Below are 64,360 nucleotides of genomic sequence, written 5' to 3' on the forward strand. Positions count from 1 at the left end.
AGTATATAGCAGCAGTCTTGTGACTTCCAACAGTGTCAAGATGGGCACTGGTTAAAGCTGGTAGGAGGTTTTCATTCTCCTCTGACTGTCCTATGAGGCTGCATGACTCCTGACCCTCTGTCTGGACAGTGCTGATTGGCCCTTTGCTGATCATATGCACTGTCCCAAAGAAAAAAAAAACTCTCACACTAAACTGAGTATGTGCAGAGTGACTCCTAGAGCTCTGTACTATCATCAGATGGATTGGGGATAGTAGAAGAAGAGGAGGATCAGAGAAGACAGGATCAAACAGCCTTTTACACAATGTGAAGGATTAACTCCTTAGGTTCCTCAGTAAGTATAACAAGCATGCTTTCCTGCACATACAGACTGATTTTATTGTTGTGGGTTTAGTAAAACTTGAATTACCTCATGCATTTAATTATTTCCTTCTGTGAAATCACTTTAACCCCTTTTTATTTGAGTGTTTTGCGGTAAATACTACAAAATGACATAGTGAATTGACAATTTCAGCAATGCATGCAATATTTAGGGAAAATGTGTCCGGATACCTAAATACCACATGCGATCTGCTTTAGTGAATGAAGCCTATTGACCTTACTTTTGGAGATATAGTTAATCACCTGCATTATTCTCAATAACAGTAATTTACAGAACTGAACTGTTTTCTATAACTAATTTACTATAACTTACCCTGTTTTATCCTACTGGCCAGTAAATGATGAGAAAAAAAACATTGGCTGGCAATGTTGGGGCCCTTAAAGAAAGCACAACAGTTCTTGGCCAACAACAGATTACCTTGTAGGTTGTTATTCTCTTACCCATCCCAAGGGACCCTCTTCTGGGTCTCTGGACACTCCTATGAGTCAGTAAAATTCAAGTTCAAGTCAGACAGGGATAGAAGTTGCTGTTATCTCTTCATTTCAACCCTGCTGCGACAGTCCCTCTTTTCCTTCCTTACAAGTAGTGGGAGTGCTCTCTAGTACAGTCTTTGTAATCCAACAGAGCACTGGATTGTGTCTGAATAAAGAGGTTAATGCAACCACACATGCAATCAGTAGCCAAGGGGTCTGATTTGACTGTTGTGGGTTTAATAACTGTTTAATATGTTATAAAAATCCTTTTGAACTAGCATGTTGTACTTTGAGCACCTTTTTTATATATATTGTTTTTGCTCCTTTGTTTCAAAAGCCTATTGTTAACAAAGCTCAGTAGCTCAGAGCAAAATCTCATGCCCTATCTCTTAATGCCTATCTCTAAGCCCTGGTTCACATGAATGTGACCCCAAAGTTGTGTGATTTTGAGTGCGACTATGCTGTGCGACTTGCTTGACATGTCAAGGCGACATATCAATGCAAGTTGCAATGAAGCCGCAAAAAAGTAGTTCACCTATTAGAACAGGGCAATTGAAATACATTGGATGTAACTTGTCAAGTAACTTCAAAGGAACATTACAAGCCTCATTGGTGTGAACTGGGGCTAAAGGTTTCAGGGAGAGACAGACTGCCTGAAAGGAGATAACTACCACTGTGCTAGACCTTTACATAACCTGTAGTGGTCTGGGAATTTTTTGGCAGGTAATACATGTTATCTGTACAACAAATGTATATACAGAGAAAAAAATTTGTTTAAAAACATATTGTTTTTAATCAAGTTACCCCAAACCATTATAGTTTTTCATTAACAATGCTCTGTTTTAAAGCCAAAAGAAACAGAGAAGAAACATTGTTATAATTATTTAATGCTTTAATCTTAGACATTGAAAAATGCTGACAACACAAATAAGCCATCATCTCACTAAACTGCAAGAATTCAATTTGTTGTAACCTAAAAAAAAAAAGGTATATGCTTGTCACACAAATATCCTGACATCTCTCCTAAATTAAGCTATCAAATGATAATCAATTCTCTGCCACCCTGGACCACCCAACAAGGCTTTGAATATAAAACACATGTTTTTCTAACACAAGCACTCTGTTCTGAAAAGGATCAGCATTACACTCGTTAATACAGAGCTTGGCAGCATCATCCACTTTGTACTACACCATATCTCTGCTATGATATGTGAGAGAAGTGAACCAAGTGATCAACAGACAAATATGTGTTTTTACTCTGGCAGAAGAAAATACTTAAGGTAGTATTAAACCATCAGCGTTTTTTAGCTTAACACATTTAATACAATGAGAATTCCCCTGTAAATGGTTCAAATTCATATCCCAGCAACTTTCAATGCTGCTGGCACCTGCTTTCCCAGTCCTTCTTTCCTGAACGTTATGGTCTTCACAGTTAAACCATTAGTAGTGGACAATGCAGTCTCCAGCTAGTCTGCTTTGAGAAGGGATGAGGGAGAAGCAGAGGAGTGCATTTCCACTCTAGGCTACTGGGTTGTGTGATTCTATTGATGCACACAGTGTCGGGAGACAGAACTTTAGTCTCTGCATGCAAGTGTGACCCCATAGGATGCTGCAGAGGAAAGGAATCTCCCTGAAACAGAAAACCTGGGTCAGTGGTCATGGCACCAGCTTAAACTGGAACATAGGCAAGGATTAAAAGATAAAGAAGCTGCATATCCAGTAAGTGATTAAACCAGCTGCTGAAGATGCTTAAAAAACAGAGTTTAACCGCTTTCCTGACGCCCTATAGCAGATATACTGCTACAAGGTGGCAGGGGTGCGCAAAACCACATATTATATATATATATATATATATATATATATATATATATATACACACACACACACACATGTGATTTTGCATTACCGGGTAGGGGGCGCGTGCGAGCCTACCCGCGCCATCATTCGCAGCCACTGAACTTGAAATTGTAGTTGTCAGTTTGCGTCCCTACGAGATAGCGTCAGATTGCCTGCCACTACATCAGTCATCACATTTAACCCTTCAACACACTCACATATACAATAAACCTCCATTGCTAGTATACTGTCTGAACAGATCAATATCTTTGATCGGATCAGAACTATACCAGCGTTCACAATAGTATAGTGTCCCCAAAAATGCAGCGTTAGCAGGATCAGTCTCGGCACCTACCAGCACCTGCATTTAGCTCCTACTGTTCATTCCCCCCCTTCTTCCCCAGCAAGTGCAGTTTCAGTAGATCATTGTCACTTGATACATTGCACACAAAACTGCAGGGTTAGCAAGATCAGGCCTGATCTCTGCTAGCACTAGCAGGTAAATTTTTTTTGTAGCGGTTCAAGCAGTGTCTAACAACCAGGTGCCTTTTTTCCTGTGAGTTGCACTAGGTACCTATAAACTTAGTGGCCAAAATGTTCACCGAAAGGTACTCTAGTGAAAAGGACTACAGGATTCTGAGTATGTCAGATGAGAGCAAAAGGCGAAGCCTCACTAACAGAATAAGGCGAAGCCTCACTAACAGAATAAGGCTCAGAATACGAACCTGTAGAGAGCAGAGGCACCCTGACAGATAGCTCAGATGATTGAGTAGAGGTAGAGGTCCCTGCTAAGGTCAGATGTACCTGACCCATTTCCCAGGTTGCTGAGGTGTTACAATTGCATAATGATTCTCATATGCAGCAGAGTGCCAGTACTAGTGCCTTCTACCTTGTGGTGAACTGGCGAGCACCAGCGGCCTAGTATATCCTGGTCTTTTACATATCAGCACTGCAGTATCACTTGGTGATGTGGTGAGTTCCATAAGTGCAGTACAAACTGGTGCAGTAGCTAGCACAAGTAGTGTCCTGCAGCCACCAAGAATTCAAACACAGGCCCATAGAGCCTATAGTGTCCTTCCATGTGCTTGCAAATTCTGATTGGCAGCCCACAAATTCTGCAGCACCTGTACTTCCCCCATTCACTGCCCAACCCAGAATTCAGGTGGAAACAGTGAATTTACCTACTCCCCTTGATCTATTGGAGCTGTTTTTCATGGAAGATCTGTATGATTTTGATTGATTTTGGATCAAAGCAATTTATATGCACAACTATTTATCACCGTCAACCCAAATTCACACCTTGCCAGACCATTTGCCTGGAAACCTATTACAGTTTCTGAATTTAAAGGTTTTTTTGGGGCCTAACCTTCAACAAGGGCATTACTAAAAAGAAATGTGGTTGTATTGGTCCACAGACCCGATTCATCGTATGTCTGTGTCCTCTGCTGCCATGGCCAGGCATAGATATGAGAATATAATGCGATTTATGCATTTCAATGACAATACGCTCTGTCATCCTTGGGGTGACCCTGAATATGATAGACTCCACAAAATTCGGCCCCTCGTAAATCACCATAACCAGAAATTTGCAGATGTGTATACTCCCCAGCAATGTAATGATGAGTCCCTCATTAATTTTTCTGGCCGCCTTACATTCAAGCAATTTCTCCCCAGCAAGCATGCCAGATATGGGGTCAAAATGTATAAGACCTGTGTGAGGGCAACAGGCTATATATGTAATTTTCTGATTTACGAGGGAAAAAGCGTACAAGGCTTTTGTGCTTTACAAAGCAACTGGACGTAGTGGATCCTTGCTAAAATTCTAGGTAGAGATCATCATGGTCCTTTTGTATATAGAAGGTGCTGTGGCCCAAACCCCCAACACAGATGCAATTGGCTGGCTGCATGAGAGGCATTTTAAAATATAAATGGTGCAGCGCTACTAGTATACAGCCAGCACTAAAAATACATGCAAATAAATAAGTCCAAACTGCATGGGTGAATGACCCCCTAAGTAGATATATAACATAAAATGACAAATATCAATATCAATCACTGATGTCAAGGTGCCAAAGTGCCACGCACTTAATAGGTGACTAAAGGGTGATGAATCAGTCCACTTTAAGCACACAGGTGAGAAAACTCTTCTTACACGTGGATGTGTCATGCGTGCCAAACAAATCCCAAAATGGTCTGAGTGCCCCCTCACCTCCTTGCAATGACCTCAAGGGCCAACCAGCGTTTTCTACTAGTATTCAGACAATCTCCTGCAGATCCCCTCAATATAACCGGAATGACAGTAGCTTTATCCAGACCTCTTCCTGCACTCCACAGCTCCGGCAACACCTCTAGGGTCCACTCAGAGACACAAGGGAAACAAGCTCCATAGTGCAATATTGTCAATTTATTTAAATGAAAATTAAAATACCCACTCACATGTTAGCAGGTAACAGCAAACATCCTCAGTTGTCCTCATAACATGTGGCTTCATGGAGTCCCAATATGGCGCGGGCGCCGGAAATGACGTCACCGCGTCCCGGAAATGACGATGGACGTACCAACGCGTTACGTCACGAATATCACGTGACTTCATCAGGGTGACCGCCCATACTCACACATCCCATTTATATTGGCTGCTTGGGTGTCAATCAACTTAAAAGACAACCCCCGGCGGCCATCTTATTGAAGTCCCGACTAGTGCAGACGATACTACTCAGTCTCAATAGGACTGAATATGACTCTAAATAACTTTAACAAAAGACTCAATGGTAATTTAATTTTATAATTAAAACACCAGTCATCCCCAAACCATTAAATAAAATCAAATGATGGGGTATAGAAGAACCAGTAATACCCAAAAATATATACATATATATATATAGAAAATCGATGTATAATATGTATAAAATATATGTATAAAATCTATGTATAGACCCTATGCTCCGACTCCATGTAGACACTCCATGTAATAAGTTTACAATCATGAATAGAATAAATGAACACAGCAGAAAAAACTACTCTGATAAACAATATATATATATATATATAGCCAGATAGATCCTATAGAATTCGAAAAATATATAATAATAAATATATAAAAAATATAAAAATATAAAAATATTTTTAAAAATCACTTATAAAACAATTCAGGTCGAATTCAATATTCAAACCTTTGGGTACTTGCGTTTGCATTGTATATATCCACCGTGACTCTGCCTTACTAAGAGACCGCACTTTGTGACTCCCCCCTCCAATGGCTCTTGTATTTTTCGATGCCCCAAAATATTAATGTCGTCTGCACTAGTCGGGACTTCAATAAGATGGCCGCCGGGGGTTGTCTTTTAAGTTGATTGACACCCAAGCAGCCAATATAAATGGGATGTGTGAGTATGGGCGGTCACCCTGATGAAGTCACGTGATATTCGTGACGTAACGCGTTGGTATGTCCATCGTCATTTCCGGGACGCGGTGACGTCATTTCCGGCGCCCGCGCCATATTGGGACTCCATGAAGCCACATGTTATGAGGACAACTGAGGATGTTTGCTGTTACCTGCTAACATGTGAGTGGGTATTTTAATTTTCATTTAAATAAATTGACAATATTGCACTATGGAGCTTGTTTCCCTTGTGTCTCTGAGTGGACCCTAGAGGTGTTGCCGGAGCTGTGGAGTGCAGGAAGAGGTCTGGATAAAGCTACTGTCATTCCGGTTATATTGAGGGGATCTGCAGGAGATTGTCTGAATACTAGTAGAAAACGCTGGTTGGCCCTTGAGGTCATTGCAAGGAGGTGAGGGGGCACTCAGACCATTTTGGGATTTGTTTGGCACGCATGATACATCCACGTGTAAGAAGAGTTTTCTCACCTGTGTGCTTAAAGTGGACTGATTCATCACCCTTTAGTCACCTATTAAGTGCGTGGCACTTTGGCACCTTGACATCAGTGATTGATATTGATATTTGTCATTTTATGTTATATATCTACTTAGGGGGTCATTCACCCATGCAGTTTGGACTTATTTATTTGCATGTATTTTTAGTGCTGGCTGTATACTAGTAGCGCTGCACCATTTATATTTTATTTTGGATTAAGGTATTTATTGGTACTTAGTAGGTGCTAGCAGCTTTGTTAGGACCATCTAAGCGCAGGGGCTTTTCTCACTATTTATGAGAGGCATTTTACTGATGCTGTTACCAGTACCCCATAGCAAAAGTCACCTCAAAAAAGATGTGTCAGTAGCAGACACGGAATTAGGCATGACACCCGCTTTTTTTTGTCCCTAATGTCCTGGCCAACCTGGTCTCTGCCTCAAGGACTGCTTCCGTCACTATCTCACATTAGTGGAGTATTAGCAGAAGGTACAGCACAGTCTAGGACACATAAATACACAGGATCTCGAAAGATATTAGGTAGTCAGGAAACTGGCTATTGCATTTTGAGATATCCTCATCATCTGGAGATTACATTTTTTTAAAAAAAGTTTTAAAAAGTAAAAAAAAAAAAAAAGTAAAAGAAAATAATATGAAAAAAGTAAAAAAAAAACAAAAAAAAACCAAATAGTTGTTTTATTGAGTTACTGTTTTATTGTTAACCATTGTTACTTTCTTTGCAGAAATGCCATTCAGCTGCAGCACCGTTCTGTTTATTCTGACAGCAAAGGTTGTGCTCTCAGAATATACGTCAATGTGTGCAGCACTGTTGGGTGAGATTTTTCATCTGCAGTTAAAAAAATAAAAGAACATGTATGTCCATGCATTAGGGGCCTGGGGTGACCAGTGAGTGGATTGCTCCAATGCTTCGGCATGTATATTTTATATTTTTGGCACAGATTTCAATAAAAAAAGTTGCTGTTTTATTGAGTTACTGTTCTAGTGTTACTGTTTTATTGTTAACAGTTGTTGTTTTTTTTTTTTTTGCAGGAACACCATTCAGCTGCAGCACCGATCCGTTTATGCTGACAGCAACAGGGTGTGCTCTCAGAATATACGTCAGTGTGTGCAGCGCTGCTGGATGAAATTTTTCATCCGCAGTTAAAAAAAGAACATATATGCCCAAACATGGGGTCCTAGGGTGGTCAGTGGGTTTATTGCTTCTGCTTATATGTTTTTCATATTTTCTGGCACAGATTTCAATACAAAAGTTGTTTTATTGCGTTACTGTTCTATTGTTACTGTTTTATTGTTAACCTTAACTGGGTGGATCGCTCCTACTCTTTGGCATATATTTAAAAAAAAAATTTGGCAGAGATTTCTTCATCCACATCGATCGATGTGAATAGAGGAATTCTTTTAGGTTATCTTTTTTGTTCAGCCCATAAAAAGAACATTTCATATATGCCCAACATTAGAAGTGGGTGGATGCAGCGTGGTATATTCTAATGGTGGGCATACCACACACTTTTTTTGGCAGAGACTTCTTTTCTTTTTTCATTCAGCCCACAGGCTGAATAAAAAAAAGAACATAACTATATGCCCAACAAGGACCAGCGATATACTGGTACATCACTGGACTTTGAGTGGTTATACCAGGATGAGCAGGCATCATCCTGGTATAATTTTTTTCAGCCGGCAATCGGCTTTCATGTAAAAGCAATCCTAATGACTAATAAGCTGCAGGATTGCTCTTACAAGCATTGGTAGGAGATGCCTCTCCCCCCCCCCCCCCGGTGCCTTCAACGACTTTCTCGGGCAGTCCTATGCCATCGGGGGACCTGAGAAAGAAGCCGGCATTTCCACCAGCGGACCATAGAGCTGATTGGAGACCATAATGGATCCAATTATCTCTATAGTCTAAGAAACCGGAAGCTACAAGCAATTCATCACTTCAGTTTGCCGGATATAAACAGCACCATTTTTAAATTGGGAAAGCATCTGATCACACCGACCTTGGTGAGATCAGATGATTTAAGGACAGCGGATATATCTACAGTCTAATAAACCTCATATTTCTCATAAAAGAATGCCTGTCACTGCCTATTGCTATCACAGGGGATATTTACATTCCCTGTGATAGCAGTAAAAGTGATAAAAAAAATTAAAGGGACAGTGTAAAAATAAAAAAAAAATAAAAATAAATGATTAAAAAATTTTTTAAAGCACCCTTATCTCCCCGCATGTTGCCGCAAGGCCTATGCAAGCATCGGCCCCGTGTTGGTATGAGGTATTGCTGCGAACATCAGATTGAGAGCAGTAATTCTAGCACTAGACCTCCTGTGTTAAGCTAAAGTGGTAGCCTGTAAAGGCTTTTATGTAGTATGTGGCCGTTGCACAGGGCATGAGCAGTTTAAAAGCATATAATGTTTGGTTTCTGTTTACTTGGCATAACATCATCTTTTATACTACACCAAACAATTGGCCAATATATTGTGATTTTGTGCATTAAAATTCAAATAAGTGTATTTTTTTTTAAATTTGAGTTTGAAAAAGCATTGCGCAAGTACTGTGTGACATAAAAATTGCAACACCAACCATTTTATTCTCTTGGGCATCTGCTTTAAAAAATATAATGTTTGGGGGTTCAAAGTAATTTTCTAGAAAAAATACACTGATTTTTTTCATGTGAACAAAAACTGTCAGAAAAGGCCTGGTTTTCAAGTGAATAGAAGAGTGAATGATGTGTGGCATAATTTCTAATGTTGGCCATAAAATGCCAAGAAAAACCCCTTCCCCAAGTGACCCCTTTTTGGAAAGTAGACACCCCAAACTATTTGCTGAGACGCATGTTGAGCAAAAATCTATTTTTTACCACAACTTTTTGAAAAATGACAAAAAAAAATTAATAGGTAGTGAGGAAGTGAAATGAGGAATTTACGCACCTTCGGGCTGGCTAGGCTCCCAAAAAGTCTCACACGTGTGTTATCCCCAAACTCAGGAGAAGTAGTAGACTATATTTTGGGGTGTAATTCAAAATATACCCATGGCATGTGTGAGCAATATACCATTTAAATGACAACTTTGTGTAAAAATAAAAATAAAAAATTTTGTCAAAACATTTTTGGAAAAAAATAAAGCTTCCATGGACTCAACATGGCTCTCAACAAATAGCTTAGGATGTCTACTTTCCAAAAAAGGATCATTTGGGGGTGAAATGTGATAGACAGCCACAAAGTAAAAGAAAGTCAGAAAGTAAAAGTGTAAGTGCCCGTTCACATATATGCGGATTGGATGCAGTTTGATGCAGTCCACGTGATGTGTAAAAACATTGCTTCCTATGCTGCCTGTTCAAATATGTCTGGTGCACTGGAGTGCAGGTTCAATGCAGATTCAGTGTTGTTTTAAAAAGAGTCTTGTTCGATTTCTGAGCAGTGCTTTCAGGTTCAGGCACGGATTACAGGCTATTGACTTCTATGGGAACCATTTCTAAACCTCATATGTGTGAAAAAGATAAGATCCTGCGCTAATCCTGTCCTGAACCTGATGTAAACCTGAGGTGAACCTGTGAACAACTACTGTATCAATTAGTTGTGAAACCTGAGCTTCAGTCTGCACCACACGTGTGAATCAGCACTTAATTTCAGTATCTATACTATTGTTTGTAGACGCTATAACTTTCACACAAAACAATTAATATACACTTACTGGGATTTTTTTTACCAAAGACATGTAGCAAAATATATTTTGGCCTAAATTTATGACGAAATTTGAGTTTATTGGAAATTTTTGTATAACAGAAATGAGAAAATGTTTTTTTTTTTAATTTTTGTTTTTGTTTTTTGCTTGTAGTGCAAAAAATTAAAAAATACAGAGGTGATAAAATACCACCAAAAGAATGCTCTGTGAAAAAAAGGACAAACATTTAGTTTGGGTACAGCATGAATAGCAAGAAATGGCCCGGTCAGGAAGGGGGGTAAATCTTCCGGAGGGATAATATCAATGGATTGAGACTTTGACGGGCATCTGCCGTTGCTCTGCTCTTTAATGGCCAGAATACGGGCGTGGTAGCTAGATTTATATCTATCTCTTATTTGAGGCATGTGTCAGGGAAAAAGAGTTTTGCATCTGCGCACATCTGTGTGCCAGTACCGGGTGTCCAGTGGCACTGCCGGTGCACATGCGCACACAGTTGTGCACACCCAAATGCGTACATGTGCACGCACTGACGTGCACAGGCAAGATATTTAAACCCCTGCTGCACTTAGAATGGTGCATTCTGGTCTACTATGTTCTGTGCCTGTATCCTGACTCCTGTTATCTACCTGCTTGATCTGACTACGATTGAACTCCGCCTGCACCGACCTGGCTCACCCCTTAACTATCTGCTTGCCTGCTCCTCTGTACCTGATTCGCCCAATTCATCCTGACCCGGCTTGCCTGACGCTTCTACCTCTCCTGCCTTTGACTATTCCTGGCTGCCAGCTGCCACGGTTGTCTGCATCTCCGCTATACACCTTTCTGCTGCTGCACCTGCTCACCTGCATCTGCCACTGACCTGCATCTTGGTCTTCCGAGTCATCTTGTTGGTAGCTAATCTTTGCTTTTTTTCTTTACTGTTATAGTAATTATACAGACAAATTCACCACAGAACTATGACATAGCATCTGGTTTGCATATATTATTATTATTATTATTATACAGGATTTATATAGTACCAACAGTTTGCTCAGCGCTTTACAATATAACGGGAGACAATACAGCAACAATACAGTTCAATACAAGAGAGTTAGGAGGGCCCTGCTCTTTGGAGCTTACAATCTAAGAGTATATATATGTCAATAAACCAGAGAGAACGTATACAGTTTTATATAGCTAATATACTTGTTTTAGGGTAATACACTTTTTAATGCATCATTACCTTTAAAGGTTGGATTACCTCTCATGGTAAATTGCTCTTTTTATAGGGAGAAAAAATAAGAATCTAACAATGATGTTGTGTCATGTCAGAAAATGTGAAAGGTCCATCAAAACGTCTAACACCAAGCACTTTAGACCTTTAATTCAGACTTGATATAAACTTTAAACTATTCAAATACTTACATTTCTTGAAAAGTCATGCAAAAGCTATTTTTTTTACTTTGCCACTTGAGCATTGTATTTCTTCTTTGATGAAGAACAGACATCAGTTACTTAGGCCTAAGTGCTACACCACATGGAGAAAAACAACAACGATCTTTCTCAAAACATATTAAACCAAATCCTTGAACTGATACTTCAGTAACTGTATCACACATACAGTAATAGCAGATGAGGCAGGGATGAAAATGTCTTTGCAATTCCAAACAAGCAGGTAAATATACAGTTCTTATGCATATACAGTATGTGTTACATGCTAAAGGATTTGCATTTCTGTTCAGCTTTGTAATTCAGGCACTACTGCAAGAGGCAAAAACAGGTTGGTGACCTCAAATTTCTCCACTGCCTACACTGGATAGCTGAACATTTATTAGATCATCACTTTGGTCTCTCCTCCTTTCAGTAAGCCTGAAAAACTGCATTTTTTTTTATTGTAATGCAGCCAAGCATGACTGGCGTAAACTGCTGTTCCTCGGTCACCAAGTCGAAGGCTTGCAAAGCGAGGGATTACATGAAGGTGATGTATGGATTCAGTCACTTGCAAAAAAATAAAATAAAACCAAAAACATTTAAAGAGCCCTCAAAATACTTGTGACTATAAAAACGTAAATGAAAGAACTTGTGAAATGTAAACAAAAATTAAGTCCATCAGAAAAAACATTACATGTGCATAAGGTATTAAACCACAAATCCTTAGTCCAGGCATTGGGATCATCAAAAGTAATAAAATATCTCTTGCTGCCTTTGGTGCTGCTCCTCAAAAGATTGGGGTAATATACAAATGACAAACACTGCAGAGCACTGGGCATGGCTACGTGTTTCAAAGGACCTCCATTTTTGTCAAGCCTACTGGTAGGCTTGACAAAGAAGGAGGTCCTTCGAAACATGTAGCCATGCCCAGTGCTCTGCCCACATGTGACATCATCCAGGAGATCCCCTACAACACTTTGTGCTTGTGTACAGAGGACTTGTTTGTCCTTCAGCTGCAACTATTCTTCCATCTAAAAGCACTACTATCCAGCACTACAGGTGTAAACACAGAGAGGCGTCCTTGCTGGGAATGTTGAGTACATGGTTTTTCTATTTAAACTTTATGCGTTGCCAATTTGCATTTTATTTTACCATTAAAGCTTTTAACTCTACTACACTTAGTGTGTGCTCTTCTTGTTTGTTTGTAGGTACTTGCACTAGCTGCATTTAAAAATGCCTGTTGTGATCTTAATGGTACTTTTGTATATTTGCCTGGAGTTCATTATTAAATACTTTATGGGCAATGGTTAGTTCTCTGTGTCTGTTAAAAATTTTTCATAAATAAAGAATTATTAAAAAAAGGGTCCCCCTACCCCTACCAGACCTAAAGGGTGTGGTATAAATTCGGGGGGGAACCCAAAAAAAAAAAAAAAAAAAAACATACTTTATGGGCGTGTTGCAGGTATGAAAACATGTCTCTTTTATCATTGCTTTCCTTTATTTCACTCTAGGCAACGTTTGCAAGCACTCATAAGATCCTATATTTCAAGATTCCGTCTTACACCAATACTCTGTACTGTGAGGGAGGCACCCTTGGACCAGAGGGAATTAGCAATGCAACACACTGGGGGAGATTTACTAAAACTGGAATACTTAGGATCTGGTGCAGCTGTGCATGGTAGCCAATCAGCTTCTAACTTCATATATAAAAAATCACCAGTGCCAAAACCGTGAAATTATATACTAATAAATAAATGCTGCTGCTCATTAGTGTAAACACCAAAAAATAATACAAGACATCAAAACAGCGCAAATATATAACTCCAGTGAAAAATTAAATAAATACTAATTGATAAAAAATATAAAAAATGAAAATTAATGAGCTCCACTCCAGATCAATAAAGTGAAAAATAAAGATAAAAAAAATATTCATAAAAGACTTTTACAAAAAAACTTTTAACCTGTGTTTCCACCGAAATAGTGCTCAAATACCACACCGCACTCTCCAGATATTGGTGAAAAAAAACACCTTTTAGGGTTTTTTTGGGATCCTAGACCCAGTCAATAAACCTCCAAACACCAGATATTATTGGATCTCCCCTACTCCAGACAGGAATATAGCCAGCCTCCAGGATCACCAGGCACCACTCTCCAAGAAAAAGTTTTGAATAATGCAGAGAAAAAAAAACAAATATATTATTATTATTATACATTATTTAGAAAGCGCCAACAGTTCACTCAGCGCTGTACATTACAAAGGGAGACAGAACATGCAACAGTACAGTAACAATACAATGTTATACACGAGGGGTTCGAGGGCCCTGCTTCTTCGAGCTTACAATCTAGGAGATAGTGTAATACAGCAATACTCGGGCAGAATCAATTTCCAAATACCAAACCACTCACATTCTTAAAAAGTATAATCAACAATTATTGTATTTCAAATGGAGCCAAAACACCACATCACCAGGGTATTTCTGAGATCTCACGGTCAGCAACAGATGACAGCACAAGAATCACCCACAAGCAAGATGGCCCCCTGGAAAACCGCACGCCGGCCATATCACTCCCCCCTCCAAGGGGTTTTGACTCTATCTACGCCACAAAACATCAACGATGATGGATCTCGATTATGAAATATTCTATAATGGTGCGATAGACTATGATATTAATAACCCTTTTTTTTTTTGTTCCTAATGTGTTCCCCTAATCTAGTGGATAATTTTCTTGTGGTCCTACCTATATACTGGAGATGACAAGGACATTCCAGTAAATATGTGACATAAGTACTATCACATGAAATTAATTCTCTAATCTTATGAGACATCCTATTAGTTTGTCACTGAAAATGCGTGTAACTCTTATTTTTATTCCCCTTCATACTTTTTATTTACTTTTTATTGGTGTGTGGCTTGTAGATCCTGGAAGTAAAGAGTCCAATTAAACAGAGAAAGTCAGAAAAACAAGTAAAAAATGTAGACTGCGATAAGGTAAATATATTTTTGAAGTTTGTGTCTGCAGTTTTTGTTGGAGATGATAATTCCTAAAAAGTTTGGTGGTGCCTTTAAATGTTCCATGTAACTGAATGTTGTGAATGTAGTGGCGAGAAGGAAAAAAGGAACAAAGACAACTTTGTGGGTATGTTCATAGCAATCACAGTGCTTCGGTCTAGGTTGAGGTTTCCATGAACTGTGTGTTTGTTGGGGGAGGGAGTCAGGGCCTTTTGGCCATGCCGGGTAGGTGCATTCCTTGCAGTGGCCATGCACACAGGCCTAGTAAGGTATTTATCCTCCCTGGCAGTATTCCTGAGTGTAGCTCGGGGTAAAGTTTCAGCACCACAAACGGTAACCCCGAGCTACACTCAGGAATACCTTGCAGCGTTGCCCCGGGATCTCTTCTGCACTTACCTTGTCCTGCACTCCCGTGATGTCCCTCCTGCAGTGTCCCCAGCAATGTCCTCCGACCGATGCTGGCATCTGTCTTCTGGGTTCCATTCCCTGCAATGTCAGGACGTACGGGGGACAGAACGGCAGGAAATTTAAAAATGGGAAAAGGCGACATTCACTAAATACACTAAAATCACATAGTAAAACATTACTGTATCAAAGCATTTCAAATACATTTTGTCCCTAGTGCTTTGTCCTGTGCCCTGCCTACATATTTACTGTTCTTTCTGCCTGGAAACTGAGAAATGTCCATGGCGTCTAAAAAGCGTCCCTTTAGGTCAAAAGCGGTTTTAGACCAGCTAGAGAACAGCGATAGTAAATCAGAACCACTTGCAGAATTGAGTGATAATGATTCGTGGGGAAATTCATCATCAGACACTGAAAACGATTCTGCGACTTTGCTCAGTGATATGCGAACTTGGCGCTATATTTCAAATTTCAGTGTTTTTGGTTTGATTATATTATTGAATAAAATGTATTATTATTATATTATTATTTTGTATGATTATTTATTAAATTATAATTTATGATTTCGTGTTTCAAATTTTAACATACCCAGGATGTTTACTAGACTCTTGTTTGGACAGATTTCAGTGAGTTATTCCTAAAAATTACAGGCCTACAATAAAACAAAAAGACATATTTCCATGCAAAAAAATGTACCGCTTTGAGCACAGAAATACTGACATAATCAGACTGCTAGAGAGGTTAACGCACGTGATTTTGTGTGAGTGATTCTAACGCAATTCTGCCTATCGCACATTCACCTGAATGGGCTGCTCCATGCACAAAGAAGCTCACCCACCAAATTTTGACCTTGAGCCAGGCTCCATTTCACATGAGTATTTTGTTGTATGAGCATCGCTGCAAAATCGCACTGGGCTTGAGGAGCCATTCAGGATGAATGGCACCCAAACGCATGTCACATTTGCCGTGATTTGGAATCACCAAGTGCAAACAAGGCCTTAAGATATGGTCCCTGCTGCACTTGGAAAGTCAAATACAGTCCTAATGGGGGATTTCCATAACTATGGACAGCTCACAGGATATCAAAACAAATGCATGCGGTGAGATTCTTACTTGCCTTGATCCATACAAAATCTACATGCCTTGTGCAGCTAATTTTTAATATTAATACTTTTCCACCTTTTATTCCTTAATAAGATGGCCACGGGACAAAAAAATCTTGTTATTCCTCTCCAGCCTCCACCAATATAAACAGTTCATGTAGACCTCACCTCTGCAAGTTCATGACAGAAATTAACTAAGAGGAGTTGTTTTAAGCATATCTAAACACAAAAACAATATTGTAATTTTTTTTGCAGCATATCACGCTTTAGATTTGATGCTGCATTACAATTTTTAAAGGGCTGGTTCACACCACAATGCATGCATTCCTGTGTGGTCCAGTTTTGCAGCCTATTCATTTGATACTGCATATGGAATTCGGAAAAACGTAGCATAACAAATATTTTTTCAGAACACACTGCACCTAATTGCATAATTGCATGGTACCGCAATACCAATTGGTGCCATAAATGCGTTGCATTGCAAGATGTGTTTGGGGTGCCATTAACAATTTATTGGCTCCTGCACACTCTTGCAATGTGCTTTTCCTGCATCACATATTAATGTGAACCAGCCCTTAGGCTTTTTCCTTTATTCTCACCTGGCAATTCCCTCATTACACACTTCTTGTCTTAAGGCGGCCATACTGTAGATGATTCGGTCCATGCTGAACCGGCCAATAGAACCATCTATGGTCCATGTATAATCCATGTATGGGCACTGTGGTTGCCAACAGAAGTCGAGCTACCGATACTGATCTACTCTACTGGAAAATTTCCTCTCGATCAGTGCTGCAGGCAATCTGTGTATTCCGACGGTGGGGAAGTCTTCCCACTGTCAGAATATGACAGTGAATGTGTGGATGAGAGAATATTGTCAGTTTTTTTCATTCAGCTAGCTGGTTGAATGAGAAAAACTGATCCATCTATGGCCAGCTGAAAAGGTTATGATTAAGCACGAGATCGTGTGAAACACGTTAACAGGTCCTGTATTCATGTCCTGGTGTTTTGTGTGTCCTATGGATCAATAAATATACACTATATTCATCAATCCTTCGGTGTGCGGCTGACCCTTCTTCCTATTGCAGCTGAAAAGGGAGCAGAGATATGTTTGTTAGGGTTTACATACCCTGTAATATAGGAGAGACATTGTAAAACTATGACATATCACCCTCACTTCTTCCCTCTCAATATCATTGCTATTATTTCCTGCTCTCTCTTGGTCCATATAATGTTACAGCTGCAAAATCACTGGGGCATTTGCCCTCATATAAATCTCGCTCCCACCTCACCTCCCTCACCCTCCTACTACTACTAACTTCCAGAGACATTGCCCCTGGCCCTCCACCCTCAAACTCCAACCCACTGAAGCAGCAGCCTCCCCTCTCTGGCTGCAGCCGCAACCCTCAGTCTCTCATCTCAATTCCCCTGCTTCCACGCACCGACCCCTCCCTCCTATGTGCCCTCTGGAATGCCCGCTCAGCCTCTAACAAACTTTCTACTATAAATGACCACTTCCTCTCCCACTCTCTCAACCTACTTGCGATTACTGAAACCTGGCTCCAGGATTCCGACTCTGTCTCCTCAGCTGCACTCTCCCATGGCGCTGTCCTCTGGACTCACTCGTCCAGACCCAGTGGATGAAAAGGGGGTGGAGTCAGACTTCTTCTTTCCCCACAAAGCACGTTCCAGGTTCTTCCTGCCCCTCCGTCTCTCCCTCCGCTCTTTTGAAGTGCACTGTATTTGTTTCTTTTCTCCTGTTTGTCTGAGGATCGCAGTCATCTACTGGCCCCCAGGCCCAGTTTCAAGCTTTCTTGATGACTTTTCAGCATGGCTACATTACTTTCTCTCCTCTGAGGTGCCTGCCATCATCCTCGGTGACTTTAACATCCCAGTCAATGTTAACACCTCAGCCACCTCTCAACTACTCAACTTAACTTCCTCTTTTAACCTAACACAATGGTCACAATCCACTGCCCACTCCAATGGCAACACCCTTGACCTTGTATTCACCCACCTATGCACTCCCTGTAACCTCTCTAACACCCTTTTTTCTCTCTCTGATCACAACTTTATCAGCTTCACACTCTCCCTGCCTCCTACCTCCCATTCCTCCAACCAGCAAACCATTACCTATAGAAACCTCCACCACCTCAGCCCTGACCTTCTTCACTCTGCTATGATGAAATTGCACTCCTGTCCTGCCCAGAACTGGCCACATCTGCCTACAACTATCTATCATCCTCCCTGGACACTTTTGCTCCTCTTTCTACACGCATAACCAGGCTTTGCCTGTCACAACCCTGGCAAACAGATGACACCAGAAGTCTCAAGAGACGCAGCCGCACTCTTGAGCGAGCATGGCGTAAAACTAAATCCCTGAAAGACTTTACCCTCTACAAATCCGCTCTTCTCAAATACAGCTCCAACCTCCACGCTGCTAAGCAAACCTACTACAACACTCTCATCAAGACCCCCTCATCCAATCCTCATCAACTCTTCTCTACCCTTAATTCCTTACTCCACCCCCCACTGCCTCCACCCACCAACTTACTTACCGCACAGGAGATTGAAATTGCCATTTCAAGAAGATCAACTCATTTTGTGATGAGATCTCATGTGTCAAGCTCCCTCCTCTAACCAACATATCAGGCCCAACACCAAACTCAACACTCTCCTCCTTCGACCCTGTTACCACCAAGGAAGTTACCGAACTCCTTTCCAAGGCCCACTTTACCACCTGTCCCCTGGATCCTGTCCCCTCACGATTGCTGCAGCCTCCTTCCCGCTTAATCTTAAACTCTCTAACAAACATCTTCAACCTCTCACTCTCCATGGGCACCTATCCCTCCCCACTCAAACATGCACTGGTTACCCCCGTTCTCAAAAAACCCTCGCTGGACCCCACCTGTTTGAATAACTTAAGACCCATCTCCCTGCTCCCTTTTGCCTCCAAGCTTCTCAAGCGCCTTGTTCACAACCGTATGAACTGCTACCTCACCGACAACAACCTTCTTGATCCCCGATAGTCTGGCTTCCACCCACAACATTCCACAGAAACTGACCTACTAAAACTCACTAATGACCTACTAACTGCTAAAACCAATGGCCATTACTCCATACCCATACTCCTTGACCTATCGGCTGCCTTTTACACAGTTTACTACCCATTCCTCCTCAGTAAACTCCACTCCATCGGCCCCTGTGACTCTGCTCTCTCCTGGTTCTCCTCTTATCTTTCTCAGCGCACTTTCAGTGTCACATACAACTCCTCCTCCTCCGCTCTTCTTCCTCTTTCTGTTGGGGTACCCCAAGGTTCTGTCCTTGGGCCCCTCCTTTTCTTTCTCTATACCTCCTCCCTGGGCCAACTGATAACCTCCCATGGCTTCCAATACCACCTCTATGCTGATGACACCCAGATCTATCTCTCCGCTCCCCAGCTCACCCCCTCAATCTTCTCACGTATCACAAATCTACTAAGCGACATATCAGCATGGATGTCACATCACTACCTTAAACTCAATCTTTCCAAAACCGAGCTTGTAATATTTCCTCCTCCCCGATCCCCCACTCACGACTTTACCATTAAGATCAACAGCACAACCATTGGTCCTTCCACTCATGGCAGGGTGCTAGGTGTAATTCTAGACTCTGACCTCTCCTTTGGGCCCCACAATCAATCACTGGCCAAATCCTGTCGCCTCAACCTCCGGAACATTTCCAAAATCCGCCCCTTTCTGACCAATGACACCACAAAACAATTTATCCACGCCTTGGTTATATCCCGCCTTGATTACTGCAACTCCCTCCTCACTGGTCTACCATTACACAGGTTATCCCCCCTTCAGTCTATTATGAATGCTGCTGCTAGACTCATACACCTTACCAACCAATCAGCGACTGCCTGCCCCTCTCTGCCAATCCCTTCACTGGCTTCCACTAACCCAACATATAAAATTCGAACTACTAGCCACAGCTTACAAAGCCATCCACAACACTGCCCCTAGCTACATCACCAACCTCATCCGCAGATACCGCACAAATCGCCCACTCCGCTCCTCCCAAGATATCTTCCTCTCTAGCTCCCTCATCACCTCCTCCCACGCTCGCCTCCAGGACTTCTCCAGAGCCTCCCCCATCCTCTGGAACTCCCTACCACAGCATGTCTGGTCAGCCCCCACCCTGTCTGCCTTTAGGCGATCTTTGAAAACTCACTTCTTCAGGGAAGCCTACCCCACCCTCCACCTAAGAACTGTACTTGAATCACCTCCGCCAGATCATCCCCCGCAGCGATCACCTTTTGTATCACCTCCCCCTTCCTTTAGATTGTAAGCTCCATGAGCAGGGCCCTCACATTCCTTCTGTACTGAAATGTGTTGTAATTGTACTGTCTCCCTTATATTGTAAAGCGCTGCGCAAACTGTTGGCGCTATATAAATCCTGTATAATAATAATAATATGAATACTAGTCAAGAATAGCTTAGCTTGGAATTTCATGTTAAGCAAGGGGAAAAACAATCACAGCTGCATAACTGATAAATGGGAGCGGTGCTTATGTTATGGTTGTAAAATGATAAGCTCCAGTAAGAATAGACAGGGTCATGTTTTTTTTTTTCTTGCAAGCAGTCATAAAATGAGGATTAGGGGAATGGGTTGTTCTCTATAGAAATCCCAATCACTCGGTTTATTAGCAAAGATGTTAAATGAAGAACAGACATCAGCTGCTCTTAAGCATTTAAACACATGGGTGAACATGTCAATGTTTCACCATTGGACCATAATAGAGTAACTATTGATTTTTTAAGCTTAGAACTAATGTCAACAATTTGCCAGCTAAAATATAGGCTAGTGATGGAAAAAAGACTATTTTTTAATGTTAAAATAAAATTTGTCAAGCTTAACCCTAATCTTGTTTTTTTTTTTTATTCAAAACAGAGGAACAAAAACACAGGTGCCTTCTACTAAATGCAATACATGTGTTGAGGAAAGTGTAACTTAATTAAAAAAATATAAACAAATAACACCTTGTGTCAGTAGTTACCGGACTGTGGGACCGAGCAATTGTTAAGAGTGATAACATTCTATTAAAATAACTCCTCAGATTTATTCAAATACTCCACACCTGTTATACTCACATTCTTTTCCAAACGCTCAAACGTTCCTTAGGTTGGGAAAGTTCTGTCCAATAAAAAAATATTTTTATTAGGTTTTTGATTTGGCCTTTAAAAAGATGTCAGTTCCTTCCTGTGCATTATCTCATTATTGTTCATATCCAAAGCATTAAAAGAGCCTTCTGAGATTTTCTAAAGTAAGGCAGGACTTATGTGTTTTCTTATATGTTTTCTGTACTATCTTACTATTATATAGTAGAAATATTCAATCATCAAATTTTGCAAAATGCATAATTATTACCAGGTCTCACAAAAACACTCCACCAAAATACCTGCCTTTCTGATGTGTGTGTATATGTATATATACTTTATACTGCCATATACTGCCAAAATTTCTTTTCTTCTAATTCTAAGATTTTTATAGTCCCATCATACAGCACAGCCAGGTGAAGGATACCACTTATCCTGGTCATTGGTCTTCTTACTCTGCTCTCTCCTCCTATTTTCATGTTCCTTGTCAGCACATTTGCATTCCACATGATTGGCTCCCAGCTCTACCCCTCCCATTCTTTCCCAGTCTGAAATCTGTCATATAGAAATTAATATATTGATTCCAAGTCATATTTCTAAACCACTTGCAGGCTGCCTGCCTGCAATGTACTGCAGACGGGCGGCCCGTGCATTGAGAGCAACATACTACTACATCGTTACCTGCCCTTTAGAGCATACGCGCCCCCATTCCCCCCCGCTGACACCTGTTGTGATTGTATACAGCGGGAATCTATCAGCAAGTCCCGGCCAATGGTTCATGGAGATGTCAGTGGTAGTTAGTTCCCCTCAGTGTCAGTTAGTGTCAGATTGCCCGCCACACTATTACAGTCCAATTATAAGTCACTGATCACTGCCATTAGAAGTATAAAGAAATAATTAAATAAAAATTCCAGTATATATACCGTAGTTTGTAGATGCTATAACTTTCATGCAAACCAATTAATATACAATTATTGGTATTTTCTTTATCAAAGACATGTAGCAGAATACATTTTGGCAGAAATTTATGAAGAAATTAAATTTTTAAAGAATTTTTTATTGGATTTTTTTAGCAGAATGTAAAAAATATATTCCTTTTAAAATTATTTTATTCATATATTGCTAAAAAATAAAAAAAAACAAGTGGTGATCAAATACCACCAAAATAAATCTCTATTCCTAGATTGTAAACTCTAACGAGCAGGGCCCTCTGTTTCCTCTTGTACCAAATTGTATTGTAACTGTAATGTCTACCTTCATTTTGTAAAGCGCTTCACAAACTGTTGGCGCTATATAACTACTGTATAATAATTTGTGTGAAAAATGATATAAATTTTGTTTTGGAATAGTGTTGCATGACCGCGTAATTACCGGTTAAAATAGTACAGTGACTTATTAAAAAAATATCCTGCTCATGGAGGGGGTAAAATCTTCCAGAGTTTAAGCTCCACCTATCTGCCTCTCCCCTCCTCCCCCCTCCGCTGCCACATTTGGCACCTTTTGGAGGGAGCAGGTACCTGGTTTTTACAGGTACCTGCTCCCACTTCCAGCTCAGTTCGCCACGGAAAACTGAGCCAGAAGTTCGGGTTCCCCTCCAAAGCCCTCTGGGAAACTAAATAGGTCCCAGAAGACTGCAGTCCATTCACAAAGAACAGCATGCTCTGCACATGTGCAGTAGGACACCGGCTGTGAAGCCGCAAGGCTTTACTGCTGGTTTCCCTTTGTCAAGATGGCGGTGCCAGCATGTGACAGCCAATTGAAAAATAGGCTCAGGGTGAGGACACCACTGGATGCCTGGACAGGCGGGTGCCCTAATATTAAAAGTCAGCAGCTGCAGTATTTGTAGCTGCCTATTTTTAATTTTTTTCTTTTGAGGGGGGGCTAGGACTATGCTTTAAGTGATTAAATAATAAGTTTCTTTTTTTTTTTTAAGAATGCAGAACTGCATCCATTTGTGTATTTTATGGGAAGGGAGAAATCATAAAAAAATACATATACACTTTTGTAATATCAATCTTAAAGGCTCAAGAAATTGAACCTTCACAGAGCCATCATAACCCTCAAGGCTCAATTTGCTAGGCCAGGACTATCATTGATTGCTGTAACAACTGAACTCTAGCAATAACAGCAATATGAACTGAAGATAACAGTCACCTGGCTGAAATTACAGATTGTTATGGCAAATAGCAGATGTTATAACTTGGAGAATTGAACTTATTGTGTTCAGATGTAGAGTGCAGCTGCTGTTGCAAAAATGCATTTCGCTATGTATTAACTAAAAAACTGGTAGACTGTCACACAAGTGATAAAGCATGCTTAAATATGAATGTCGTCAATGAGAACATTTTACATTTGCAAGGCTAGCGCAGCCTGCAGACATTTGATGCATAAAAATGACCAAGGTATCTATTATGATAGTAACAAAGAGAAAAGGTAGGGTTTTCCCAAGTGTGAATATATTAAATAATTTTTTTTTTACCGCCACTTTCTTCTGTATAAATTAGCATAATATTCATGTGTGAAATAATTCTAGTTTAAAATATTTACTATTCAGTTACTTGTCATGAAATCAGCTATCTCTCAAATATTAAGTAGCACCTGTGTAGCTGCTGATTTAAAAAAATAGAGAAACTTGGCAGCTTATTAGAATTGCAAAGAACTACAGCAGGCACACTGTGGGGTTTATTTACCAAAGCTGGAGAGTACAAAATCAGGCTCACTTCTGCATAGAAACCAATCAATTTCTAACCTCAGCTTGTTCAATTAAACATCAGCAATAAAACCTGGAAGCTGATTGGTTTCTATGCAGAAGTGAGCCTGATTTTGTACTCTCCAGCTTTAGTAAATAAAACCCTGTGTGCTCATTGTAAGATTTATAAAACATTTCATGAGAGCAATGCAAGATCTGCCATTGCTGATTTTATATATATATATACAATACACACACACACTATATTGTCAAAAGCATTGGGACACCCCTCCAAATCATTGAATTCATGTGTTCCAATTACCTCCATGGCCACAGGTGTATACAATCAAGCACCTAGGCATGCAGACTGTTTCTACAAACATTTGTGAAAGAATGGGTCGCTCTTAGGAGCTCAGTGATTTCAAGCGTGGTACCAAGATAGGTTCCTACCTGTGCAATAAATCCATCCGTGAAATTTCTTGCTACTAAATATTCCATGGTCAACCTTTAGTGGTATTAAAACAAAGTGGAAGCAACTGGAAACAACAGCAACTTAACAGCTACGTAAATTGACAGAGCGGGGTCAGCGCATGCTGAAGCGCACAGTGCACAGAAGTCGCCAACTGTCTGCAGAATCAATAGGTAAAGACCTCTGGACTTCATATGGCCTTCAGATTAGCAAAACAACAGTGCATAGAAAGCTTAATGGAATGAGTTTCCATGGCCGAGCAGCTGCATCCAAGCTTTACATCACCAAGTGCAATGCAAAGTGTCAGATGCAGTGGAGAGATGTTCTCTGTACCAATCACGCTTCTCTGTCTGGCAATCCGATGGATGCGTCTGGGTTTGGCGGTTGTCAGGAGAACGGCACTTACCTGACTGCATTGTGCCAAGTCTAAAGTTTAGTGGAGGGGGGACTATGGTGTGGGATTGTTTTTCAGGGGTTGGACTTGGCCCATTAGTTGCAGTGAAGGGAAATCTTAAGGCGTCAGCATACCAAGACATTTTGGACAATATAATGCTCCCAACTTTGTGGGAACAGTTTGGGGATGGCCCCTTCCTGTTCCAACATGACTGCGCACCAGTGCACTAAGCAAGGTCCATAAAGACATGGATGAGCGAGTTTGGGGTCGAGGAACTTGACTGGCCTGTACAGAGTCCTGACCTCAACCCAATAGAACACCTTTGGGATGAATTTAGAGAGGAGACTGTGAGCCAGGCCTTCTCGTCCGACATCAGTGCCTGACCTCACAAATGCACTTCTGGAAGAATGGTCAAACATTCCCATAGACACACTCCTATACCTTGTGGACAGCCTTCCCAGAAAGTTGAAGCTGTTATAGCTGCAAAGGGTGGGCCAACTCAATATTGAACCCTACGAACTAAGACTGAGATGCCATTAAAGTTCATGTGCGTGTAAAGGCAGGCGTCTCAATACTTTTGGCAATATAGTGTGTGTGTATATATATATAAATATATATATACATACACACGCACACACACACACACACAGTGGATATAAAAAACCCACACAACCCTGTTAAAATGTCAGGTTTCTGTGATGTAAAAAAGTGAGACAAAGATAAGTCATTTCACTTTTTCCATCTGCAAACTGAAATCTTTTAGGAGGGAAGTAAAAATAAAAAACTAAAATTATATGGTTGCATAAGTGTGCACACCCTTAAACTAATACTTTGTTGAAGCACCTTTTGATTTTATTCCAGCACTCAGTCTTTTTGGGTATGAGTCTATCAGCATGGCACATCTTGACTTGGCAATATTTGCCCACTCTTCCTTGCAAAAACATTCTAAATCTGTCAGATTGCGAGGGCATCTCTTGTGCACAGCCCTCTACAGATCACCCCACAGATTTTCCATCACACTCAGGTCTGGGCTATTCCAAAACTTTAATCTTCTTCTGGTGAAGCCATTCCTTTGTTGATTTGGATGTATGCTTTGGGTCGTTCTCATGCTGAAAGATAAAGTTCCTGTTCATGTTCAGCTTTCTAGCAGAAGCCTGAAGGTTTTGTGCCAATATTGACTGGTATTTGGAACGGTTCATAATTCCCTCTACCTTGACTAAGGCCTCAGTTCCAGCTGAAGAAAAACAGCCCCAAAGCATGATGCTGCCACCACCATGCTTCACTGTGGGTATAGTGTTGTTTTTTGTGTCAAACATATCTTTTAGAATTATGGACAAAAAGTTCAACCTTGGTTTCATCAGACCATAACACATTTTCCCACATGCTTTTGGCAGACTTCAGATGTGTTTTTGCTAAATTTAGCCAAGCCTGGATGTTTTTCTTCAAAAGAAAAGGCTTGATGATGACTCCCTTCACTGTGTTCCATGGTATATCTAATGCCTTGGAAATTCTTTTGTACCCTTCTCCTGACTGATACCTTTTAACAATGAGATCCCTCTGATGCTTTGGAAGCTCTCATGGCTTTTGCTGTAGGATGTGACTAAGAAAATGTCAGGAAAACCCTACTAGAACAGCTCAACATTATTTGGGGTGAATCAAAGGCACTTTAAATGATGGCAGGTGTGTACGGACTCCCATTAAACATTATTTTGAATGTAATTGCTTAATTCTGAACACAGCTACATTGCCAGTTATTTGATAAAATTGAGTTTTATAGAGCATTTGTTTAGCTCATTACATGAAAGGAATGTTAATATTATAACTTAGATTATAAAATCTCCAGTTTTAGTCAAATTAGTTGATGCAAAATGAATACACCCCACAACAAAAACTACTACATCTAGTATTTCGTATGACCTCCATGATTTGTAAGGACAGCACCAAGTCTTCTAGGCATGGAATGAACAAGTTGGCAACATATTGCAACATCTATCTCTTTCCATTCTTCAAGAATGACCTCTTTTAGAGCCTGGATGTTGGATGGAGAGTGATGCTCAACTTGCCTCTTCAGAATTCCCCATAGGTGTTGGAATGGGTTCAGATCAGTAGACATACTTGTCCACCGAATCACTTTCACCCTGTTCTTCTTCAGAAATGCAACAGTGGCCTTAGATGTGTGTTTTGGATCATTGTCATGTCGGAAAGTGCAGGATGACCAAGGGCACGGTGTGATGGTAGCATCTTCTCTTTCAATATAGAGCAGTACATCTGTGAATTCATGATACCATCAGGGAAATGCAGCTCCCCGATACAAGCAGCACTCATGCAGCCCCACAGAAGGACACTGCCACCACTATGTTTCACTGTAGGCACCATGCATTTTTTTGATACTCCTCACCTTTGCGATGCCATACAGTTTTGAAGCAATCAGTTACAAAAACATTTATCTTGGTCTTATCACTCCAGAGTACAGAGTCCCAGTAGTTGTCTTCTTTTTCAGGATGGGCCCTGGCAAATTCTAGGTGGGCTTTTTTGTGCATGGGTTTTAGGAGAGGTTTTAGGAGAGTGCCGTGAACTTGCATGCTGATTTTCTTCAGCCCTTCTCATCAGAAGACGCTCCTGTCGAGGTGTTAACTTCCATGGATGGCCTAGACATCTCTGTGAGATAGTTGCAGTTTATCTTTGTATCATGTTTGTATTACTTTTGCTACAGTATTCTGACTGATAAGTAACACTTTGCTGATCTTCTTGTAGCTTTCATCTTTCTTGTGTAAGACACCGGTCACACCAATGCAATTTAAAATCGCATGATTTGTGTACAATTTCAGTGTGATTTCTGAAGACTTTATTGCTGCTTGTACTTTTTACTACAGTATTCTGACTGGTAAGTAAAGCTTTGCTGATCTTCTTGTATTTTCTTTCTCAGGCCTTGTGACATTTGTCTTCCATGTGGTGCCATTTCTCACAGCATGAAATAAGAAGGGGTTTTCTTTGTTAAGTAACACCCTTTTATAATCAGCTGTCTGCTGGACACCTGTTTAATGAATAATTAGACTCAACTGTAGTTGAATTCTTGTTAGGATTTTGTTGTCTAAAATTCAGCTTTGTTCCTAAGACTTTCATTGGGGTGTATTAATTTTTGCAATATGGTCTTGAATTAATTTGTTAGGAAAAATACTTTTTTGTGTGCAGATTAACAAATCTTGTTTGCAATCAATGACCCACATTGGTGGGAGTATTTTGTAGTATAGTGTTTGATAGAAAATGTTGATTCTGAAAGGAAAGTCAAGGTTTTCTGACAAACCTGTTGGGGTTTACTCATTAATGCTGAGGGGTGTGTGTGTGTTTGTGTATACACACACTGCACAAAAAAATTAAAGGAACACTTTGAAAACACATCAGATCTCAATGGGAAAAAATCTCATGCTGGCTATCTATACTGATATGGACTAGGTATTGTGTTAGGAATGTAAGAATGCCCCATCATTTGCTGGAAATTAAAATTATCAACCTACAGAGGAATGAATTCAAAGACACCCCAAAAATCAAAGTAAAAGAATGATGCAGCACGCTAGTCCATTTTGCTGAAATTTCATTGCATTTTCATTTCCAGTTATATTCTCTGTATCTAAGAAAGAATCCAGGCCTTTTTTGAAGCAATCCACTGAGCTTGCTCGAACCAACTCTTGAGGGAGTCTATTCCACATTTTCACAGCTCTCACTGTGAAGAAACCTTTCTGTGTTTGGAGATTACATTTCTTTTCCTCCAGACGTAAAGTGTCCCCTTGTCCTCTGTGATGACCTCAGGGTGAATAGCTCTACACCGAGTTCACTATATGAACCACTGATGTATTTATACATGTTGATCATATCCTCCCTTAATCTCCTCTTCTCAAGAGAGAATAAATTCAGTTCTTCTAATCTTTCCTCATAGCTGATCTCCTCCATGCCTCGTATCAGTTTAGTTGCCCTTCTCTGTACTTTCTCAAGTTTCCCAATGTTCGTTTTGTGAATCGGTGCCCAAAACTGAGCTGCATATTCCAGATGAGGTTTTACTAATGCAAAGACTGAAATGGGATTTTTAATATCAGACCCTATATCGTTTATAAATATATTAAAAAGTAAGGGTCCCAACACTGAACAATGGGGTACACCACTGATGACCCCAGACCATTCAGAGTATGAATCATTAACCACTACTCTCTGAATACGATCTTTTAGCCAGTTTTCTATCCATTTACATACAGATTTTGCCAAGCCCGTAGACTTTACCTTACACATTAGCCGTGTGTGGGGCACTGTGTCAAACGCTTTTGCAAAATCCAAGTATACCACGTCCACCGCCACCCCTCTGTCCAAGGTCTTGCTCACCTCCTCATAAAAAGAAATCAGATTTTTTTGACAACTTCTGTCTTTCATGAATCCATGCTGTCTGTTGCTTAAAATATTTTTTTCCAGCAAGAACTCATCTATGTGGTCTTTTATTAAACTCTCCAGTATCTCCCCAACTATAGAAGGTAAACTAACAGGTCTATAATTACTTGGTAAAGATTTTGACCCCTTTTTAAATATTGGCACCACATTGGCCTTAGGCCAATCCAGTGGCACTATGCCAGTCATTAAAGAATCCCTAAAAATTAGAAACAATGGCTTTGAAATGACAGAGCTCAATTCTTTAAGGACCCATGGGTGTATGCCATCCGGTCCAGGTGCTTTATTCACCTTTATACTGTCTAAATATTTTTGAATCATATCAGTTGTGAGCCACTGTGGATCATCAGGAGCTGTGTCAATACCATGCCCATTATGGACAACAGCTCCCCCATGCTCCTCTGTATACACAGAGCTGAAGAAGGTATTAAATAAATTTGCCTTCTCTTTGTCCCCAGTCACCAACTCTAGATAATTTTGTAAAGGGCCTACATGCTTGGACTGAACCTTTTTACTATTAATATATTTGAAGAATTTTTTGGGGTTGGTCCTGCTATCTTTTGCAATCTGTCTTTCATTTTCAATTTTTGCAGCCTTTATTTCCTTTTTGCATATTCTGTTATAATATTTAAATGATGATAGCGTTCCTTCATTTTTTTATCTAATAAAAGCTCTTTTCTTATTATCTATAGCCTTTTTAACTTTGGCCGTAAGCCACATAGGTTTGATTTTTAGCCTTTTAAACTTGTTGCCCATGGTAATATATTTTGCAGTGTGTTCACATGCAATCTTTCTGAAGAACTCCCATTTCTGTGTTGTGTTCATCAATGCCAATATTCCCTCCAAGTCTAAGGCTTGGAAAGCAGCTCACAGCCTTGGAAAATTAGCTCTCTTGAAATTGAGCATTTTTATTTTTCCTGTATGTGCTTGCTGTTTACAGCTAACAATAAATGAAATCATGTTATGGTCACTGCTACCCAGATGTTCTTTTATATGGACATTAGTAATAAGCTCTGCATGGTTTGATATTACCAGGTCCAGCAGAGCATCGTTCCTAGTAGGGGCCTCTATGAACTGTACCATAAAATTGTCCTGTAGTAGGTTTAAAAATGTTTGCCCTATATCTGTTACTGCAGTACCATTACTCCAGTCAATTTCCGCATAGTTAAAATCCCCCATTATTATCACTGCCCCAGCCCTTTCAATCTGTGCAAGGAGCTGAGTTTCCACCTGCTCATTAACACTGGGAGGCCTATAACAAACTCCAATTATTACCTTTGTAGTATGCACCCCCATGTGCAGTTCCACCCATAATACTTAAGCCTCATCACACTCTCCATCAACTCCATAAGAGTGATCATACACCATGAGTTATAGGCATGTACCTTCAAGTGATTGGCCACTGGCAAAACTTCAGAGGACATACCCCCTGGATGCCTTCCCTAAAATCCTTCCCCACTCATTGAGTCCTCAGTTTTGTAGCATGAAATGAAGAATAAACCAAGAAGGGGGCAGTTGTGTCCTGTACTGAGATACGGAATTCACAGGTAAGCCAAAATTCCTCCTATCATAATTGTACAGTACCGGACACAGGCAGAGGTTGCTCTCAGAAGCTCAGTGAATTCAAGTGTGGTACTGTGATAGGTTGCCACCTGTGCAATAAGTCCATCCATGAAATTTCCTTGCTGCTAAATATTCCACGGTCAACTGTTAATGGTATTATAACAACTGGGTACAACAGCAACTCCACAAAGTGGTAGGCCATGTAAAATGACAGAAAGGGATCAGAACATGCTAAAGCACGCAGTGTGAAGAAGTCGCCAACTGTCTGCAGTGTCAATAGCTAAAGACCTCCAAACTTACATCACCAAGTGCAATGCAAAGCGTTGGATGCAGTGGTGTAAAGCACGCCACATGTAAAGGCAGGCGTCCCAATACTTTTGGCAATATAGTGTATGTGTGAAGTACCTTTGGCAGGCAGCTTCAGATGACAAAGCTTTTAGCCATAAAAATCTGCATGTGAGTGGAGATTATAGCCATTCTAGGAATTTGTCTCATGACATGTTCTAGGGCATCTACACATAAAAACAGAACAGAAGCAAAAGGTAATTGCTGGAATTGAAACACAGGGTCATGTTGGTTGTTCATACTGAAATTGCAGCAAGAGCTGGTTGCAGGATCAAAGAGAGCCTTTAGAAGCATTTCACATTTTCTATCTGTAGAATCTTTGAAGGAAAGCACATCTTCAATAGGAACAGAGATGTTTGTTTAGGACAGAAATGGCAGGATCAACTACAGGAATAGCTGGATTCTTTGTGAATTATTTTCCACTGGATATAATTCAGTACAGAGGGAGAATTCATTCAGGATTGAACCAGTCATCATAAACTGCACATTCTACCTGTTCGTGAATGGAGAATGTTTTGCAGGGTTTTGTAGGTCTCTTTGTCTCACCATGCCCCTTTGGGTACAGAGGAGAATTAGCTTGCACAATGCCAAGGCTTTTGTGGACAGAAGCAACATGCTTATCAACATTAGGAAGTATGTTGTGTGACACTGCCTCTTCAATATAGTGACAATCTGGGGGAGAAAAATATTTAGCATCTTCCTTAAATACTGCCTCAATATCTTCTTTATTCCTTTCTATGTCTATATACTCTAAGACTCACTTATCAGGCTCCAACTCCTGTTAAGAAATGGCAGTAGGAGAACACACAGTGTTTTTGGGGCCTAGATGGAGATGGCTGTATTAAAGTTGTAATCTGTCTGCGGAAATGTGACAGATGCAGAGAAATCTGCTTTAGTCAAAGAGGCTGCTTGCTGTGTGCCTGAAATAGAGCTAGGTCCCAGATCCTGATACTGGTGTTAGAGCCAGTTCCTGCATTTGAGATTTTGTTTATATACAGTGGATATAAAAAGTCTACATACCCCTATTAAAATGTCAGGTTTCTGTGATGTAAAAAAATGAGACAAATAAATAATTTCAGAACGTTTTCCACCTTTAATGTGACCTATAAACTGTACAACTAAGTTTAAAAACAAACTGAAATATTTTAGTAAACATAAAAAACTAAAATAATGTGGTTGCATAAGTGTGCACAGTCTCTAACTGGGGATGTAACTGTGTTCAGAATTAAGCAATCACATTCAAAATCATGTTAACTAGGAGTCAGTACACATCTGCCATTATTTAAAGTGCCTCTGATTAACCCCAAATAAAGTTCAGCTGTTCTAGTAGGTCTTTCCTGACAATTTCTTAGTTGCATCCTACAGCAAAAGCCATGATCCACAGAGAGCTTCCAAAGCATCAGAGAGATCTCATTGTTGAAAAGTATCAGTCAGCAGAAGGGTACAAAAGAATTTCCAAGGTATTAGATATACCATGGAACACAGTGAAGACATCATCAAGTGGAGAAAATATGGAGCAACAGTGACATTACCAAGAACTGGACGTCCCTCCAAACTTGATGAAAAGATGAGAAGAAAACTGGTCTGGGAGGCTGCCAAGAGACCTACAGCAACATTAAAGGAGCTGCAGGAATATCTGGCAAGTACTGGCTGTGTGGCACGTGACAACAATCTCCCGTATTCTTCATATGTCTGGGCTATGGGGTAGAGTGGCAAGACGGAAGCCTTTTCTTACGAAGAAAAACATCCAAGCTTGGCTAAATTTTGCAAAAACACATCTGAAGTCTCCCAAAAGCATGTGGGAAAATGTGTTATGGTCTGATGAAACCAAGGTTGAACTTTTTAGCCGTAATTCCAAAAGCTATGTTTGGCGCAAAAACAACACTGCACATCATCAAAAGAACACCATACTCACAGTGAAGCATGGTGGTGGCAGCACCATGCTTTGGGGCAGTTTTTTTTCAGCTGGAACTGGGGTCTTAGTCAAGGTAGAGGGGGTTATGCACAGTTCCAAATACTAATTAATATTGGCACAAAATCTTCAGGCTTCTACTAGAAAGCTGAACACAAAAAGGAACTTAATCTTTCAGCATGACAATGACCCAAAGCATACATCCAAATCAACAAAGGAATGGCTTCACCAAAAGAAGATTAAAGTTTTGGAATGGCCCAGCCAGACCCCATACCTGAATCCGATGGAAAATCTGTGGGGTAATCTGAAGAGGGCTGACAGATCTGGAATGTTCTTGCAAGGAAGAGTGGGCAAATATTGCCAAGTCAAGATGTGCCATGCTGATTGGGCAAATATTGCCAAGTCAAGATGTGCCATGCTGATAGACTCATACCCAAAAAGACTGAGTGCTGTAATAAAATCAAAAGGAGCTTCAACAAAGTATTAATTTCAACAACCATATTATTTTAGTTTAAGGGTGTGCAACCATATTATGTTAGTTTTTTATTTTTACTCCCTCCACCTAAACGATTTCAAATTGTTGTTCAACTGAGTTGTACAGTTTATAGATTACATTAACGGTGGAAAAAGTTCTGAAATTATTTACCTTTGTCTCATTGTTTTTACATCAAACCAAGTACTGAGTACATATGCATGCTTATACTTTTCAGAGGTCCGATATTGTTCTATGTACAATCCTTGTTTTATTGATTGCATGTAATATTCTAATTTTCTGAGATTGTGGATTTGGGGTTTTCATGAGCTGTAAGCCATAATCATCACAATTATGATAAATCACAGCTTGAACTATCTTGCTTTGCATGTAATGCGTCTATCTCATATAGTAGTTTCACCTTTGAAGTTGCATTACTGAAATAAATGAACTTTTGCACGATATTCTAATTTTTCGAGTTTCACCTGTATATGTATATATATATATATATATATATATATATATATATATATATATACACAGTCAGGTCCATAAATATTGGGACATGGACACAATTCTAACATTTTTGGCTCTATACACCACCTCAATGGATTTGAAATGAAACAAACAAGATGTGCTTTAACTGCAGACTGTCAGCTTTAATTTGAGGGTATTTACATCCAAATCAGGTGAACGGTGTAGGAATTACAACAGTTTGCATATGTGCCTCCCACTTTTTAAGGGACCAAAAGTAATGGGACAATTGGCTTCTCAGCTGTTCCATGGCCAGGTGTGTGTTATTCCCTCATTATCCCAATTACAACGAGCAGAAAAAAGGCCCAGAGTTCATTTCAAGTGTGCTATTTGCATTTGGAATCTGTTGCTGTCAACTCTCGAGATAAGATCCAAAGAGCTGTCACCATCAGTGAAGCAAGCCATCATTAGGCTGAAAAAACAAAACAAACCCATCAGAAAGATAGCAAAAACATTAGGCGTGGCCAAAACAACTGTTTGGAACATTCTTAAAAAGAAGGAACGCACCGGTGAGCTCAGCAGCACCAAAAGACCTGGAAGACCACAGAAAACAACTGTGGTGGATGACTGAAGAATTCTTTCCCTGGTGAAGAAAACACCCTGCACAACAGTTGGCCAGATCAAGAACACCCTCCAGGAGGTAGGTGTATGTGTGTCAAAGTCAACAATCAAGAGAAGACTTCACCAGAGTGAATACAGAGGGTTCACCACAAGATGGAAACCATTGGTGAGCCTCAAAAACAGGAAGGCCAGATTAGAGTTTGCCAAACGACATCTAAAAAAGCCTTCACAGTTCTGGAACAACATCCTATGGACAGATGAGACCAAGATCAACTTGTACCAGAGTGATGGGAAGAGAAGAGTATGGAGAAGGAAAGGAACTGCTCATGATCCTAAGCATACCACCTCATCAGTGAAGCATGGTGGTGGTAGTGTCATGGCGTGGGCATGTATTGCTGCCAATGGAACTGGTTCTCTTGTATTTATTGATGATGTGACTGCTGACAAAAGCAGCAGGATGAATTCTGAAGTGAAAATTTGATTTATGATTATTATTCTGTCCCATTACTTTTGGTCCCTTAATAAGTGGGAGGCACATATGCAAACTGTTGTCATTCCTACACCGTTCACCTGATTTGGATGTAAATACCCTCAAATTAAAGCTGACAGTCTGCAGTTAAAGCACATCTTGTTCGTTTCATTTCAAATCCATTGTGGTGGTGTATAGAGCCAAAAATGTTAGAATTGTGTCCATGTCCCAATATTTATGGACCTGACTGTATATACACACACACCGGGTACACCTTGCTAGTACCAGGTTTGACCCCCTTTTGCCTTCAGAACTGCTTTAATTCTTTGTGTTGGAAACTTTCCTCAGAGATTTTGGTCCATATTGACATTCGTTTCTGTTGCCTTTCTATCATCTCAAACCAGTCTGCCCATTCTCCTCTGACCTCTGACATTAACAAGGCGTTTTTGTCCACACAACTGCCACTCACTGGATATTTTCTCTTTTTCAGACCATTCTCTGTAAACCCTAGAAATTGTTGTATATGAAAATCCCAGTAGTTCAGCAGTTTTTGAAATACTCAGACCACCCCATCTGGCACCATAAACCATGCTACATTCAAAGGCTTAAAGCCCCTTTCTTCCCCCATTCTGATGCTTGGTTTGAACTTCAGCAAGTTGTCTTCACCACATCTAGATGCCTAAATGCACTGAGTTTCTGCCATGAGATTGGCTGATTAGCAATTTGTGTTACCAAGCAATTGAACAGGTGTACCTAATAAAGTGGCTGGTGAGTGTATATACACAGTATATGTGTACTGATTTCCTCAGACTACAGGGAATAATCTGTTTGTTTGTCTTAGAAACAGAAATCATGTTACTCTGAGTGTTTGAGTGAACACTTTCTCAAACAAATGGTATTGAAAAACATTTACACAAGCTCTCCTCTAAACAATGAGGTGTATGTGATACTATTGTATTTTGGGCTAAAGTAATTTGGTAGTTAAATACTTCTCTTGTGTTTTTAGGTATTCAAATTAAACAATGCTTTCTGGTAAATAATGGTGGACAATAGTGTGACCTTTTGACATATGGCCCATGAAATGTATAATACAACAGTGCCAACTAGAGGTTATATTGGAGAATGTTACAGCAGTGTAATAAGGTCGAAAAGGATACGTGCATGTGGGATTGGCTACCCAAAACTTTTCAAATAAAAACGGCAGGTTAAGTTGATGGGAGGACTCTAAGATGACTTAACACCAAGGAAGATCTCTGACAGAAGAATATGTTTCTGTTTCACTTGATCTGCACCTGCTGTAGAGTAAGCCTGGGTTCTCATTGCCTACGGAGATCGTGAACTCGCTCTAATCCGAGTTAAATAACCTTTTAGCATATTTCCATTGTGTATAGACTTGTTTATTTGCTAGGAAGTAGGTAGCATTTTGCGCATTGTGTGTATATTTGCAAATCTTGTATTCTTTCCTATAATTGTAACAGCTTGTATATACAGCATTTTCTGTTTAATAAAAGCACATTAATACTCTACAGAGATGTAAGTTTCCTGGACTTATACCGCAAAGTAACCTTGCACTAGACACCAAGCAAAACATCCAATGCAAGGGATTCATCATCACTCAGAGTGTTGTGCGAGCCTTCAACAGAACAGCTGTGCGCCCGCAATTTTGTTTTGATTCCCTTTAGCCTGGTCTCTGCCATAGCTACAAGTGAGGATACTCCCCTGTGGGGCACTCACAGAATAGGGTGCGGAGTATAGGGGAAGTAAGTCTATAAGGAGTACATAGTAAACAAAGTGTAGACTGTCCTGTAAACTATTCCTTGGGCAGGAGGAAGTGACTGAGTACCTTTTAAGGGCTCTACGCAGAAGTGGCATTAAAGAATGTGATCAGTGATGTGATCTAACACCTGATCATCTACCTGAGACTGAGTTCTGAGTGGTTGAATTTTGGTATCGCGTTTGAAAAGTTTACACTGTAAGGTGAATACAAACATAGTCTAATTTTTACAGTAATGGTCAGAGATACAAGGTGTCTTATTTGTCCACGATGCTGGACTGTAAATAAAGTCTAGGCTTTTCCAGTCACATGGGGCATACCTGAACTCAGGGACTGAGTTCCAAAGTGATGGACAATGGCCCTGGCCCTGTACAGCACTAGCTGACAAGGTGAGCACCCATGAAGGATTGAATGTCCTAAGCAACATTACAGGATGGCCCCAAAGCAAGTCTCACGGCTCTGAAGGTTATAACGAGGTTGTGACAATTCGGATACATTTTTTTATTACTCATGCATGGATGCCTCCATCCCTTTGTTTTGAACAGGTTAAATCTGGGATTCAAGGCACACTTTTTAACGAGAAAGTGACTGTGAGGAAATAGGTCTTATTAACTGGCATCCATTTTGTATAATGCCTCCATTTCTAGATGTGTGAACAGTTAGTTTCAATTTTGAGTTTCGCTTGTAACTTCTCTCTCATTTTCTGAGAATAGTTTCTATTCTCAGTAAATGGAACTGCCTTATATGGTATCCCTCAGCTACTTGCAGTTTCTGTTCCTCACATAACTATACTGATAAGAGTGGAATGTTTCATTGGTCATCCTAAATTAAGCAACACCCACTGAGTTCTGTATAATAGTTCCTGTCATGCATTAAACTTTCAGAGATTTAGCGCGCACACTTCGGTGTCTGGAGCTGTATTTCTTCCAGGCCTGGTGGGGAAAATATTTGAGGACAGTTTGGGCTACAGACAGGAATTGATCCTTTCAGTGACCACAATCTTGCAGGCCAGCCATAGTAATTTTCTCTCTGTATGGTGACTTTGGCTTGATAACTCCCCTCCTTGTCACATCACACATGCTTTGAAAGTCAAAAGAATCCCCAACTACCTTTCAGGACTCGTTTAATCAGCCTCCGTGGATTCTTCTCCCCCCACTTTCACATCCCTTTTCTGTTTCTTCTCCTTTAACCCAACGCCTCTTCTCTTGCTTCTCCCCTCTATCAATTTTTTTTCTATCTTACTTCCACTCTTTTCTTTCTGCCTTAACCAATACTTAAATATAACTGAAGGGTGTATTCCCCTGAAGGTCAATAGAAAGAATTTGATTCCTTCTCTCTTTCTCCTTTTAAGTTTACATTATATATTCTGCATATATGGGCACATCAGACAATGCTATTAGGTTATTGACAACAATGATGTACAGCAGATAAAATAAATATTGAACATGTTACCATTTTTCTCAGTAAATTTATTTTAAAAGGGGCTATTGACATGAAATGTTCACCACATATTGGTAACAACCCATGCAATCAATACATACAAAGAAACCAAAACACATAAGTTCAGAGATTAAGTAATGTGTATTAAAATGGAATGACACAGGGAAAAAGTATTGAACAAATGAAGAAAGGGAGGTGCAAAAAGGCATGGAAAGCCAAGACACCAGCTGAAATCAAACAGTAATTAGAAAGCAATACTGCCCCTTGACAGTGCATATTAATATCAGCTGGTTCAGTCTCAACTGATGGCCTATAAAATGGTGTCATTACCAAGGAATCACACAAGAAACATCTCATGATGGGTAAAAGCAAAGATCTCTCTCACGACCTTTGCAACCTTATTGTTGCAAAACATATTGATGGCATTGGTTATAGAAGGATTTCTAAACTTCTGAATGTTCCAGTGAGCACTTTTTGGGTCATAATCCAGAAGTGGAAGAACATAATTTCACCATAAACCAGCCATGACCAGGTGCTCCTCGCAAGTTTTCTGACAGAGAAGTAAAATAATTATCAGAAGAGTTCTCCAAGAGCCAATGACCACTTATGGAGAGCTTCAGAAAGACCTAGCAGGTACAATTTTTTCAAAGAAAACAATAATTAATGCACTCAATCACCATGGCCTTTATGCACGCTCACCATGAAAGACTCCATTGCTTAAGAAAAAGCATGTTGAAGCTCACTTAAATTTTGCTGCACAACATTAAGACAAGCCTTTGAAATACTAGGAGAATATAGTCTGGTCAGATGAGACCAAAATTGAACTCTTTGGATGCCATAATACACACCATGTTTGGAGGTCAAATGGCATTGCACATCACCCCAAAAAAACACCATACCAACAGTGACGTCTAAAGGTGGGAATATCATGGTGTAGGACCGATTTTCAGCATACAGTACTGGCAAACTTCATATCACTGAAGGAAGGATGAATGGAAAAATGTACCAAGACATTCCTGATAAAAATCTGCCATCCACCAGGATGATGATGATGATGATGATGAAAGGAGGGTGGAAATTTCAGCAAGACAATGATCCCAAATACAAAGCTAAGGAAACGCTCAACTGGATTCAAAGAAAGAAAATAAAGCTGCTAGAATGGACCAGCCAATCACCTGACTTGAATCCTATAGAAAATGGAAAGAACTAAAGATAAGTTCATAGAAGAAGCCCACAGAACCTTCAAGATTTGAAAACTGTGCAGAGCAATGGGCCAAAATCAAACCTGAGCAATGCATGCGACTAGTTTCTCCATACAGGAGGTGTCTTAAAGATGTCATTATCAACAAAGGATTTTATATGAAGTATTAAATAAATTTCAGTTAGCATGTTTAATACATTTTCCCTGTGTCATTCTATTTTATTACAGATAGCTTAATTTCTGAAATTATTTGTTTTGGTTTATTTGTATGTATGGATTGCATGAGTTGTTACTGACATGTGGTGAAAATTTTTCACATCAATAGGACCTTTAAAAATATATTTACTAAAAAAAAAATGCTGATGTGTTCAAAACTTATTTTACTCACTGTATGTATATTTAGCATATAATCCCTCTCTTACTATAATGTACAGCGCTGAGCGAACTGTTGGCGCTATATAAATACTGTATAATAATAATAATACTATGCACTCAACTGCTGGTTTATGACACACCCTGTTCTATGTCAATATAACTTGGTTATATACTGCACATGTCATATACTCAACTAAGTGTTCCTATGAGAGCATAATTCATAACAATAATATATTGTACTGCTCATTTTACTCCTTGAACTTGCTTTGTATGTAACCATCTTTTTTTAATTTGCTCAGTTGCAATAAAAACCTTTTGGTACCAGAAGACAGCGAGGGCTTGATTGAAGAATCTAAAGATAAAATAAAAATGAAAAATAATAAACTAAGATAAGAGTGATGTTCTCCATGAAGGAGAAAATGTCCATCACCTTCAGACACAAAACTGTGGAGTGGGGTAGGGTTATAGCGGAGGTGCCCTGGGGGGTGTTCTATAAAGCTTCATCAGCGTTCGAGCATCTGAAGTTACATGCGTAATAGCCATGATGTATGAATCCTCTGCCTGTGTCCTATACTGTGTGATTAGGATAATTATATTTATTTTTAAACACTACTAGTATAAGTGGTAGAAATCTGCCTTTATATTAGCCAGGAAGCAGGGTGGGCTGTTACACAGGGCTGTCAGTATAACACCTGAAGCTTGCTGAAAAGAAGGAAGAGTGCAAGGATGACTGTGATGCTTCGTTATTGTCCAATCAGCATGCTTGTGTGTTAGCAAGGTAACCAAAGAAGTAGGATTTCATCAGCCACATTTTGATCAAATCAGATACAGTAGGTTTCAGTTTAGAAGGACATAAATATGTAGCAAAAAATCCATGCCATAATAGTAATCTTTTCAAGATTACTATACAGGGCTAAACTAGGTAGAGAAAAAACTTCTTCAATATGTTCATTCCTCATTGCTGAATGAGCAGGACATCATTCCCCCTCTGGCGACCTGGTTTTGCAATATTTTTTATCAACTGAGGATGAAAAGTCGTGAGCAGTGAGGGAGTGAAACAAGCAAAGTGGTGAGTTTTTAGCAATCATGTTACTTGCATATATGCTAGCATAAAAGTAAGATCCTGTTATGTTTTTTGGGGTTCTGGTTTTGTGTATTTCACATATTGTAAAGATGTAGGGAAGCAGCATTTCTAAAATCCTTAGACTAGACTTAGACGCAAAGGATTAGTCATCAGTATTGCTAGTGGTCTGCAGCTGATGATTCCTGACTTATCTTGCCTTGTTATGCACTGTGTCTCTGTGTAGTGGCAGGGTTTTGTTACCCTCACATACTAGGATGTGCACTACTATGTTTGGCGAGGAATTCCACACAAAAGGTACATTTTTAAGGGTAATGCTTAGACACAATTAACATTTTCAAATTTTCCCTATAATCTAAGAAATCTGCACTTTTTTAAGTTCAGTCCCACTTTAATTAACCACAAATGTCTAACACAACACATTTATGAGAAATAAAGTGTTCATTGTTGTGCTAAGGAGGAAATAAGAGTTTTGTTTTCTAGCTTTTGAAGCCATGAATCTCATAACAGTAGGGATCCCTGCTTTCTACGTTGCTAACAACATTTTTTGTATGTTATACATCCAATTATTTTTAAGCACCAGACAAAACTTTTTCTGCACATCCACATTTGTATGTTGACAGTAGGTGCAGTCCATGACCTCAAGTTGATTGCTGATTTTTACAAACACTAAGCAATCACAGACTATTAGTATAATCATTTTCATTTCCAGAGAATAAGGTTAACTGAAGTGGTCTTTGTTTTGCATAAATCAATAGACCACTGTTTAAACCCACTAATCTTAGAATTTACTATTAAAATAAGATGCCTTCTGTTCAATACCTCTAAACAGAGATGAATCATATACAGTGCGCAGCATAAATGAGTACACCCTTTGAAAAGTAAGATTTTAATCAATATCTCAATGAACACAAGACCAATTTCCACAATTTTGACAAAACTGAGTTTTATAGAACATTTGTTTAGCTAATTACATGAAAGGAAGGTTAATAAAATAACTTAGATTACAAAATCTTCAGTTTTACTCAAATTTCTGATGCAAAAATGAATACACCCCACAACACAAGCTACTACATCTAGTATTTTGTATGACCTCAATGATTTTTAAGGACAGCACCAAGTCTTCTAGGCATGGAATGAACAAGTTGGCGACATATTGCAACATCTATCTTTTTCCATTCCTCGAGAACGACCTCACTAAATCACTTTCATCCTGTTCCTAGAAATTTAACAGTGGCATTAGATGTGTGTTTTGGATCATTGTCATGTTGGAAAAGTGCACGAAGACCAAGGGCATGGAGTGATGATAGCATCTTCTCTTTCAATATAGAGCAGTACATCTGTGAATTCATGATACCATCTATGAACTGCATCTCCCTGACACCAGCAACACTCATGCAGCCCCACAAAAAGACACTGCCACCACCATGTTTCACTGTAGGCACCATGCATTTTTCTTTGTACTGCTCACCTTTGCGGCGCTATACAGTTTTGAAGCCATCAGTTCCAAAAATATTTACCTTGGTCTCATCATTCCAGAGTACAGTCCCAGTAGTCGTCTTCTTTTTCAGCATGGGCCCTGGCAAATTCTAGGAGGGCTTTTTTGTGCATGGGTTTTAGGAGAGGCCTCCTTCATGGATAACACCCATGCATGCCATTCCTCTGCAGTGAATGCTGTATTGTGTCATGGGAAACAATCACCCCAGTTTGGCTTTCTACTTCTTTGGTTATCTGCATTGAACTTGTATGATGATTTTCTCCAACCTTCTCATCAGGAGATGCTGCTGTCGGAGTGTTATCTTCCGTGGATGGCTTGGACATCTGTGAGATGGTTGCAGTTCCAGCTTTGTTACATTTTTGTATTACTGTTGCTACAGTATTCTGACTGATAAGTAACGCTTTGCTGATCTTCTTGTAGACTTCACCTTTCTTGTGTAAGACACCGGTCACACCAATGCAATTTAAAATCACATGATTTGTGTGCAATTGCAGCATGATTTCTGAAGACTTTATTGCTACTTGTGAAGATTTTCAATGATTTCTCGCAATTTGCAGTGCGATTTCCATTATATTTTATGTATGTGAAATTGCAACAAAACTGCAGAAAAAGTAATGCAAGAACTACTTTAGAAATCGTGCTGCAGCATATCGCAAATGTTAAGATACTGACATTCTCATTCATTTCAATCCCCAAATTGCACCGGTATGACCGGGCACTAAATAAATTATTTTCTTTCTCAGGCCTTCTGACATTTGTCTTCCATATGGTGCCATTGTTGACAGCATGAAATGGGAAAGTGTTTTCTTTGTTAAGTAACGCCCTTTTATAGTCTGCTGAATACCTGATTAATGAACAATTACACTCACCTGTAGTTGAATTCTTGTTAATTAGGATTTTGTCTACAATTTAACTTTGCTCCTAAGACTTTCATTGGGGTGTATTCATTTTTGCAACATGGTCTTGAATTAATTTGTAAGGAAAAATATTTTTTTGTGTGTGAAAATTAACAAATCTTGTTTACAATCAATGGCCTGCATTTGTGGGAGTATTTTGTAGTATAGTGTCCCATAGAAAATTTTGATTCTGAAAGGAAAGTAAAGATTTTCTGACAAATCTGTTGGGGTGTACTCATTTATGCTAAGCACTGTATATTTGATGAACAAATGTTAAAAAAAAATAATATCAGTGATGCTGTGCTTCCTAAAACAAATATAGCGATAACTACACAACTTTGATATGATCTATATTCTGATTCAAAGAACACAAGATTATTGAATGTAATTATATGCACCAAATTGTACATACACATTGATTTAATAATGACAAACTGTAGATTGTGCACCAGCTAGTAAAATGGTAGATTGTTAGGATAATTCCATACAGATGAAACATAACCAAATAAACAGGAAACAAGAAACAACACACATGCGCCATTTTTAAGTTTTACGGTTTCCTTGATATAAATTGCACATTGATAAGTAGACTATACAACAAAATGCTTCAAGTATGCTTCATGCCAATCATCCTATAGAGTCATAACATTACTGGAAAGTACACTTGTTCAGGAAGCAACTCAAGTCCTTCCATGGTAAAACATACATGTAAAAGTAGGGAAAAAAGAAATACAAAAATATTAACTCTTTGGGCTGAAAGAAATGCAAAGATATCGAAACATGTTGGGAAAAAATATACCACACTAAAGTATATAGTAACCAAGTAAACACATGTGACAAGTGGCACAAAACTAGTTAGGTTTGGAGGAATATATCGACTGGATGCAGCATAGGAGATCAGTAGAAATGCAAACGTAGGCAACGTGTCCATTTTCTTAATCATAAATTGATATCATTGCAATTACTTATTAGGTCACAGAGGCAATTAGTAGGAAATGTGAATTCAACAGTTTTCCACAGTACACAGGTAATGTTTTATTGACATTGATACAATATAATCTATGAAGATTACCAGTGGAGCAGGTGGACACTGGAAGTATTTAAGACTTCCTCCAGCTTCAGCCATGGCAATTAATAATGTGGGCCTTTGAGATCAAGCGTATTATGAATGTTGGAGTATTTGAATAAGAATATTTTATATTCAATCAATATATTCTGGAATGTTTAAAAATTGTGCATGTTTAATTACCTAATGAACTGATCACTAATCTTATCTGTTGTTAATTAAATAATTGGGCTAGTTGCAGTAAGCTAAAGTAGTTAAATTGGCCAATTAAATAATTTAGGCAAGACTCCTGGAAAAAATTTTTTTTCTAGTTTCACAGTAAATAGATGGAAAAGGCTATATTCTCCATCATGGTTTTTATTGCAATCCACCTTGTTAAGGAGATTCCCCTTGTTTTCTGACCTGGTGAAAACATTGTCACAGGAGCAAGCAGTGAGAAGAAATATCCAAGCTGAAGAAGCATCTTGCCTTCTCCACTCTACTGAAAAAGTTTCCTACTGTTGTCTGTGTTTGGAGCTATTCTCTCACTTTCTTTCTCAATAATGATATTCTTATCAGCAATAGGAGCGAAGGGATATTTTAAGAGAAGGGCCTCAGACAACAATAAAACCTGACTGAAGTTGTAACCCTTACCTATCCTATGTTTGGTTGAACTGGATGGATGAATTTTTTCAATCAGATTAATTTTGAAAATTAAGAAAGGTGACCTTTAACAAACTAATATATGCACATACTGAAAAAAATGTTAACATAATAAAAACTTATAACCTGCCTTTATAGTAGTAAACTGCTTATTCAACAGGGGCACCAATGCTTGTTGGCTTCCTTGTTGCCCAGATCAGAGCTACAACCAAACAAGTAAGATAGGCAAATTAAGTGAGTGCTGCTTTAGCTATCAAGAAATATGGTAGTACTGCAGTTCAGAAATCTGACGTGATTATTTTTTTTTACATGTCTATTGCTGGCCACCTTTTGTGTACAGATTCTAGTTTTATATGAAAGGGGCATTTCAGTCCCGGTGTGAGTCTAATGGTTCAATAACACCAGATTCACTTTCAGTGTAATCTATATGAAGACATAGTTGCTTGTTTTGTTACTGTGCACTGTAAGCGTAAAACTGCATGTATGTTCCAGTCTCAATGGTTTCATTACAGATATGATCTGATGAAACTATACAAAAGCAAAACTAAGTAACTTGTGTTTACTTTCAAGACACAAACACCAGCATCTCATTGTATGCACAATTTATATGTAAACAATATCATGGATTCCTGAAGCTAATCCATAAAGATACAAAAGAACTGATCCCAACAGAGCACTGTATAAGACTTTCTTTAAAGGAAAGGAAATTTAATTTCTGAATAGAAAAACATTAACATTAGTGACCATAAACAAATAGATGAACATATGGGAAAAAAACCTAAAATGTTAAATGCCATTTCATCCATGGTATCAATAATTAACACAACTGTCAACTATAGACAGTGAAAATGTAATAAATAGTCCCAAATTAAGACATTTCTACACCATTTCTTAAAGTAAGAATGGAGAGTCAAGGTCCTTTTCAACAAAGAAACTGTAGGCTGTCCCTACTTTTGTAAACAAACAAATATATATATATATATATATATATATATATTATTGTGACAGGGAGAGAAATAGATCACATTTAGAGACACAAGCACATTAATTAGATAAACATTGTTAGGATTCAGATCAGCTCAATACCTATTGTTGTATCTGAACATCCTATGATTTCACTTAGTAAGGCTACAAGTCACATAATGGTGTTTGGGTGCATTCATGGAAGATCCGTATGATGATATAATGGAAACAATAATCCTAAATCAAACAGGGTTGACAATAAAAACCAAGCTTGGTCCACTTTTGGGTCTTCCTATTTGTGTCTATCAGTCCATGTAACATACCAGTGAATAAAGAAACCAAGTATTTGCTGTGTAAGCTGAGAAATGTTCTTGTGAATAGAGTCATCATGTTTCTGATGCAGTCCTGCTCTTAGAGCGGAGTGTGTATTTTGGGATGGGCGAACTGGACCTTGTAGCATGTGGTAGTGTCATTCCCATACTGATGTTTGGAACCTAGATATGCGGTAATAAATAGATCAGTCACGTAGTAAGGCAGTGTGTGCTCAACATAAGTGCGTCATACGGAGACACATGATCCTGAGCACATTAGTAAATGAAATAAGTCATGTTGTCTATGTCTTCTTTTTCAAGGCTTTCCAGGTTTAATCTCCAAAAAATGTGTAATTAATATGAAGGATGATTTTTTTTAAATGTGGTTCATCATTTTCCACTTTGGGCATAAAAAAACAACTAGAAAGAAGATAACCATCCAAAGATGTTTGTTTCTTGTCGCTCTTTAGAGTAACAGATCCACTTTTAACATCCTGAAAGAATACAAGTAGTTCAGTTGTACTGACTCCTGTCTATTTGTCCACAAAAGGCAGGTCCATGGTATACTCTCAGGATGCCCCAGATGTCTCCAAGTAGCTCTGTAGTTTGCGGACTGTAGTTTTATCAAGGGAACAAAGGTCAAAGTCAAAGGTTGTGTTTGTGATATGGAAGTGCCCAGTTTCTTCTATAAGGTTCACAATCTAAAAAAAAAACAAAAAAAACAAAAGTCCATAAGAGAATAAATTAGCATTAGAATAAATTACCATCATTTTTATCAACAGTTTTATCATTAAGACAATGTGGTATATTTGCCACACGTGTCCCTTCAGGGTAACAAAGTTGACCTTGTAATAGTAAAAATGTTTGATGTGTCAACTACTAACATTTGTAAAAGAAATATGTACAAGGGAAAACAATGAATCTCTGATTAGAACATATCTCATATTTCCTATTCACAATTTCAGTATTGATAAAATGCAAATATCAACAATATTAATATCGTAATATTAAACAAAATATAGCAAAGTTAATTAAGGTGATGATTAGTAAGCTGGGCTTTTTTAACAATCTTCTGCAACAGAAGTATGGCCATACATGGAAAAGTTTTCCTCTAATTTTTTGTCCTACTGACAAGTTTTTAAAAAGCCTTGTGGACCAAAGTCTCTGATGTTGTGACTGTAGCTTATTTAAATGATCAAACATGAAAGTGGTGGTCCTTCACAAGGTAGCTTACAAATTGTGCACACACCTCCTAATTAAGTCCAGCCTATATACACACAAATATATGCAATCTGCTTCTTTGGGAAAAAAAGGAAAACAGTTCTCAAGTTCTAAAGACCAAAAAAAAATTATCTGACAACATCATGTCAAGAAGAAAGCTAGATCAAAGAGGGTTCCTGTACAAGTGAGAAAACCATGTGCACACCATACATTCTGGAAAAAACACAGGAACTTAGTGGCCCTATAGACAAAGCATTATAGGAGAAGGCATCCGTTAAATATCTATTCTTCTATATGGGCAATAAACCCTTTATTTAACACCCTGTAACTGAATATTGTGTCTCAATACCAACATTTTTGAAACATTCAGTAAAAATGTACAGTTTCATTAAGAGATTTTACAACTAATGTTCAGTTAAAACTTAGCAGCATGTAGGCTAAGTAATTGGAATTCTTGTCTTACAGCTTTGGATTCAAATCTGGGTCCCTATCTCTATGGGGTTTGTATACTTTCTCTGTGTTGACATACATTATATTTTATATTACCAAAGTATTGCACGCGCATGAACTTTAATGGCATCCCAGTCTTAGTCTGTAGGGTTCAATATTGAGTTGGCCCACCCATTGCATCTATAACAGCTTCATCTCTTCTGGGAAGGCTGTCCACAAGGTTTAGGAGTGTGTCTATGGGAATGTTTGACCATTCTTCCAGAAGTGCATTTGTGAGGTCAGGCACTGATGTCGGCCGAGAAGGCTTGGCTCGCAGTCTCCACTCTAATTCATCCCAAAGGTGTTCTATCGGGTTGAGGTCAGGACTCTGTGCTGGTCAGTCAAGTTGCTCCACCCCAAACTCGCTCATCCATGTCTTTAAGGACTTTTCTTTCTGCACTGGTGCGCAGTCATGTTGGAACAGGAAGGGGCCATCCCCAAACTGTTCCCACAAAGTTCCCACAAAATGTCTTGGTGTGCTAACACCTTAAGAGTTCCCTTCACTGGAACTAAAGGGCCAAGCCCAACCCCTGAAAAACAACCCCATACCATAATCCCCCCTCCACCAAACTTTACACTTGGCACAATGCAGTTAGGCAAGTACCAATCTTCTGGAAACCGCCAACTGCTCCAGAGTCCAGTGACTGCGTTCGACGCTTTGCATTGCACTTGGTGATGTAAGGCTTGGGTGCAGCTGCTCAGCCATGAAAACCCATTCCATGAAGCTCTCTATGCACTGTTGTTGTGCTAAACTGAAGGCCACACGAAGTTTGGAGGTCTTTAGCTATTGACTCTGCAGACAGTTGGCGATTGGCACTGAGGGGAATAGGGCATTATGAAGTACATACATACTCCGTAAACAGCTCTAAAGTAATAACAGTAGAAAATAATAAATTCATCATAAAAAGTTTGAAGATGTTAAGCCCAAATACATATTTTTTACAGGGGTACTGATGTCTGTGCCCCTGTTGGTGAGATTTTACTTGCTTCCTCTTCTGGTGATCACAGAAAGTAGAGAATCCTTTCAGCAAGGACACAAAAAAAAAAAATAATGGTTGAAGTTTTAATACTGTTTTAAACACAAGTGCTATAAATGGTCTCAGTACTGGGTCTTGGTATCCCTGCTGGAGAAATTATTTGCACATAGTAACAGCTAGAAAACCTGATAGATGTAACCCTTTTACACTCTCATATTCATATTCAAATGTTAAAATGCTGTGCCTACAATTAGGCTTTAATGTTACAGTATTTACAAATGTATCTGAAGCACATCTATTTTCTTAGGTAGTTTGCTACAACCGATTTACTTTTTCATATTGTATTTGCAGTGTGTACACTTCTAGTGAAAGAAACCTGTGGCCCTTTGGCACTTACTGTGCAGCCCTCTGGGCCCCTGTAAATAGTGCTTTGTTTTGGTGCTCTCTCAGGCCAATGAAAGAAAAACATTCTTAAGAGTGGCCAGTAAATGGTTTGGTTTATTTCTTCCTATACTATGCTTACTTTTTTTCTGTCCTGTCCCTTCCTTTTCTCTTTTTAGGTTTTATTTTTTTCCCTCTGATCTTTTATAACAGATCGGAAAAAAAATATGAAACGTGTACCATTAAATTTTTAACAGGGCTGTAGGGATCACAAATGTGGACATGTTGGCTTCTAAAGAGACTAAAAGCTGTGACCACTACCAGTCTCATGTAATGTCTTTCCAGTCTATGACCAGTCTCTTGAAGTATGTCCTCAGTTTTCAACAACTCCTATTAAACTTTTGCAGTCTCTGATCATCTCCTGTTGCATGTCAGAGCTTTCCTGCAGAACTGCATTTACTGAATATCATGTGTATCCCTAGATGATGTCAGGGTCACGCTTGAGACCTCCTATATCAAGTAAATTGACCAGCACTGGTCTACACTCTGACAAGAACACATTTTGTGTTCGAGATGATGGTACAAGGAAATGTGGACAATTATGAACTCAAACTAATATTATTATTATACAAGATTTATATAGCGCCAACAGTTTTCTCAGAGATTTACAATATAAAAGGAAGACAAATACAGCAACAATATTGTTCAATACAAGAGGGTTTAGAGGGCCCTGCTCCTTGGGGCTTACAATCTAAGAGGGAGGGGCTGGTGGTACAAAAGGTAATAACTATGGGGGATGAACTGGTAGGAGGAAGATGATTCCGTTATTAGCTGAAGGCAGAATAGGCTTCCCTGAAGAGATAGCTTTTCAGAGATCGCCTAAAAGTGGGCAGAGTAGGCGACAGTCTGATAGATTGGGGTAGAGAGTTCCAGAGGATGGGGGGGGGCTCTGGAGAAGTCCTGGAGACGAGCATGGGAGGAGACAAGGGAGCTAGAGAGCAGGAGGTCATGCGAGGAGCGGAGAGGATGGTTTGGGTGATATTTGGAGACAAGATTGGTGATGTAATTGGGGGCAGAGTTATAAATGGTTTTATATGTTATTGTTAATGTTTTGAATTTTATGCGTTGGGCAATGGGAAGCCAGTGGAAGGATTGTCAGAGAGGGATGGTAGCTATGGAACGGTTAGTAAGGTGGATGAGTCTGGCAGCAGCATTCATGACAGACTGAAGAGGGGATAGCCTGCGATGAGGTAGGCCAATGAGGAGGGAGTTACAATAGTCAAGGCGAGAGATAACCAGGGAGTGAATAAGTTGCTTAGTAGTTTCCGATGTTACGAAGGGGTGTGTCTTGGAGATGTTGCGGAGGTGAAGTCTACAAGATTTGGACAGCGATGTGGGGCTGAAAGGACAGATGGGAGTCTAGGATTACACCTAGTACCCTGGCATGAGGGGAGGGAATGTTGATTGTGTTATTGATCTTGATGGAGAAGTCAGGGGAGGGGGCACGGGCTGGGGGGAATACTAAGAGCTCAGTTTTGGAAAGATTGAGTTTGAGGAAGTGGAGTGACATCCATGCCGATATGTCACTTAGTAGGTTAGTATTGCAAGAAAAGACTGAAGGGGTGAGGTGAGGGGTAGAAAGATAGATTTGTTTGTCATCAGCATAGAGATGGTACTTAAAGCCATGGGAGTTTATCAAGTGACCAAAGGAGGAGGTATAGATGGAGAAGATTAAGGGTCCTAGGACAGAACCTTGAGGGACCCCTACAGAAAGAGGAAGTGGAGAGGAGGAGGCAGAGTTATAGGTAATGCTGAAGGAGCGCTGCAATAGGTAGGAGGAGAACAAGGAGACAGCAGAGTCTCGGAGGCCAAGAGAGTGGAATATAAGCCATGTCTTAATTCCTTAAAGCAGTATTAAACCCAATAGCAAACATTTATTATATTGCAGCTTACCATTTCTTCTATATGATGGGTACATGCATTTTCTTTTATGGCCTTTCTTCTATTTTCACCTGGTGATCTGGTCAGTAAGTCTGGTATTTTTCAACAGAACAAACTGTTGTGCAGATGTAGTAGTTGGAGGGTCGATACAAACCATTTACCACTGACAAAGGTTCTTACAATGGTCAGCTTTTATTTATTTACGTAAAATCTTTTTCCCAAAAGGAAAAAAATGTTTGCTGTAACTGTTTATAAAGTATTAGCTGTAGTTTGGCTTCAAACTGCTGTCCAAAGGTGTCTCCTATGTTCATTCATTCAGAGTGGAGGCACTTTAATACAGGAGGTATGTTACTGGCCAGATCACAGGTGAAAACAGAAGGAAAAATGCCTAAAAACTACTGCAGCCAATGCATCTAATGATTGGTAAACTGCAATGTACTGTATTTTGGTTTTGGGTTTAATACCACTTTAAGAAAAATCCTCTCCCTTAAGCAAAAACAGAACCTGTTTTTTTTTTTTGTTTTTTTTTTAACATTTAAACGTACATTAAAACAGGAATAATAGAAAAAATACCTGTCATATTGTTTAAATACATGTTTTGTCATGATACAGCTCGTTAAGTCTACATGTGCCATTAGTTTACTTTGGTTCTGAATGACTGTAATCTGGAAACGGCCATATAAACTTGTGTCTACAGGCCAGCGGGACGGGATTTTCTCTCTGCCTGTCAACAAGCAATCTGTACTTCTATCCCCAAAGGCTTTTAACAGCACCTGGTGAGCTTGTTTTATGCATAGTTTTACGTCTTTGTGGTATCTGTATATATTACATAGTTCCAAAGCTTATTGTTCAAAAGAACCTCAGCAAAGAAATTGTGTGCCTAATGTAAAAAACCTTTAGCACATCTCTAAAAATCAGAAATGATCCAGCACAAATTTGGCATTCTGTGACTGCTACATAGTAAAAGCAAGGGGGATCATGGGGGTTGGAAAATGTGAGGCCTTAAACAAATCTAAAATGTGGGATTCAAAAATATGCTAATCATAGATCTTAAACGTCAACCATGAATAAAGTAGGAAGTCTCTTTTAGCTTGCAGTTGCTGGGAAATTCTTGGTTACCTTGCCCTAACCCCCTCCCTGCACCCAGGGGCAGACTGACCATTTGGAAACTCGGGCACTGCCCGAGGGCCCGGGGTCAGTAGGGGGCCCCATGAGATGCCCCTGGTACCTTTTTCATAGGATTTTTTGAGTTTGGGCAAGGACACAGGGGGCCCATGATCCCCTATTGCCCGGGGGCCCCATGAGTTGTCAGTCCGCCCCTGCCTGCACCCATACATTTCTATGAGCCTATAGCTATAATGGCCTGTATTACTCTACAGTAGTGATATGTATTAGGCAAAACATCTAGATACTTGTAAATAAAAAACTGCTAACAACTATGACGTTAAAGAGAAATTTAAGTAACAAGGACAACCTCCTAACATCCCAAGTTAACTTTAATTCCATAGACAGAATATGAAAAATGCTATTGTTAATTGTTGAGGTTTAACACTGCTGTGATGTGTAAATTACGGGTACAAATCCCTTAATTTGGCCACAAGCAGAGATACTGTATAGATTGTAAACATGCCACCTGTACACCCGTCTGTCCACAGGAATGAATGGATCTTCTGATCAGGTCCATCTGAAAAGCTGATAGATGGACCTGATCAGAACGGCCGTGTGAAAGGGGCCTAATGCTAAACGATTAAAACATTTGCTGTTAGTGTTAGGCAGCCCATTGATGAACCACTTTTTTCTTTCAACCAACAAATTAAATGAAAGAAAAACAAACTTGATTCCCCCATCCACACACTCGATGAGGATGGGAGAATCTTCCCTGCTGAGATATTGTACTCTGACAGCAGGTAGAATTCTGACAGATTGACTTCTGTACAACCACAGAACCCATACATGAATTGAAACTCAACCAGTCCATGCTGAACTGGCCGAATCCATGTATGGCTGGCTTTAGAGCTTTATAAATCCACTATTCATCGCCCTATATCTTATACTGCACTAGAGCATAGTATGGCTTATATCAACATATTTTATTTGGGGCAATAACTCACTTCTTCTTTTATAAAACATACATAATACATGTCATAGACTTTGCCAAAGTCTAATTTCTCCATACATTATAGACACAGAAAACCCTTCTGTGTTTATATGCTAGTGACAGACTGCATCATATACAGTCATACAGTCAGATCCATAAATATTGGGACATCGACACAATTCTAACATTTTGGCTCTATACACCACCACAATGGATTTGAAATGAAACGAACAAGATGTGCTTTAACTGCAGACTGTCAGCTTTAACTTGAGGGTATTTACATCCAAATCAGGTGAACGGTGTAGGAATTACAACAGTTTGCATATGTGCCTCCCACTTGTTAAGGGACCAAACGTAATGGGACAATTGGCTTCTCAGCTGTTCCATGGCCAGGTGTGTGTTATTCCCTCCTTATCCCAATTACAATGAGCAGATAAAAGGTCCAGAGCTCATTTCAAGTGTTCCATTTGCATTTGGAATCTGTTGCTGTCAACTCTCAAGATGAGATCCAAAGAGCTGTCAATATCAGTGAAGCAAGCCATCATTAGGCTGAAAAAACAAAACAAACCCATCAGAGAGATAGCAAAAACATTAGGCGTGGCCAAAACAACTGTTTGGAACATTCCTAAAAAGAACGAACGCACCGGTGAGCTCAGCAACACCAAAAGACCTGGAAGACCACGGAAAACAACTGTGGTGGATGACCGAAGAATTCTTTGCCTGATGAAAAAAACACCCTTCACAACAGTTGGCCAGATCAAGAACACTCTCCAGGAGGTAGGTGTATGTGTGTCAAAGTCAACAATCAAGAGAAGACTTCACCAGAGTGAATACAGAGGGTTCACCACAAGATGTAAACCATTGGTGAGCCTCAAAAACAGGAAGGCCAGATTAGAGTTTGCCAAACGACATCTAAAAAAGCCTTCACAGTTCTGGAACAACATCCTATGGACAGATGAGACCAAGATCAACTTGTACCAGAGTGATGGGAAGAGAAGAGTATGGAGAAGGAAAGGAATTGCTCATGATCCTAAGCATACCACCTCATCAGTGAAGCATGGTGGTGGCAGTGTCATGGCGTGGGCATGTATGGCTGCCAATGGAACTGGTTCTCTTGTATTTATTGATGATGTGACTGCTGACAAAAGCAGCAGGATGAATTCTGAAGTGTTTCGGGCAATATTATCTGCTCATATTCAGCCAAATGCTTTAGAACTCATTGGACGCCGCTTCACAATGCAGATGGACAATGACCCAAAGCATACTGCAAAAGCAACCAAAGAGTTTTTTAAGGGAAAGAAGTGGAATGTTATGCAATGGCCAAGTCAATCACCTGACCTGAATCCGATTGAGCATGCATTTCACTTGCTGAAGACAAAACTGAAGGGAAAATGCCCCAAGAACAAGCAGGAACTGAAGACAGTTGCAGTAGAGGCCTGGCAGAGCATCACCAGGGATGAAACCCAGCGTCTGGTGATGTCTATGCATTCCAGACTTCAGGCTGTAATTGACTGCAAAGGATTTGCAACCAAGTATTAAAAAGTGAAAGTTTGATTTATGATTATTATTCTGTCCCATTACTTTTGGTCCCTTAACAAGTGGGAGGCACATATGCAAACTGTTGTAATTCCTACACCGTTCACCTGATTTGGATGTAAATACCCTCAAATTAAAGCTGACAGTCTGCAGTTAAAGCACATCTTGTTTGTTTCATTTCAAATCCATTGTGGTGGTGTATAGAGCCAAAAATGTTAGAATTGTGTCGCTGTCCCAATATTTATGGACCTGACTGTATGTCATTTTTATTTTGCCCATAGTTCAACTTGAATACCAGTGACATTGAATAGCTCAGTAATAAGGCACACATGACAGCAAACCTTTACGAAAAAAGTGTACCATTTCTTTATGTTTAGGACAAATTAGATGCGTTTTACAATTATGTATATATACAAATCAGCAGCAGGAGCAAACAGGTGGTGATTTTGAAAAATGTTGGATAGAAGGATTTGAACAGACATTTGTCCTTGCCCAAACTCAAAAAAGCCTATGAAAAAGGTACCAGGGGCATCTCATGGGGCCCCCTACTTACCCTGGGCCCTCGAGCAGTGCCCGAGTTTCCAAATGGTCAGTCTGCCCCTGCACCAGGTCACGTATTCTACTCAGTGCACACAGTTGCCAAGTTTCCAATGCTCTATGCATCTAGAACATTATTATAATTATCATTATTTATACTTATATTTTACATAATGTATGAGTGATACAAAAAACTACCATTAACAATAAGCATTTGATTTCTTTTACTCCCTTTTATTCTTGAAGAGATTAGAGCCATGGTCACCTCAGCTTTATTCTGCAGCATGGTAATAATATTAGTGATATATGCACCTGCTTTTCTGTCATTCCTGCATATGCTTTAGCTTACCTGCTGAAGTATGTGTCTTTCTCTTAAAGTCATTAATCGCCTGTGGAGCTCAACTAATTCATCTAGGTATGCCTGAAAAAAAAGAGAACAATAATAAATACTACTCATGGGTCTCAGATAAAACAGTAGGAAGATGCAGGAGAATACCAAGAGAAGCCCACAAGCAAGAATTTTAATTAACATTTATGCATCAGTAAGACACTTGGTCCATGCTTTTTTTTTTTTTAAACTGAGCTTTTAGACCTGGAAAACCACAAGAGAACAAGGCAAATACAATAAAACAGTTATACTAATGAATACTTAAATACATTCAGATGTACTAAACAACATTCCCCTATATAAAGTTTTTTTATATAATTTCTGTCTCTCAGTGCTGCTTCCCCAAATTTCCTTTCGGGGAGCACATGCACTGTTCTTGCCACTTGAGTGCAATGTAGCTTCTATCAATCAGTTAGCTTGGAGGCCAGAGGAGGAAGTAGGGGACTGGCTTGTTATCCTAGGCTTCTGGGCTATCCCTTTCTGAGGACAGAGGCAATGTGGGGAGACGCCTCTCTAAGGCCAGCAGGGAATGCACAAGGAATGCTCAAAATAAGGTGGCGCCAGGGGACCTTGTACAGGGACAGTGCCATCCAAAAAAGAGAAAAAAAGAGGAACCAAGGAAGTGAGCAATTTAGGAGCTGGAAATTAAAGCAACCATAGCATTAGAAAGAAAATTAGGTATGCAAACATGTAAGTGCTAAAGTCTGCTGTCCTATTTTTGTTTTCTATGGTTTAAAAATACCAGTCTACTTAATGAATTCATTGTCTCCACCTTCATGTAGAAAATGCTGGGAAATTAAAAAGAAAAACACAAATCTTATGCAGAAATAAAAAGCTGGTAAATATACTTACCTTGCGTAAGTGAGGGTGACATCACAATCCTTAATAAAAGATCAAAGGAAATGCCAAGTACTCCAAGTTTTGGTAGATTACATTTTAACACAATGCAGGAGCATCATCTTGCGAGATTGAGGACTCAGCATTTCCTGGGATCTTAGCAGAAGTATTCTGGAGACAAGCCATACACTGAAAAATCAGCCTTAAATCTGTCCCTGAGAAGCAAGCAGAAGTGCAAGGAGGGGGGGACAGGAAAGACTGTATGACGATTTATGAGCACGAGTGACATGGTGGGATAACTTTTATTCTGTAAGTTGTAAGCGTGTTTTTAATATATGTAAGGATTTTACAGTATGCAAGGCTTCTGATTCTCTCTCAGTCCAAACCATAAGTGATGGGTTCTCCATTTATTATTTGCTGATATGGGCCATTCCTCTTAAAGGTGTACAGAGTATATGATCTATTTGATATATATTACCATTGGTCACATATGCAAGGCAAGTCCCTTGCCAAAGGAGTGGGAGTGCAAGTGGTGGAGTTGGAGTACTTCTACGTTCACAGTGGAAAGAGAATAACTACATTCAGAGGATTTTTGTATTTTTTTATTGAGCATGAGTGACTTTTTGCAGAATTCTTGTGGATTTTTGTATTTATTCACAAACTGTGTAATATATTTCACTTTGTATACAGGGTGTAGTGCTTCACGGAGTACGGAGTATCAACTTTCTGGAATTAATTTTTTTTTTTTTTTCTAGATAGCAGTGCTGCATTTTGCAAAATGTTTTTACATCTGTTATCAGAAAGCTGGCAACATGACCCTTTGCAGTGCGTAAGCAGTTTTTTTTCCACCTTACTTCAGTATTTTGGAACGGCGGCTGAATGAGTATGCATGATTTATAGTGCAAAGTTTGCTTTAACTGTTATGCCTTCCAAGATTAAATTAGTGATTTGAAATGTATTTCCATGCAGTAAAAGTGTGAACCAGCAGTAAAAGTGCGTTTATGTTCAAGGTGAAAGTAAAAGAAGATGCACATCCCCCCCCCTTTTTTTTTTTCCTTCTAAATCAACGTATTAAGCCAGCAAGATACAATAAGCAAGCCACCTTCCGCCAGACCAGGCTCCTCTGACATGTTTTACCTCATATGGGCTTAGTCATAGAGGAGTGTTGCAGTGTCACTTCTATACCTATGGTGTCTATGTATAGTAGTGTTTGCTGTGTGAGCAAATAATCCATCAGTGTTTTTTTCTTCTGAGTTTTAAGCCTAGTACACACTATGAGAATATCGGACAACTGATCAATTGATTTTCCACAAAAGTGCACATCATGATGTAGTTTGAATGGTACTGACTTGTAAGAAAATCCTCATCCGACAAAAGCAAACGTAGCTACAAACTAGCGTAGTAAAAGAGGAAGTGTAGGGTTGTTTTATGCTTCTGATCATGCACATTTTTTCTATTCGATTATTTCCATACGATTACTGTACACGTTAAACAAAAATCAGACACTGTGTCCACGTACAATAAATTTTCTAGCTTGCAATTTCAGTTTTTGTCGTCTGGAAAGTCGGAATCGGCTCTCGAAAACACTATACTAACGCTGAGATAATCAGCCTTGAGCTCTCTATGGCAAACAAGTGACTTTCTTTTGGATGTCAGTCTTTAATATTAACCATAAAAACATGTAGGTAACTGAGTAGGACAGCAGTGTTAGAGGGGAAATTGTTATGACTTTACTCCCTTAAAAGGTACATCCAAAATGCAGAGCCTAAGTGGCGACTTGGTCTTCATCATGGCAAGCAAACCCTACAAGAGATGAGCTGGTGACCTAGTGGCCCCCTAGGCTACTTTGCTGATAGATGTCACCAGGTCATGATCCTCAGGATCACTCCACTGAGGAATAACAGGAATGGTATTGGCTAATATCACCAGACAAGGTAGCAGCACTACTGTTGGTCAGAGTTCTGGCAACAGTTGACGCAGGTGGCAAGCAAGAATAGTCAGTGTTTGTGCAGAGGTCAAAGCCCGCTGACTGGATAGGTTAATCAATGTCCAGGTAGAGGCAGGTGGCAGATTGGGTGAGCCAGACTTCAGGCAGAGGTCGAGCCAAGCAGCAGGTTGGGCTGGCTGGTGTTGAGGCAGAAGTTGCGGTAAGTGGAAGGCTAGGTTAATTGTTGTCCAGGTAGAGGTTGAAGCAGGTCAGTGTTCAGGCAGAGGTCAAGGCATGTGGCAGGCAATAGTAACTGGGAACAAGCAAAGTCAGTAATATGGAAAGGAGACACAGTCAGAGCACAAATTTGCAACCTCATTTAACAAGGTGAAGGGCAACAAGTCACATCACCAAACATTATAAGGGAAACTAAATACCTTCCTAGGCCTGTGTGCATGGCCACTGCAAGGAATGCACCTACCAGGCATGGCCAAAAGGCTCTGGCATCCTCCCCCAACAAACACACAGTTCATGAAAACCTCAACCTAAACCCAAGCACTGTGATTGCTATGAACATACCCACAAAGTTGTCTTTGTTTCTTTTTTCCTCCTCGTCACTACATTCACAACATTCAGTTACATGGAACAACCAAAGGCACCACCAAACTTTGTAGGAATTATCATCTCCAACAAAAACTGCAGACACAAACTTCAAAAATATATTTACCTTATCGCAGTCTCCATTTTTTACTTGTTTTTCTGACTTGCTCTGTTTAATTGGACTCTTTACTTCCAGGATCTACAAGCCACACACCAATAAAAAGTAAATAATTTTAGTACAAACACAGTGTATTGTCAGTTAAAATACAGCCCATGCTACAGATGTGAGACCCCAGGCAGTGCTGTTATTATTCTGTATTAAGAGTAGTTATTAGAGGTTATACCAAAGGTGCACACAAAAATCTGTAGTCCCAGAAAGATGCATGAAGCCCAATGTGAGGAAATATTGCTAGATAGACAAAAAAAAGGTAAATAACTATAAGCTGTAAATTCCCAGTCTGGCCTCTGGTGAGATTGATAAAAGCTCTTGACCTCAGGTCTTGCACTTTATGGTTTCAGCCAGACTTGGAGGAATTTATAGCCTATTATAAAGTTACAAGTGACATCCTGACAAATAAGAGCAGGAGATTTGGAAAGAACAGGCTCTGTTCATACTTAGGATAGATCACCTTTTGCTAAAACCTTGAGTGTAACAGGTTAGAGTGCCCTTTGTTTATCGTTTTATTCTGGATAAAATTTATCCTGAAAATAGGCTGTATTTTTATGTATACAAGCAGACTATGTACATGTCTGAAGTATGCCATGGCAATAAAGATGCTGGACAAATTAACCTAATTTTATTTGGAAGAGTGTTTCACATATTCTAGATTACAATTTTCATTTTAAAAGTGAACTTTTCATTTTCACCAAATTTAATTAACTAACAGTACTAGTAAATTTCTGGCAGCAGCTGTGCTCATCTTCATATTGGCTCCTTTGTCTGGAAAGAAGCCTGTGTTGCTGATCCCATGTTGTACACAGAGCTTTGACTTCTCCAGATTAAGTCCTGCTCTCCTACATTAGTAAACCCAGCCATTCAGCAGTTCAATGCCACAATCACAGTAACAGTTCTTAGTCAAGTTTATTTTACTTATTTATTACAGGTACTTATATTGTGCCGTCAATTTACACAGTGCTTTAAATATATTGTACATTCACATCAGTCCCTAACCCTTACAATCTAAGCTCCTTAACTCACATTCATGCATACACATACTAGGGCCAATTTATTTTTTATACAGGAGCCAATTAACCTACCAGCATGTCTTTGGAGTGTGGGAAGAAACTGGAGTACCCAGAGGAAGCCCACGCAGGCACAGGGAGAACATGCAAACTCCAGGCAGGTGGTGCCGTGGTTGGGATTCGAATCAACAACCCTAGTGCTGCCAGGCGGAAGTGCTAACCATTTAGCCAGTATGGGCCTGTATACATCTTGGAACCTTCACAGAAACAAAGGACCTGATATAAATACAAGTACCCGCGTAATTGTGAAAAAGTGAAAAAAATTAATAAAAATGATCTGATTTAAAAATAAATACAGGTACCTACACCTGCAGCGACCACACGAGGACTACCATTTACTAATATCGATAGTTTATATACTATACTTTGAAAGGCATGACAGGTTTACTTCAAAGCAGACCCCACCTGCAGTTACTCCCCTCCCATAACCACCTTGTCAACATGCAATGGACCCTTGTCCAGCTGTGTGCATGGCTTGGTAGTCAGGCATCCCTTTATTAGGTACAATGGATCTCCTTATACTTGTGGTCATTGGGAAGAATTACCCCCTTACAGATAGCTAAAAAGATCAATGGTGTCAGTGGGAGAGGTGGAAATTGCTCATTACTCAAGGAACCCCTAGCAACTTCTGAAGGAACCCTGGTTGAGAAACCCTGTCTTTGAGAAACAGTAACTGAAAGGCTATTTGCCAGTATAAAATTTGAACAGCAGATGATCCTGCAGGAGAAAAATAAAATTGTGGCTTCCAATCTGAAACAATTCTGGAAGACGTATGGAGGGGCACTAGTATACCAAGGTTTCCTAAGCCAGCATGCAATTTCCATGCAGTATGAAAAAAACTAAACCACTCATATTCTGAGTTTTCATTTGCTGCTGACTAAAGATTTGTATTAACACATATTGCTGGTGAGTTATGACTCAAAGTGGAACTAAACTCCACAATCCTTACCTCCATCCTAATGATCTGACACCTGTAAGGTCCCTCACCAGTGTAAGCTTTCCTGGTTGCCAGTCTTTGGTCATCTTGATTGGTTAATGTGGGATGATGCGATTCCTGTGCATGCCTAAGAACTCAGTCATTCTGGCACACAGGTACTGGAATGCTGGGATGCAAACTCAGCATGCATGCGCAGCTCAGTGTACATTGTAAAGAAGACTGGGCAGGCAGGTGAGTTTTCTCTTCTGCAAAAAGAGCCTGCTTGCTCGCATATTTTTTTTAACTTAAGGCTTTATTTCCACTTTCTGTTAATAGAAAAATCAGCTGACTCATTCCATTCCCTCGTTCCGTACATTGTTCAACTGTCACATAGTGGCAGTGGTGAAAGTAAGAGTACACATGGAAGCCAGAGAAATGTAATACAACTGTAACAGTTCTGAATTAATCATGCCCTTTGACTAAAGTAATTTTTTTTTTAAATTTTGGATATCATTGTCTGTGTCCCCAATAGGGAGATTCACTCTCTGCATTTGTACTGGTAACCACTACCACAGGGACTGAAAGTGAGGGAAAAACCTCAATTTTGACTTGCCACTAAAATAGGAACAGTGGAAAAATCTTCCAATGGGTGACTTGTTCCTGTGACAGATGTCTAAGCAGAGATTTCTCACAATTTGTAGACTTCCTAGTGTGCCTAAATGACAAAGAGTGAAGGGACACAAATGGCAAATTGTGTGTGTGTATATACATATACACACATACAAACACGCACATATATTTAAAGGGCTTTTCACAATACATATTCAATTCAATCCAAAATAAATAAAAAAAACCCTCAGATATACTTTAACTACCTGCCGACCGCAGATAGCCGAATGATGGCTTCACTGCGGCCGGCCAGTTCTGAGTGGACGTCATATGACGTCCTCCCAGAACGCGCTCTCCTGCGCGCCCCAGGGGGCGCGCACCCGGCGATCTCCGTGATTTCTTTGGATTTCTACGGACACAGCTGATCATGTGATGTGGTAAAAGGCCAATCACAGCGGCCTTTTACCACGTGATCAGCAGTGTCCAATGACACGCTGATCAGAGGGAAATGCAAGTGCCGGTTCTCGGCTGCACTTTCCTCACGCTGTCAGATCGTGAGGAAAGTACTGCCGAGAACCGGCAGTTGTCAGAGCGGGGATCGGCACCGATCATCAGGGCACTGATGATCAGTGCCCTGATGATCGGTGCCCAGCAGTGCCACCCGCAGGTTCCGCCCACCTGTGCCCAGCAGTGCGCCCACTAGCTCCGCCCACCTGTGCCCAGCAGATCACCCACCTGTTCCCAGCAGTGCACCCACCTGTGCCCAGCAGTGCACCCACCTGTGCCACTCTGCAGTGCCACCTACCTGTGCCCAGAAGTGCCACCTACCTGTGCCCAGCAGTGCCACCCACCTGTGCCCAGCAGTGCCACCCACCTGTGCCTACCCACCTGTGCCTACCCACCAGTGCTGTCCACCAGTGCCACCCACCAGTGCAGCCCAGCAGTGCTGCCAGTCAGTGCCACCAGTCAGTGCCCAGGGGTTGTGCCAGTCAGTGCCGCCAGTCAGTGCCCAGCAGTGATGCCAGTCAGTGCCCAGCAGTGATGCCAGTCAGTGCCGTCTATCAGTACCCATCATCAGTGTCACCTATCAGTGCCGCCTATCAGTGCTGCATATTAGTGCCACCTATCCGTGACACCTCATTAGTGCTGCCTATCAGTGCCCTTTAGTGCTGCCTATCAGTGCCCATCAGTGCTGCCTCATCAACGCACATCAGTAAAGGAGAAAAAATACCTGTTTGAAAAATTTTATAATAGAAACAAAGAAACCTTTTTTTTCAAATTTTTTGCACTTTTTTTATAAAAGTAAAGCGCCCAGTGGCGATTAAATAACACCAAAAGAAAGCTCTATTTGTGAGAAAAAAATGATCAAAATCTCATATGGGTACAATGTTGCATGACTGCGCAATTGTCAATCAAAGTGCGGCAGCGCTGAAAGCTGAAAATTGGCCTGGTAAGGAAGGGGGTATAAGTGCCTGGTAGGCAAGTGGTTAAAGTGGTTGGAAAGGCTGAGTGTTTTTCCTACGTCATGCATGATATACATGAAGGTAAAAAACCTTCAGTGTGCTGTTTCCCTCTCAGTCCCTCCTTATACTTACCTGAGCCCGATCTGGATCAGGAGCTATGCATGAGGGCAGTGGCTCTCCTGGTTCTCTCCCTCCTCATTGGCTGGAACATATCAGCAGGAGCCATTGGCTGTCAATCACAGCCAATGAGGAGGGAGTGGGGCCGAGCCATGCTCTGAGTCTCATATGGCCACACAGAGGCGGTTCGGGAGCAAGCACGGGAGCAGCTTGCTCTGGGAGCACTCAGCAGAGGGGAGAAGCCAAGAGCACTGGCAGGGGATGTGAGAAGAGGATGATTGGGGTGGCTCTGTGCAAAACCATTGCACAAAGCTTTTTTTTTAAGCTGAACCTTTAGTATTAACTTTAATTAAGACATAGACTAGATTGTTGGAATTTAAAAAAACCTGTGAAGATTGAATGTTAATGGCATTTTCAGTGTAAGTTACTTCATGTCTGTTCATTTTTTTTTAGTGTACAAGACAGCCATTATGTAACTGTAGTCAATGTATTTTCCAAGTCTCTAAAGCATTTTCTCTGGAAAGATTTTATAACATTACCAGCAATGTAATCATCTCACAGTTTAATATTCCAGCAAATTTAGAAGCCAGTATTCTTAGAATCTAATAGAGAAGCACTCATTTCTAATCGTTATTAAAAAAAAAGAAATATTATTTTGACTATATTTTAGTTT

At 39.9% G+C, this 64,360-nt stretch overlaps 1 long non-coding RNA gene across 1 annotated transcript; it reads right to left on the reverse strand.

Annotated features, from left to right (window-relative positions):
- Positions 1-43,828: 43,828 nt before the first annotated feature.
- On the reverse strand, positions 43,829-59,624 carry LOC149449002 (uncharacterized). Its single transcript, XR_016315465.1, has 3 exons — positions 59,468-59,624; positions 55,938-56,009; positions 43,829-47,109 (listed from the first exon to the last, which is right to left on the reverse strand). It is a non-coding gene; the product is annotated as an uncharacterized LOC149449002 (long non-coding RNA).
- Between the last annotated feature and the right edge of the window lie 4,736 nt (positions 59,625-64,360).

Source organism: Staurois parvus, unplaced genomic scaffold, assembly GCF_062004578.1.
Source record: "Staurois parvus isolate SC_StPar_1 unplaced genomic scaffold, SC_StPar_1.0 ptg000644l, whole genome shotgun sequence".
NCBI classification, from domain to species: Eukaryota; Metazoa; Chordata; class Amphibia; order Anura; family Ranidae; genus Staurois; species Staurois parvus.